This window comes from Nicotiana tabacum, chromosome 3 (assembly GCF_000715075.1).
Source record: "Nicotiana tabacum cultivar K326 chromosome 3, ASM71507v2, whole genome shotgun sequence".
NCBI classification, from domain to species: Eukaryota; Viridiplantae; Streptophyta; class Magnoliopsida; order Solanales; family Solanaceae; genus Nicotiana; species Nicotiana tabacum.
Genome location: NC_134082.1, coordinates 11,079,685 through 11,151,773, shown reverse-complemented (window position 1 = coordinate 11,151,773; position 72,089 = coordinate 11,079,685). Strand labels below are relative to the sequence as shown.

Below are 72,089 nucleotides of genomic sequence, written 5' to 3'. Positions count from 1 at the left end.
ACTCTAAAGGACTGCTATTTAGGAATTATTCAATGTATTATGAATTTGATTTTCCTGTTCAATTCTTTAATACACAAATATCTTTAATTGCTTTGAAATTAAGATTTTTTAGTTAAAATTTGGTAGAATACCTAAACGGCTACCTAAATTTGGCTCATTTTTTCAATTAGCTATCTCAATTAAGCGTTATACATATTGGCTACCTGAACTTATGGACTAACGTATCTATTAAATATTGCTTACTTATCTGGAACAAATTGTGAGTGCCACTTATATTGAGCGCATGAATTACTAATTTTTGGGCTGCCATGCCTTTATAACGGTAAAAAATAGTAATTTTATGTCAACTCCTTTTATAAACCCACCAACATATAATCATAAATTTTATTTTTTCTGTTTCTTCGCTCTTCGTACATTGCTGAAGAAAGCGCCCTAACTTTTCTCATCTTCTCTCTTTGCAAATCTGCCATAGTAGACCTACTCCCAGCATAAAACCCTAATTTTTCACTATTAAAGCTTTAATTTTTATCATCTTCTACTCTATTCTTAGACAACAATTATAGAGCTCAAATCCTATAATTAAATAGTGAAAAAATGATGTATTTCTGTCGATGTGGGCGTGTTGCATTGTTTCAAACATCATGGACTGATAAAAACCCATATCGCAGGTTCTATTGCTGCCACTTAGGCGAAGTAGTGTATTATATCTATTATTTTGATAAATCTTTAGACCCTCCTCAAACCGCAATTTTTATTTATTGTAAACTCCTTGTACATGTAAATTCTTTATATGGCATGATGATCAGATGCCGGAGCAAACAAGGAGAGTGATTCTGGTCTTTTGAATAAAGTTAATACCTATGAAAAAAAGAGGGTTAGGAAAAAATGGATAATTATTGTACTTGTTGTTCACATAATCTGGACTTGATTTAGGGATTCTACTTAATTTATTGTAGATTATTGGTATGTATTATGGGATGGAGCTAAGGCAATCTAGTGGAAGGGTCAATGTAGTTTGCAATTTTGCCTTCTATGTGCAGATTGTGTACTGAAAAAATGCATCATTTAATATGAATCTTCAGATTATATTTTAAGCTCTATTTTGACAGAAATTTTCAGCCTGTATTAGATTGGTAATTCTTGATGATGAATAACAATGATAATGAATAATGACGAATACAATCACAATTACTCAATGGCAAATCCAGTAGATATATAGCTCATTATAATGAGCTCCAAAACAAAATAAACTAGTCAGCCAAGGCAGGTTGCATAAACAAAATTAAGGTTTTAATTGGTCTATTAAGTCTGGCTATTTTAATCTCCTAACAACTTCCAAATATTGACTAAAACAAAGACTTTCCTACATAAACTACTTGACACTTGTTCCTCTTTCATGAAGCTGTAGTTGTGTTGCTTCTTCTAGTTGACACTCTCATATGTCGTAGCTGGGTAGTTGTTACTACCTTTCTTCCCTTCTATTTCAAGCCATGTGGTTTAAAGACAATGTCAATATTGGTGTCAGATGCACTCTTAAAAGAAGTTGCACCCATGATAAGTCTTTCAGCAGTGTACCAGCCTGAAATATCCCAAATATTTTCAGTAAGCATCACATTCAGATAAATTTAAAAAGTCATGGTTTACTTACATTGAATATTGTCCTGGATATTTCAGGGTCTACATATAACCCATAACCAGTTTGTTTTTATATCTTTTGTCCTCTAACTCCTCCTCCAACATCAATTGGTTCTCTCACTGGAATATATGATCCTCTGCATCCATCTTCAGAAGCACATCCCCTTCCCCTCTTCATTCCAGCAGTAGTATCCTCCCTATTCCCTTGCCTCTTCCTCCAGCCGTAGTACCCCTCCCTATTCTTTTGTCTCTTCCTCTTATTGTAGTATTACCCCTCTCTATTCCTCTGCCTCTTCCTTCAGTATTTTTTCTAACTGCTGGTGTGTCATGGCATATCGATATTGGGACATTATTTGAAGCCTGTTGGCTTGATTGAGCTTATTGTCTTGACTGAGCTTGTTGTCTTGATTGAGCCTACAATTTATATATGTCAGCCTACATTTTACATAATAATGAGAATAATATAAAGCATAAATGTACTTACCATTCGTGGGCAGTGAGTTTTGTTATGTCATTGTTGATGACATTTCGAGCAAGTCATTTTAACTCTTTTCTTGGACCACTTCCCCCACTTCTTTTTAGGTTCATTTTCAGACTTTCTTCTATACCTCTTGGGTCTTCCTACCATCACCTTTGGATTTGGAGGTTCAATTTTGATATTACTAGTAGCATGCCACATGTTCATGCTTGACATTGGTTGAATAACATACTTATAGGCCTGAGAAAATAATCTTTTCTATACCACTTTTCTACATGCTTTTCAGATTTTTCATTTGTACATCGATAAGCACATATTGCATGGTGACATGGAATCATTCTCAACATCCAAGATCTATATATACATGTTTTATTCACTGTGTCAACAATGAATGTGAGATTTTCCTCTCCAATCTCAAAACAGTATCACCATTAAATAAGATATGGCATCTCCTTGAAAGTTCTTTACTGTTGTCTAATAGTAGCCTGGACATTAGTGATATATATGAAATTTATGTAGTAGCAAAATTTTCTTATATCTAGATGCCTAGTCATAATTTTTTGTCTAATCTCTTCCAGCGTGCTAATGATTGATTTGTTTCTAGGCCTTAGTATCCAAGAATTAAAAGTCTGCATATATTATTCTCAACTGCATCACACTTAGAATGCTCACTAAAATAATTCCTACACCAATATTCCTTGTTATAGCACAACAATTCTTTACATATATCCTTCCCAAGCCTGCCCAAAGAAGCTAACTCTGCTTTAAATTTTACCTCACATGATGAATATACAAAAGCAATTAAAAACAAGATCAAAGGTAAATAAAACCAGTAAAAACACAAAAATAGTATATGTGGATACCTTTTGCATGTCTGACATGACAATCAATCCTTCTTCCTTGCCTAACTCAAGATTTGAAATCAAGTGCTTAATGAACCACTCCAAGAATGCTTAGTTTCTGTGCCTACAACAACCCAAGCTATTGGATATATCCGTTGGTTCACATTCTTCCCAATTACAACAAATAGTTCTTCTTTACAAGCACCTTTGAAGAAGCACCTATCAAATCCTATTATCCTTCAATACTCCTCAAGCATAAAATTACACAAACAGATTCTTCCCAGGCTCTGTTTCCCTATCAGTTCTAATCCAACATGAGCTTCCAGGATTTGTTTGTTTAATCATATTAGTATAATCACAGTTTTGAAAATTTCTCTTTTCAGTCACCCATAAATTATCTAATAACTTTCATTTTAGTCCTGTAACACATAGATCTTCTAGCATATAATCCCAATTTATCCCTGACTAAATCCTGAATTTCTAGGTTGAAATGTGATTACGTTCTTAAATTTATTGGTAATGAATTTGAAAGTGCACAACTTATTCTTACGATATATGGGGCACTTATGGACAAGGTGGTAGTTCTTGACAATAAAATCACCAGAAGTAAAATTAATACTAGCAAACAGTAGCCATTTACATTTCACCCTAACTCTTCTTGAAACATTAGGCTACAATTTTAACTGCATTTTGAATTCAATTGCATATTCAGCTACATCTTTTCTAAATACCTCAGTATTTTAAAAAACCATGCCAAGTTCAAATATGGAAACTTCACAATCTGAATCAAACCTTACCTTGTTGCTTTTCCTTCTTCTAGGCAAGTCAACCACTTCTTCACCATCTGGATCTAACCATCTTGGCTATCATCACTACCTATGTAGCGGCCTCCTTGGGAGGGTGCTACTTAGGAAACAAATCTAATTTACTACTTATAAAATAGGTTAAAAAGATATTAGTTAAAAATATTCAAAATAATTTAGTAGCGAAAATAGGCCCATGCGAAAAGGTTCAAAGTGCAATATTTTTTTTTGAAAATACACTTCATAATTTTATTTTAAATGAAATACAATGTCAAATATCAACATAAGGTGATATAACCCTTCTTGAACAATCAACAGATTAAAGCAACTTTCTAACCACCACCTGATCGACCTACCCCTCTAGGGCGGCCCCTGGTTGCCTGACCTCCAGCCCTAGCTGGTTGGGCGGGTGGTGAAGTAACTGGAGTAGAAGTCGAGGGTTGATCCCTCTGCGGAGACTGACCATCACGAAGACGAGGACACTACCTCCTTATATGCCCAAATTCTGCACACTCATAGCAACTCCCCGGTACTGGAGATGGGGACTGAAAGGAACCCCTGGCACTGGAATGACCAGTAGAAGGACCTGGCATGGAAGAACCCTGGACTGATGGAGCACGAGACGAGCTCTGAGCTGGGAGGGCACTAATTGATAACTGGCCCTGCTGAGATCCATGATAACCATGACCCAAAGATGCCCCACGGTAACCTAGGCGAGCTGAATGGGCCTGTCTGGAGGAACAACCTCTGCCCTGCTGGAACTGACCCCTCGAAAGAGCACTGCTGAAACTACCAGATCGCCGAGGCCTCTTGGCCTCCCTCTCCTTTCGCTCCTCCGGCAAACTGTCTCAATATCATGGGTGATATCAACAACCTCCTCGAAGGTAGCACCCGTCACCCTCTCTCTAGTCATGAGAATCCGAAGCTGATATATGAGGCCATCAACAAACCTCCTGATCCTCTCTCAATCCGTGGGAACCATCCAAACTGCATGTCGGGATAACTCAGAGAACCACATCTCATACTGCGTCACTGACATCTCCCCCTGACGCAGCTGCTCAAACTGCCTGTGCAACTCCTCTCAGCGCGACTGTGGTACGTACTCGGATCAACAAGTTCGCCCGACAAGAATTTCAAGAACATGATGTTTTTCCTAAAGTTTCTGCAGCCTCTCGAGGATAAATACAGACATCTCCGTACCGATCCGCGAGACTCTACTAAACCGGCTCATGACTCGTGAGACCTATGTAACCTAGGCTCTGATATCAACTTGTTACGACCCCAAACATCGGTCGTGATGGCGCCTATCACATTACTAGGCAAGCCAACCAGTCAACTAACCATAACCCATTCCTTTAGTAATAAACCATTTTCAATTCGAGATTTAAATACTGATTTCATAATAAACGTGTAGAATAATAGAAATTATGCGGAAGTCAAAATGACAATAACTACATAGCCCAAATGATCTGGTGTCACAAGTCTAGAGCCTCTAATTACAAGTCTGAACAACCTACTACATAGATAGTCTAGAAATACGGAAAATAATAAGATAGAGGGGAGAATTCAGGGCTGCGAACGCCATGCAGCTACCTCGGAATCCCCTAACAGAAGCTGAACCAGTTGAAGAATGCTCACTCGGCCACACGGGCTCCTGGATCAGCACACATGGTGCATGAAGTAATGTGAGTATGCCAACTCAGTAAGTAACTAAAGTAAATAAAGACTAAAGATAGTGACGAGTAGTTTAAACATATAACTGAAAATAGCAACAGGATAATAGCTCAACTTAACAGTTTAAAACCAGTTTCGTCATAAAATTCACACTTTCAGTTTAAAACATGAAATCATATACTTAGCAGTATTTCCAACAGAGGCTTAGTTTAAAAAGAAGAGTGAAGTAATGAAAAAAGCATAACAAGGCCTCTCGGGCAAGGAATCACCCAGAATATGGCCCCTCGGGCTGCCTCTCAGTCACTCGGGACTCAATTCTCGTCACTTAGTGCTCACTCTCAACACTCTGCTCATATATACCTCATTATAATAGAAATCATAGTAACCGTTGCGGCATGCAGCCCGATCCATGTATTTATAGTCGTCACTTAGTCACCCAGCATGTGCGTCACCGCATTTATCAAAACAAGTCAAATACCGGGGTTTTGTACCCTTAGTTCCAGATTTACAATGGTTACTTACCTCGAACCGGTAAAAATACTACTCTGCGACGACTTTGCCCCTCAAATTGGACTCCGCTCATGTCGAATCTATCAAAAATTAGAATGAATACGTCACAATATGCCAAGGGAACAAAGCCCAAGCGAAAACAACCAAAAAATACCAAAAATCCCGAAATTAGCAAAACTCGAGCCTCGGGCCCACTTCTCGAAACTCAGAAATTTTTACACCAATAGATTCCTCATCTCCCCACGAGTCCATACATACCAAGAATACAAAAATCGGAGTTCAAATGGCCCCTCAAATCCTCCATTAAAGGTCTCTTAAATTCAAGCCCTAATCCTCCATTTTTAGCCCTTTAATCCCATTAATTACAGCCTTAATTCATGAAATTCTACCATAGAAGTGTGTTTTAGGTCCAAAATCCTTACCTCAATGGAGTCTCTTTGATTTCCCTCTTCAAAATCACCCAAAGCTTCCAATTCCGAGTTCAAAAATGGTTAAACCCTTCAAAAATCGCGAAGGATGAAATATATACCTTCTGCCCAGTCCTTTTTGCATCTGCGACACTTTAATTGCATCTGTGGTACCGCATTTGCGGTCTACCCTCCGCTTCTGCGGAATTCACTTAAGGGACCAAAACCGCATCTGCGGGTGCACTCGCCACATCTGCGGCTCCGTAGGTGCGGGCCCTCTACCGCATATGCTGTCCCAAACTTTTATTCCAAAACCGCTTCTGCGGTTCTTCCCCCGCATATGCGACACCACACCTGCGGTCCCCAAACCGCAGGTGCGAAAATACCAGAAGCAGCAACTTCAGCAGTTGCAATTACACTTCAACTCTTCCGTTAACCATCCAAAATCACCCCGAGGCCTCCGGGAACTCAACCAAAAGTATCAACATAACTCAATACCTTATTCAAACTTTATCCAATCATCACAACACCTCAAACAATGTCAAATCTACCAAATCACATCGGATTCAAGCCTAAGTTTCTAAAATCTTCCGAAATACGCTTTTGATCAAAAACCCAACCAAACCATGTCCGAATGACCTGAAATTTTGCACACACATCCCAAATGATACAACGAAGCCACTGCAACTCTCGAAATTCCATTCTGACCCTTATATCAAAATCTCATCTATCAACCGGAAATCGCCAAAATATCAACTTCGCCAATTCAAGCCTAATTCTACTCCGAACCTCCGAAACATTCCGATCACACTCCTAAGTCATAAATCACCTCCTGAAGCTAACTGAACCATCTGAACTCATATCCGAGCCCTCTAACATATAAGTCAACATCCTGTTGACTTTTCCAACTTAAACCTTCTTAAAAGAGATTAAGCATCTCAAACTTCACCAAACTCCTTCCGGACTCAATCCGACCAACCTGATACCATAAAACACAGATAACGAAGCATAAAGAAGCAGAAATGAGGAAACACAGAGTAGTAACTCATGAGACGACTGGCCGGGTCATCACACTTGTATAGTCTTCATAAAAGTTGTAGATCTATGTCTTAGCGTTTCAAAACATCTTGAATCATCTCCATCTCAATTTGTAACAAAGCGTTATGCTAAAATTACTAACAGTAGTACATGGAGTATTTCTAAAACTGGAAATTGGGGTAGCACCTGCCCTGTACTTTCTGATCCCTTATCAGGTAAATACCAACAAAACTAGATTTTGGTTCCTTCATAAGAGTTATAGATTTATGAAATAGCTTTCCAGAAAGTCCTGGATCACTTAAATCAGAGCTCTGTACAACAAGATATATAGAAATCACTAATAGATGTATAGTGTAAAAACGAGTTTAGAAACTTACCACAAAAGAGAGGAGCAACTTGATCTTCACCAAAAAACGAAATTTGTTGGTTGATTTAGTAGAAATCTATGGTTGTTTCATGAAAGTTTTAGATGCTAAGAAGTAGAGAGAGAGGGAGAGAGAGAGAGACGAGTTCTTTTCTTAGTCTTGAAGAATAAAAAAATGGGAAGTTTATGGAAGACTAAGTTAGTCAAAGTTAACTTTAAGAATTTTGGATAAATATGAAATAAAAATAGTTCCCCAACTACTAAATATTCTTAGATAAATACAAAAGATTGGCAATCCAAAAACTTAATTATATACTGTATTTAATAACAACTCATCAAAATAATATTAAGTGTTACACATAGCAACACCATGGAACTTCTTTGTCAATATTAACACAATCTAAAGTAAGAAATTTTCATATATTGAAAATTTCACATTTAGGAAGTGCAAAGTAAAATATCTCGTCGTTGTAAAAATGCTCAATCAAGAATACAAATAATATAAAAAAAATTGGGGTCTTATAACTCTCTCCCCCTTAAATAAATTTCATCTCGAAATTTACCTTGTACTAGTCCCGAAACAAATGTGGAATGATTTCTCCAAAGAACCTTCACTAATGGGATTCTCTTATTTCTAAGCTCTTTTAACTCACACGCTATGATTTGGATTGGTTCTTGTTCATATGTCAAATCAGGATTAACCTCAATAGACTCAATAGGAAGAACATGAGATGGATTTGAAGCATAGAAACATGAAAGACGTTGTGGATCTTACCTAATTCAGGTGGCAAAGCTAGCTTATATGCAACCTAACCAATTCTCTCAAGTATTTCATAATGTCCAATGAATCGAGGACTAAGTTTATATTTTTGGCCAAATCTCATAATCTATAGGCATGCCTCCTTATGATGCTTTATATGGAAGAAAATGTAGAACGCCTCTTTGTTGGAACGAGGTTGGTAAAAGAAAATTTGTAGGTCCTGAGATTGTGCAACAAACTGAAGATAAGGTGAAAATCATCAAGGTTCGTTTGAAAATTTCTTCAAACAGACAAAAGTCTTATGCTGATCTTAAAAGGCATGAAATTGAGCATCAGGTGGACGATAAGGTATTCTTAAAGGTTTCTCCATGGAAGAACTTGATTGGTAGCTATTACTGTAAGTAAATTCTATGAGGGCTAAGTGTTTGTCCCAACTACCCTTAAACTCAATAATGCAGGCTCGAAGCATATCCTCTAAGATTTGTATTACCCTCTCAGACTGACCATCTTTTTGTGGATGGAAAGCGGTACTAAAATTCAACCTGGAACCCAAAACTTCTTGCAAGCTAGACCAAAATTTTGATGTAAACCTCGGATCTCTATCGGACACAATAGAAACAGGGATTCCATGCAACTTCACAATCTCATTAATGTACAATTCTACTAAACGTTCTAATGAGTAGTCCATTCTGATTGCCAAGAAATGAGCACTCTTAGTTAGTTTATCTACAATGACCCAAATTGCATCATGATTTTTTTGAGTGCTGGAAGTCCAGAAACAAAGTTCATCGTTATCCTTTCCCATTTCCATTCAGGTATTGACAAGGGTTGCAGTAAACCAACCGGGACTTGATGTTCAGCTTTTATTTGTTGACATACCAAGCATTTAGAAATGAACTCTGCAATGTCTCTCTTCATACCACTCCACCAGTAGTGCTCCTTAATGGTCCGATACATTTTAGTACCTCCAGGATGCATTGCATAAGGTAAACTATATGTTTCAATCAAGATCTGCTTCTAATTAATCATCATTAGGAATACACAACTTATTTTTATAAAATAAGGTACCATCTTTCTTTAATAAAAAATCTGATTCTCTTCCATTTTGGACTTCTTCAAACTGTTTCACAAGTTTCTATCTAACTACTGCGCTTCTTGGACTTTCTCAAGTAAGACTGGCTTGACTTGCAAATTAGCAATGATAGAACCATTAGAATTAAATGAAAGGCAAACATTCTTGGCTCTTAGTTCAAGAAGCAAAGGCAAAGGACTTAGAGTTAAACTTACAAGGGAATTGCGACTCAATGCATCTGCAACCACATTGGCTTTACCAGGATGATAATCAATCGTGCAATCATAATATTTGATGAGTTCAAGCCATCTACATTGTCTCAAGTTTAACTCTTTTTGTGTACCCAAGTACTTCACACTCTTGTGATCAGTAAATATGTGACACTTCTCTCCTACAAGTAATGCCTCCAAATTTTTAAGGCAAAAACAATGGCAGCAAGTTCAAGATCGTGAGTGGGATAATTCAACTCATGCGATTTCAACTTTCGAGAGGCATAAGCAATTACTTTCCCTTCTTGCATCAAAACACAACCCAAGCCACAGTGAGATGCATCACTGTTACCACATAATCTTTTCCTTCAGCTGGCAAAGAATGTATTGGAGCTTGTGTCAACAAGGCTATCTTGACACTTGTCATCCCAAACAAATTTGGCGTCTTTCCCTAAAAGTTTGGTCAAAGGAGAAGCTATAATAGAGAAGCCCTTCACAAACCTCCTGTAGTATCCTACTAAACCTAAGAAACTTCTTATCTCAGTTGGAGTTTTAGGGAGTTTCCAATCAACAATAGCTTGAATCTTACCAGGATCAACCTTCACACCTTCAGTTGATACAATGTGCCCCAAAAAAGCCACTTCATTCAGCCAGAATTCACATTTGGAAAGCTTCGCGTAGAGTTGTCTCTCTTTCAGAATTTGCATGACAATTCGGATATGCTTATCATGATCTTCTCTATTCTTGGAATAGACTAAAATGTCATCAATAAACACCACCACAAATTGATCGAGATAAGGCTTGAATACACGGTTCATTAGATCCATAAATGCAGCAGGAGCATTTGTCAAACCAAATGGCATTACCAAAAATTCATAATGGCCATACCTGGTCCTAAAAGCAGTTTTAGGAACATCTTGCTCCCTCACACGCAACTGATAATATCCAGACCTCAAGTCAATTTTTGAGAATAAGCTGGCACCCTTCAGTTGGTCAAACAAGTCATTGATTCTAGGCAGTGGGTATTTGTTTTTGATTGTTACCTTGTTTAGTTGTCGATAATCAATGCAAAGCCTAAGAGTGCCATCTTTCTTTTTCACAAATAAAATAGGAGCTCCCCAAGGCGAAATATTGGGATGGATAAAACCTTTCTCAAAAAGTTCTTGCAATTAAGCCTTCAACTCTTTTAATTCAGCTGGAGCCATTCTATAAGGAGCGATAAAAATAGGAGTAGTTCCAGGGACAAGATCTATAGGAAATTCAATCTCCCTTTCTGGAGGCAACCCAAGAAGATAATCAGGAAATACATCAGGAAAGTCGCACACAGTTGGTATGTCATTAAGACTTGGACTCCCCAATCATGTATCGACTATATGATCAAGATAGGCATCACAACCTTGACAAATCATCTTCCTTTCCAAAACCATAGAAATAATATTAGATGTCAATGATCTTTCTCCTTGAACTACCATGTGTGAATATGTAGGAGTTCTAAATGCCATTTGTTTCAACCTACAATCAACCAATGCATGGTGCCTATGGAGCCAATCCACGCCAACAATAACATCATAGTCTTGGATGGGCATTTCAAGAAAGTCGGCAGGGAAGACCAGATTTTGAATCATGAATGGAAAATCTCGGTAAATCCTATTAACAACAGCTTGATGACCTAATAGACTCGTGACCAGCACATCAAAGTCAAGTCTCACAGATTTAACCGTATCAGGAAATGCAAGTGATGAGCAAACATAAGAGTGCGAAGATCCCGGATCAAATAGTGTAACAACAGATATGCCAAATAAGTGAAATTTACCAGCAACCATGTCTGGACCATCCTGGTCATTCTTCTGTTTCATAGCATAAACTCGTGCAGTAGCTCTTGACCCACTAGCCTGATTAGCTCCACTCGAACCCGCTGCTTGCATATTTCGAGGTCTAGCACTGCTATTAGCTTGAGAATGAGTAGTGATAGGCTTTTGAACTGAGCCTTCTATATGTTTATAAGAAAGAGGATTAGTATTAGGACAATTCTTCACTTTATGATCCATACTTCCACAATTAAAACAAGCACCAAAAGCTCGTCTACATGCACCATTATGATTCTTCCCCCACTTTGCAGAATTAGGTGTATGAGTTTTGCCTTGGCCATAACTTGGAGTACTAGCAGTAGAAAAATGACTTATTCTACTTATGATGTAATGATTTATGTGTACTCTCGGTCTTGAAATAGTCAAACTTTCCCTTTTTGGATGGATCGCCATAATCTGAATTACCCTTCTTAAACTTGTTTTCTCTCCTACTAGCTTCTTCCTTGTCAATTCTTTCCCAAGTAAGTGCAGCTAAAATTAACTTGGAAAAATCCTCAAGTTGTAAGATTGCCACAGATTTTCAAATTTAACCATTCAAACCTTCTTCAAATCTTCTGTACTTGTCTCTTTCACCATCAATAATACCTCCAGCATAGTGAGAAAGCCTGAGAAAGTTTTGTTGATACTCTTTAATAAACATACTCCCTTGTTTTAAATTCATTAACTCTTTCTTTTTAGCATCACAATAGGCATGAGGGACATATTTTGCACGAAATGATTTCACAAAGTCATCCCAAGTCAGCACTGGAGGTTTTGCTTTTGCATTTGGTACACTTACCCACCAATCATAGGCATCTTTTTGTAAAAGAGAGATACCAGCCAAGAAAAGACCCTTTCCATGTGCTCGAGCCATTATTCAGCTACCGTGGGGCCAGTAGTGCCTTCAAATTCAACTCCGCCCATTTTTCTCATGTTCTCAAAATTCATTTCACTAGGTTCTGACATTGTCCCAGCCAAGTGACGAAAGAACTCAGCCATCTGCTAGAATGGAGGAGTCATAAATGGAGTATTATGACTCATTGTTCTTGGATCACTGCCCACTTCATTTCCACTAACACGAAGATGATTTAGGTCAGGCACGGGTTCCTCATCTCCTCCCTGAAGGTGAGGTATGGCATCATACTAGGCCTGACTTTCATCAACGGATTCAATAACTCTATTCGAAGAAGAGGCCATATTAAAATTCCTATAAAAGATAAGATCACATTGAATTAGGGACATGTACATGATGCATATGCACACGGAATACAATAAATTACATTAAACAATTATGCAAAAAATTTATAAACTCCAAGTCATTTTCAAGAAAGGAAATAACAACAAATACTAGGTACGATCACAACAAAATAAATCCTAGAATCACAACCCTAGGCTCTGATACCAAAACTTGTAGCGGCCTCCTAGGGAGGGTGTTACTTAGGAAACAAATCTAATTTACTACTTATAAAATAGGTTAAAAAGATATTAGTTAAAAATATTCAGAATAATTTAGTAGCGGAAGTAGACCCATGCGAAAAGGTTCAAAGTGCAATATTGTTAGTTTTTTGAAAATACACTTCATAATTTTATTTTAAATGAAATACAATGCCAGAATATCAACATAAATGATATAACCCTCCTTGAACAATCAACACACTAAAGCAATTTCCTAACAAATTTATACTTTCATTCAACATCACTACAAGTTTGTATTGTACATATTTACAAGACAAAGTGTAAATTCAGTATTACAAGACTTGAGTTATTAACACACCCTAAAATAGTAAAATAGGTTACCAAATTCAAGTTATAAGATTTTGGTCTTTAAAATCCAACAAGCCTCCATAAGTTCTCCAAAAAAAACTACTTCATCATGGCCATCTTCAGATTTCATCCCGACCATTACCTACGATAGAAAACAACTATCGCTAAGCATAAAGCTTAGTGGTGTATAAACTTTAGGCTTGGAGTCATGAAATTCTCCAATTCCCCTTTTTAGTCTTAGTTAGCTCAATTTAACATATTATATATATAATGTACATGTCCCAAAACTATGCAAAACCAAGGTGCATATGCAAATGTGATCTCCATAAGTTCTTCAAAAAAGACTACTTCATCATGGACATCTTCAGATTTCATCCCGACCATTACCTACGATAGAAAACAACTATCGCTAAGCATAAAGCTTAGTGGTGTATAAACTTTAGGCTTGGAGTCATGAAATTCTCCAATTCCGCTTTTTAGTCTTAGTTAGCTCTATTTAACATAATTAAAAATAAGTGAACAAATATATCAAACACATCAAATATCAAACTTTGAAGTGTTTCCAAATATCAATAACAATGTTCAAGAGTCGAGAAAGCGTATACTATCAATCTAAGAGAGTATACCAAATATCTATTTTTCGCCCAATATGTACGCCATGCCATCACACTAAGCATAATCAGATATCAAGATGGACCGAAGCCCCCAATCAAGTAGGGTCAAAACCCAATAGACAAGAGAATCAAGAACCATATTAAAAATGGCTTCCTAGTTCGTACCTAACACGGACAAGTTCCATAATTCATTACGAACTACAAATCCAAAGTCAAGATGGCAAAAGATCCAAATCAAGAGGCATGCCAAGATGAGTGACAAAGTCACTTCCACAAGAGGACAAAGTCCCAACAAGAATGCAAAATGATCAAACAATTCGTACGAATGGGCGATTTAGCAAATATCTTACAATACTTGATATAATACGAATATAACAATATAAATTGAAGGCAAGAAAAATAAAATATCAAGTTATTTCAAAATATTCCAGCAAGCAAAAAGAGTACAAATTTTATATACAAACCTTGGTGTTTTACCACAAAACAGTTCGGTCACAACTTGGGGACGTTCGAATCGTCTACGCCGTAAACAAACCAAATCTGTCCACTTCCTCAAACACTTTCCCTTTGATTTTTCAAGGGTTTATATACCTTAAATACATAATCAAATATCTAAATATGTTCAGTGATTTAACAAGTTAAACTAAACATGATATTGGTGAAAATTACCCAAAAATATTTGAAACAGAAATTCTAGACAGTATCATTGTTTCATGTTTTGACACGGTTTTGAAGATATATACGGACAAACTAGACTGTATAGTCTCCATAAAAGTTGTAGATCTATATCTTAGCGTTTCAAAACATCTTGAATCACTTCCATATCAAGTTTTAACAAAACGTTATGCTAAAATTACTAACAGTAATACATGGAGTATTTCTAAAACTGAAAATCTGGGCAGCACCTGCCCTGTACTTTCTGATCCCTTTTCAGGTAAATATCAGCAAAACTATATTTTGGTTCCTTCATAAGAGTTATAGATTTACGAAATACCTTTTCAGAAAGTCCTGGATCACTTAAATTGGAGCTCTGTACAACAAGATATGTAGAAAACACTAATAGATGTCTAGTGTAAAAACGAGTTTAGAAACTTACCACAAAAGAGAGGAGCAACTTGATCTTCATCAAAAACGAAATTTGCTAGTTGATTTAGTAGAAATCTATGGTTGTTTCATGAAAGTTTCAGATGCTAAGAAGGAGAGAGAGAGAGAGAGAGAGAGAGAGAGAGAGAGAGAGAGAGAGAGAGAGAGAGAGAGAGAGAGAGGTTCTTTTCTTAGTCTTGAATAATAAAAAAAATTGGGAGTTTATGGAAGACTAAGTTAGTCAAAGTTAACTTTAAGAATTTTAGATAAATATGAAATAAAAATAGTTCCCCAACTAATAAATATTATTAGATAAATACAAAAGGTTGGCAATCCAAAAACTTAATTATATACTGTATTTAATAACAACTCATCAAAATAATATTAAGTGTTACACATAGCAACACCATGGAACTTCTTCGCCAATATTAACACAATCTAAAGTAAGAATTTTTCATATATTGAAAATTTCACATTTAGGAAGTGCAAAGTAAAATATCTCCTCGTTGTAAAAATACTCAATCAAGAATGCAAAAATTATAAAAGAATTTGGGGTGTTACAACCTATGTCTGAACTATTCATGTATTTTTCATCCCCTCCTAATTTACCAATATACCTGGCAGCCTTGTTTTTTCCAATGTCCTCAAATCCTCTATGTATTCCAGCTTCCTCAAAATAACCTCTTCAGTATTTGCAGTTTTCTTTCTTATTTTCTCATCATTCTTGGCATTTTTCTTCTCATCAAGCTTGGCATTCTTGGTAGCCTTTTTAGATCTTTTTTCATCTTTAAAGGCCCTCAATTTATCATCAACATCAGTGCCATCCTTTTTAGGAAGAGCCTCCAATTCCGAGTCACTTTCAAGCTCAGAATCAGTCCAATCTATATATAGATCTTCAAAGGTAGCAACATCAACTGGATGTTCCTCAAGTTCTGCCTCATATATGTATGCCCCTTCCACTATTCCAACATTTTTTAGGTATCCCACATCCTACCTTGGACCACTTTCTATATAAAAGGGCTCACTAATAGTATCCCTTGACCCAGCTACTGGACCTGACACACTTATTGAGCCAGTTTTAGCTATGTCAGGCCCAACAACTAAGCCCACATCAGCTACCTCAGGGTTATCTATTTCATGCTGCACATATATGTCCAAAATATCCCCATGCTTTAGGTCACTAATAAGCTCTAATAGTTGAGAGTCACTGTTCAAGCGCACAAATTTTAAACTTTTTGAGTCAAAATGATAAAGACCACCCATTGAGACATATCCTAGGTCTTTAGTATAAGAGCAATGCTCAACGCCAGAAAAGTTATCTTTATCAATAGAAAAAGCTACAATATTGCTCTTTCCCATATACTTTGGGACTCGATCAAAGGTAAATGTCCCCCCCTCCCCGCATGGTGAAAATTAGTTGATATAAATTCTGCCTAAATCAGAATATGACAATAAAGAACCACCCCTAGTTTTTTGTCAAATTTCAATAATACCCTAAATCAGAATATGACAATAAAGAAGGTTAAAAGAGGACTTATGTGTCTTGTTTTCTTCGCCACAAGCAACAGTAGTCCACAAACTAGTTGACCAGCCCTAATCCATTTTGAGTTTTAACTATTACGAACCACAATCGACCCCTGAATTTGAAATGGAAACAATCTTGTGACAAAGGGAATGAAATCACTAATCGTTAACCCTAATCAAAAGAAAAAGTTGTTCTCTGATAGAGAGCATTTAGAAGAGAGATGAAGATCGTTTAGTTTTTTTTTACTTTGTGAATCAGGGCGCTTAATTTGGGGTGGAGTTAATCTAGAATAATCAATAATTGTTTTCTGATGTAGAAAACATAAACACATGGCTTTTCTTAATTGGGATAATCTTACACGTTGGAAGTATTTTTTTACACGCGCTGACATTTTTAAATATGTTTAGTAAGCAATATTTAATAGACACATAAGTCAATAAGTTCAGGTAGCCAATAGGTACATGGCTCAATTGAGGTAGCTAATTGAAAAAATGAGCCAAGTTTAGGTAGCCATCTAAGTATTCTGCCTTTGAATTTTTGGGACAAAACAAATACTAATTAATCCTTAAATAGCAGCCCTAAAATGGTTATTTGTGTATTTTCCCACCCTTTCAGGAGATGTCACAATTATCTATAATTATTTTTTACGTGAAGAAATGTTATGAAAATTTGTTTATGTTTAACCAGAAAACAGGAATTTCGGTCAAAGCTTACTTTTAGAAGAACTTGGGTTACTCATAATCAAATATAAAATAAATAAGAAGAATTGATTTAGTCGATAACTGAATAAGTAAAAGAAAGCAAAGTAAATCAGTGTATTTCAATAATATTCTGTGTCCTTACAAATATTATTTCCCTCCTTTTATAGCTATTTCTAAGTAATACATTTCTTTCCTCTCATAACAGAGCCATTATGAGTAATTAATGACATTTAGTGTAACGTTATAATTGGTAATAGTAACTATTTCGTGAAGATTCTATAACGGTTTCCATCATTGATGCTCATTAATTATGGATAATACGTATCTATACTTTTTGCTATCTAGGTCCATTCTTCTGATTTCTCTTCAAATCACCAAGAGGTCCGAGTAACCGTTCCTTCCTGTTTTATTGAATCTTTGCCCGTGCCTATTAAGGCTCGTATCTCTTCAACTATTCTTTGCCAGCTGTCATTCTTTTATTGATCCACGTGTCTTAACGTATCAGCACATAATTAATTCCAAATATTAACTTGATTTTCCCAATATAGATAGGCCTTCCACTTGCCATTTATTCATCAATTGAATATTTGGGAAGTGGATCTCATTAAAGCGGGAATTTTTGCCACCATTCTTCGTATCATTATAACTTCTCCAAAACTGACGCTTCATATGTCACTTCCATTTAATGCACGTGATATGTGTTGACTTTTTATTGGTTTTGCAACCCTTCATCGTCTTTTTAGGCTTTTTTCCGGCTTACATCAATCATTAAGTGACAGTTTTCATTATGACATCCCCATCATTACCTTTTTTGTTTGACGCTTGCTTTTGAGTATAAATATAACCTTTGTCTTTTCTTTCTCATAAAAGTTTCCCATCTTTGAATATTCATTCTTGTTTTCTTCCTCATACAACCATGTCTTCTTCGAACCCTAATCCCCAAAGAGTTCCTATTGTTGATGAACTTCCCCTTGCTCCTATTAGAAGCAGAAGAGGGGGAAGATTACGCAGTTTAGGATCATCATCTATTTGAGGTGCTTCTTTGCCTCCACTTAGTTCTACCCCTCCTTCTTCGTCTAGAACTAGGGGTTCTCTTCCACATAGATCTTCAGCCAGAAGTAGAGACTCTAATGAACCAGCTCGTGAACCCATAGTAGATGAAATTATCCCCTCTGAACTTTCTTTTTATACTGATAGAGAGTCAATTAGGAATCAGGTTTCTTTTATGTCCTCTCTTGATCGTGCTGATGTTTACCCTTCTCAGATTACTGAGGGGTTTAATCTCTGTTGTCCGTAGAGATTGCCATTGGAAATCTGACTTTCCAATCATAACTCCTAATGCAAATCAAAGGATCACATCCTACATGGCTGGATTTTCTTTCGTGTATACATATCCTTTTACACTGAATTTTAGACCCCCCATTGATCCTGTTATCATCGAGTTCTGTCATTTTTTCAATGTTTGTTTAGGACAAATTTGCCTCATTGTCTGGAGGACTATTGCTTGTCTAAGATACTTGGCGAACTTGGTTCAGTTGCCTTTTACCTTTTTTCATCTGATCCACCTCTACTCCCCTAAGCTGTTCCGACATGAGATCTTTACTTTGGTGGCAAGGAGTAAGAGAGTTTTAGTCAACCCTGAGGATGACTAGGACCGTGGCTGGTATGCCAGATTTGTCGTTGCTCCTACCGTAGGGTTAGTAGATGAAGAAAATGTACCATTCCTTGAAAAGTGGAATTTTGCACGTAAGTTTTCTTTACAATTTTTTTCTTTTCTTTTTCCCCCTCCTTTTTTTTAAAAGGGTTTATTCTTCCCTTGACTATTTCGCTTCTCTTTTTTCAGCGACCATGGGAACTGTTGAAGAGATTCTTAATTTTCGTGATTGGGTAGAGAAATTGTTGACCACTACTCCGATGGAGGTAAGATCTTGGAAATACCTTTCGAACAGGTTTGGTTGGAAGGTGAAAACTCATGGTAAAAACCTTACTTTTTTCCTTTCTATTTTTGTCCTCCTTTCCTTTAGAATATATTTGACCCTTCTTTTTATCGGGGTTTCCTATTCGTGGTGTAAGTGCCGAGTCAATCGAAGCATCCAGGGTTTCTTTGGCAATAGCTCAGGATATAATCTTGAGTTTTTCATTGAAAAGGAAAGTTGATGCATCCCAGGATTCTGAGGAGGAAGAAGAACGGGATGGAAGTTCTTTGGTTAGAAGGCCGCAGGCCAGAAGATGCATCATTTCAGATGATGAAGCTACTCCTCCTCGTTTTGTTCCCGTGACCGAGCCTATTGAAGCCACCTTAGTGAGTTCTGATGATGATACTCCTACGACAGCTCGTGACTCTGATTAACAACTTTTTTCACGTCGGTTTGATAGTGAAAATTTTGATTTGGTGTCTGATGAAGTACTTCTTGCCTCTTTCCCCGTGTCTGTCCTAGTAGAATGTTCTTTACCTGTTTCTACTGCTGCTGTTTCTGCCCCACTTCAAGCTATTATGACTTCCTCTACAGTCCCCACTACTATTGTTCCTCACACTGAAGTTGGTTCTTCAAGTGAAAGTAGAGTGATGAAGCAGATTACCATCGAAGTCCCTGCTGATAGTAGTCTTTTGAAAAAGTCAGGTCGGGCTGACGTATGGTTGGAAACCTTGATTGGTCCGGTTGAAAAGTCCAAACTAGAAAGTCATAGTTCTTTGACTTGGATGAATGATATCGTGCAATCGTCACTGAAGGTATTGATTTCTTTGCATGCTTTATTCCATTCTCCTTTTACTAAGATTCTTACCCCTTATTTTTTTTAGATCAATCTCATTGGTACGGAGATGATGAAAATGGTTTCCCATACAGAGCAGTTGATGCATGATTACCAAATTGAGGCATACAATTGGAAAGAACAATATGAAAGTCTTCAGCTTGAGATGAAAGTTTTAGAAGAAAGCAAATGTACCTTAGAGTAGCAGTTGAGGGTCGTGACTTCAGAGTTGGCAGTTGAAAAAGCTTCTTCCAACCAGGCAAGCAAGGATAAAAATCTCCTCTAGTCATCATTTGCCGAACAACTCTCCAAAGCCACCGAAGAGATCAGAGGTTTGAAGGCCTTGTTGAACGAGAAAAAAGTTTATGCAGGTGAACTTGTTCAAACACTCACCCAGACCCAAGAAGATCTCTGTGTGTCTTCTGATAAGGTCATATTTTTGGAGAGTTCACTTGCCCCTTTACAGTCTTCTTACGATATTATTTTAGCTAAGAGGGAGGAGCTCAAGAGTGAAATTGACAATTGGGAAAGATACTATGAGGCTCTTGAAGACAAAGCTGTTATTGAAGTAAGTTGGGCTATATTGAACACACGCCATTATACCCTTACGAGGTTAGCCAAGAAGGCTTTAACTTGAATGCTGAGTTAGCAAAGATTAAAGAGACCATTGAAAAAACTCAGCAAGGCCAAAGTTTCTCTTCTCCCATGGTTGATACTCCCGAGCACGTCGAAGCTGACCCTAGTGCGGTGGATGTCCCAGCTCCTTCAGATCAAGTTGAGCCTTCTGTTGCTGATGATGCCGTTTTGAACCCTTCTCTTGCTCCATAGTGAAATTTTACTTGTGAGGTTTTTTTCTTTTTTGGTGGAATATGTGGTGGTTTTACCCCTGGTTTCATTTTGGGGGTTATGTTTTTGGTGGTCTTTTCGGGGCTTTTTGTAAAAATGACAATCAGATTACAACTAAGTTCATACTTACTTTTAACTTAATATTATAAAGTTTCCATTTTAACTCAATTCTCTCGAGTTTCTGTTATACTCTTTTGCCTTGTTTTTTATATAAGTCCAAGGTCTTGTTTTTAGTTTGCGGGTTTTTAGTCTTACCCTTTTGACTTTTGCATTTTTTAGAAATGCTTTATTAACTTCATGGATCTTTGAATCAAACATGAATTTATAAAAGAGAGCCCTTTTATATATGACACTTATTGAAGAAGACGTCTCAATTGCATAATGGTGTAAACATACGAAAGAAGAAACAGGAACACACATATTTCTTGAAACAACTTTGATAAAGTTTTCATTCGAACTTTGTCAAGTGTAAGTGACATTTTACATGCATTTAAATATCTTCCATTACTCTTCCATAACTTTTTCTTTACAAAAGATTTGCAAAAAAGAAAGAAAATCCAAGGATTTCTTTATGACCCATGGCTAAATACTACCTTTAACCTAAACATCGTAAGATTTTGAAATCTATATCCACGAATGTATTGTTCACAGGTTTTTTGATCAGGCTTTTGTTATTGGCGTGTTACTTTGCTCTGAACTTGATATTTGATGAGTAGACTTTTAGGTTTGACTTGAAATTTAATTATTTTCAGTCTTCTTTATACATATATCATATGTATATTATATAGTCCCCCGAGTGTGTGAGCTTTGAAGTATGAAATTTCGAGCACTTGAATATTCCTTCCATGCGGTCCTTTTCCTAAAAAGGAAAACATACGGGACTCGGAGGTACGATTTTAGATGAAGACTGCTTAACCCATTCAAATTTCTATTAGAATAGTTGTAACCCTAGACCGGAAATTATGTTCTTTCCACATGTCTTTTGGGTCGTAATTCATCATTTAGTGTAGGCTAGCTTTCTGCCTATCATCTAAAATCGTTAGTAAAATTTTAATAAGTCAAAAATAAAAATCGTTAGTGAGGATACCTGCCCTTGGATATTTCTTTTCCTTAGAAGTAGTATCTCTTTAGATGAACAGTATTCCAATTTGAAGGTAGAATCTTGCCATCCAATGTTACAAGCTCGTATGCTCCTTTTCCTGCGATACCATGAACCTTATAAGGCCCTTCCCAAGTTGGACTTAACTTTCCTTCATTGGTTGCCTTTGTGGATTGGAAAACTTTCTTGAGTATATAGTCCCCAATCTTAAAGTATCTGAGATGAGCTTTCCGATTGTAATACCGCTTAATAGCTTGTTTTTGTGCTGCCATCCTTATTAATGCAGTTTCCCTCATTTCTTCAAGTAAATCCAGGTTTATCCACATCTCTTCTTCGTTCGATTCTTCTGAAGCTTGAGTATATCTCGTGCTTGGTTACCTTATCTCGACTGGAATTAAAGTTTCAGCCCCGTATACAAGTAAAACCGGAGTTTCCCTTGTTCGATAAGCCCACAAGACTCCAGACAGTACCTCTAGCCAATTGCCTTTAGACTCTTCCAGCTTTTTCTTCAAGTTGTTGATAATGACTTCAAATTGGTTCCCGGCAACGAAACTAATTTGTTGATTCAGCTTGTCCATTACCCACCAGATAGTAAGGTGTTGAGGTAATCCTTTTAATTTGCCAACTTTGGAAAAATTCTATGATTTGTTCACCTATAAATTGTGGGAAGTTATCACATACGATTTTCTTCGGTACCCTGAATCGGCATATGATGTTCCGCCATATAAAATCTCTGACCTCTTTTTCTCGTACCTGTTTGAAAGCTCCCGCTTCTATCCACTTAGTAAAATAGTTAGTGAGCACTAATATAAATCTTACCTTCCCTTTGGCTTGTGGTAATGGACCTACGACATCCATCCCCCACTTCATAAAAGGCCATAGTGCAATGACCGGATGTAATAATTCAGCTGGTCGATGCATGTTATTACCATATCTTTGGCACTTGTCACATTTTGCCACAATATTTTCCGCGTCTTCTTCCATTTTCGGCCAATAATAGCCGGCTCTAATCATAGTTTTTACCAAAGATCTTCCTCCTGCATGATTTCCACAATTTTCCTCGTGTATTTCTCCCATCATGTATTCCATTTGAGAAGGCCCGAGGCATATTGCTAGAGGAACACCGAACATTTTACGATAAAGATTGCCTTGATTTAAACAGTAGCGAGCAACTTTTTGCGAAGTGCTTGAGCCTTTTTCTTATCTTCAGGTAAAATTCCATACTGCAAAAAATTGACAATCTCGTTCCTCCAATCCCAAGTTAGATTATTGTAATTTACCTCATTTTTGTCTTGATCAAGTACTGAATGAAACAAATGAAACACGGAAGCATTTTCTTCATTTGTTACTTCTGCAGCAGACGCAAGATTAGCTAGAGCGTCTGCCTCAGCATTTTCTTCCCTTGGTATTTGCATGACTTTCCAAATTTGAAATTGCCTGACCAAATCTCGTGCCTTCTCCAGGTACTGCTGCACCCTCGCCTCTCTGGCTGTATAAGTCCCCTGCATCTGGTCAACAACAAGCTGTGAGTCGCTTTTAATTATTATCTACTCTATTCCGAGCTCTCGTGCCAACTCTAAACCTGCAATCACAACTTCATATTCTGCCTCATTATTGGTGATTGGATGACACTTTATTGCTTGTCTTATGGTTTCACCCGTAGGTGGTACTGGGACAATGCCCAGACCTGCTCCTTTTACATTAGACGAACCGTCAGTAAATAAGGTCCATGTACCTGGCTTAGATCCGTTAAATATCTGCAGTTGTTTTTCTGCTTCTAAATGTATCCCTTGGCTAAAATCTGCCACGAAATCTGCTAAAACCTGGGACTTTATTGCAATTCTAGGTTGATATGTAATGTCATATTCACTTAGTTCTATAGCCCATTTGGCTAATCTACCCGATAAATCTTGTTTATGCAATATATTACGTAAGGGGTAGGCAGTTATCATGGAAATAGGATGACATTGAAAATAAGGTCTTAATTTTCTAGATGCCATAGTCAAAGCTAATGCAAGTTTCTCTAAATGAGGATATCGAGTCTCAGCATCGAGCAAAGATTTGCTAACATAATAAATCGGTGATTGCTTACCTTGGTCTTCTCGAACTAATACGGCACTTACTGCCACTTCTGAAACTGCAAGGTATACAAACAATTTCTCCCCATCTTTTGGTTTAGCTAGCAGTGGTGGATTTGACAGGTACACCTTTAAATTTTTAAGCGCTTGTTGACACTCTTCAGACCATTCAAATTGGTTTTGCTTCTTTAAAGCTGAAAAGAATTTGAAGCACTTTTCTAATGACTTGGAAATAAACCTGCCTAGGGCTGTTATTCTTCCTGTCAGCCTTTGTACTTCTTTTTTGCTCGTGAGTATATCCGAAATTTCTTCAATAGCTTTAATCTGCGCAGGATTTAATTCAATGTCACGGTTAGAAACAAGAAATCCCAAGAACTTACCTGATGAGACGCCAAATGCACATTTCTGAGGATTTAACTTCATATTAAATTTGCAAAGAATCTGAAATGTTCAGTCAGGTGTTGAATGTGGTCTCCTGTTTGTTGTGATTTAACCAACATATCATCTATATACACTTCCATGGTTTTGCCCAAGTGTTCTTGGAACATTTTTGTCACCAGCCTTTGATATGTGGCCCCATCATTCTTTAAACCGAATTGCATGGCTTTGTAAAGGTAAGTCCCCCTGTCTGTGATGAAGGAAGTCTTTTCTTCATCTAGAGAATCCATTTTAATCTGATTATATCCTGAATAGGCATCTAAAAAACTTAACAATTTATGCCCTGCAGTATCATCAATTAGTTGATCTATATGTGGTAATAGAAAAGAATCTTTAGGGCAAGCTTTATTTAGATCAGTGTAATCTACACAAACCCACCACTTACCATTCTTTAGGTACTACAACAATATTAGTCAACCAATCTAGATACTTTACCTCGCGGATAGACCCAATTTTTAAAAATTTTTGCACCTCATCTTGAATCACCTAGTCCTTGAAGGAGCCTTGCTTCCTTTTCTTTTGTTTGACAGGCGGGTACGATGGATCTTCATTTAATTTGTGAGTCATTACCTCCGGTGGTATACCTGTCATATCTGAATGGGACCAAGCAAAACAATCTGTGTTAGCCTTTAAAAATTCAATCAACTTAAGTTTCATTTCCGGGCTGAGGTTGGTCCAATATAAACTTTTCTGTCTGGCCAATATACAAATAGCACCACAGCCTCCATTTCCTTGATCGTTGTTTTGATATTTTCATTTTTCTCTAGTTCCTGAATAGTATCGGGCTTCAAATCTACATCTGTTTGCCCATCTTCAGTTGAGGTTCATGTCGATGCATCCTCAACTGCATTCTATAGTTGCTGTTTTTGTCACTTTTTGCGTTCGAATCTGCCACAGAACTAATGTTCTGTGAAGCTTGTTGGTCTCCACGGATTTGCCGTATCCCCTATTGTGATGGGAATTTGATAACTTGATTTAAGGTAGATGGAACAACGTCCATTTCATGAATCCATGGTCTGCCAAGAATCATATTGTAGGGCATATCCATTTCTACCACCTGAAACTTCGTATCTTTGACCACTCCTTCTGCGAATGTGGTGAGTATTATCTCCCCTTTTGTTACGATACTCGAGTTGTCAAAACCAGACAAGGTATGTGCCTTGGGTATTAGCTTATCATCAGCTTACATCTCGTTTACCACTCTTAACAGAATAATATTCACGGAACTACCTGGATCAATCAAAACTCGTTTTACATTAGTGTCATGTACAAGTAAAGATATTACCAGTGCATTATTATGTGGGATTACCACGCCATCTGCATTTGCATCATCAAATGTAATACTATCTTCTTCCAGAACTTGTCGAACTCGTTTCCCGTGTGTAACTGTTATTTTTGACACTTTCTTAGTTGCCGTGTATGTTACGCCATTAATATCTTCTCATCCACTTATGACATCAACCGTCCTTTTTGGTGAAGGAGGTTTTGGGGCTCCTGCCTATTCTTCATATATGCTTACTTTCCCTTTTTACTAAATAATTCAGTTAAATATCTTTGTTTTAATAAATGTTAAACTTTACCTTGCAGTAATCTACAATCTGCCGTTTTGTGACCTGATCGTTGTGAAACTCGCATAAAAAATCTAGATTTTGCCTGTTCGGGTTTGATCTTATTTCCTTTGGCCACCGTACCTTGTCTCCCATGCTCCTTAAAATAGCCACCAATTCGAATGTGCTAACATTAAAATTGTAACCGCCGATCTTTACCTTCGAGCTTCTGTCATCATCTCGCGTCTCTCGCGTGTTTCGTTTTTTTTCGAACCTTGATGATGAACCTGACTCTCTATCTCTTGATCTATGATCGTACCTTGGATTTTCTTGTTTTGAACACGAGTCCTTCCTGCTGGTCCCATGTAAGGCTCGTACCTATTTTCCCGGACCTTTTTTCAGTTTCAACTCGTCTTAAACTTACCCTTAGTGAGTGTTTCTCCGAATTTCTTGACCAATACTGATTCAATTTCTTGCTCGGTCAAGTCGTTACCCTTTATACCGGTTGTGAATGTAGTTACGTGATCCCATGGATCAGTTGTTCGATCATATTTCGGAATATCGGGTATCTTGAATTTCTTCGAAATTGGTAGAGGAGCAGCACTTGGCTTTCAGGGTTGTTGTGAATATTTGTCCATATCTATTCCCTTGATCACAGGCGGCACTCCAGGTATTTGCTCTATACGGTCGCTTTGCTCCTTGAGCTGTTTTTGCAAAGTTAGTACTAAATTTTGTAAATCAAAATTAACTGGATTACCTGGCTCTCCATCACGAGATTCGCTGGGAGCTCCGCCACTGCCTGAATTAACGAGTCCTGAGCGATGATTTTCTAGGGTGTTGTTGTTTGGAGTTGGTGTTGGCGGTACAACCGGCAACTGGTTGGTAAAAGCCTGAAGAGCATTGCTGACCTGTTGAGCGATTAATTTTTTCAAAGCTTCATCGATAGCTTGATCATTTTCATTTGATTCAGATCTGTCAGGAATCCCCTCTCGTGATTGTCGAGGAGAATGTTATGGCAAAGGGAGTGGAGTTCGGTCACCTTGTTGGTTCAGCTGATGTTGTGGATCTCCTTGGAGTGGTAAATTTTGTTGGTTATTGTCATTGACATTCGACATGATTGTTTTCGATAAAGAATCGATTTGGAAAGCAGAAGATTATCAGATTCCCAGTAACGGAACCAATTTGTTTAACCAGAAAATGGGAATTTCGGTCAAAGCTTACTTTTAAAAGAACTCGGGTTACTGATAATCAAATATAAAATAAATAAGAAGAATTGATTTAGTCGATAACTGAATAAGTAAAAGAAAGCAAAGTAAATCAGTGTATTCCAATAATATTTTGTGTCCTTACAAATGTTATTTCTCTCCTTTTATAGCTATTCTAAGTAATACGTTTCTTTCCTCTCATAACATAGTCATTATGAGCAATTAGAGATATTTAATGTAACGTTATAATTGACAATCGTAACTGTTTCGTGAAGATTCTATAACGGTTTCCATCATTGATGCCATTAATTATGGATAATACATATCTATACTTTTTGCTCTCTAGGTTCATTCTTCCGATGTCTCTTCAAATCACCAAAAGGTCCGAGTAACCGCTCCTTCCTGTTTTCTTGAATCTTTGCCCGTGCCTGTTAAGGCTCGTGTCTCTTTAACTATTCTTTGCCAACTGTCATTCTTTTATTGATCCACGTGTCTTGACGTATCAGCACATAATTAATTCCAAATGTTAACTTGATTTTTTTCCAATACATATAGTCCCCCTACTTGCCATTTATTCATCAATTGAATATTTGGAAAGTGAATCTCATTAAAACAGGATTTTTTGCTGCCATGATGATCCTTTCTTTGATTGAAGCTTCATTCTTTCTGTCTCTTTTTTGGTGCCCTTTTTCCATTTTTATTGAGTATATCTTTTTCCACCAAGTTTCCTTATCTAATTGACCCCATGGCACCATTTCACATCACTTTTATCAGTATATATTTAATTGTAAGATTCAGTTTTGTAAGGATATTAGATGGATTAGACCAAGCTTTTCTTGCATTTGTTTACATTACGGCCATGGTGCTCCGTTGTGCCTACCACTTAAAGGCTACAACACTAGCCGCTGCTAGCAGTTGTATTTTAATTTTTCAATTAGTTGGAAATTTGGTGGTAGAATCTTTAATGATGACTCTAAAATCTAATTAGACAAATCTATTCTTTCTCATATTTTACAACTTTAAAAGATCTAAAAGGTATACAAAAATTTCATTCACGATTGCTCTAATATCATAATAACATCCTTGTCACTGTTGCAGAAATGCAGGCTAAAGCTACGTACGATAGGCCCTTATGGTCCGATTTTTTCCGCAAATCTTACGCATAGCGATAGCTTAGTATACCGGGTTGTCCTTTTTTTCCTTACCACGGTTACGATGTATACATATGCCTTTTATTTTCTAACAACGGCATTGTCCAGGCACACCTTAACTATTTTACAAGGTTCCATAAGCATAGGTTACGAAATAACTCAAGCCACCAAGTTCAAGATAAACGGAAAGAAATTACTTAATATTTTTGTCTCAAATGGTAATTGAACCTTGATCTCCTATGATTGTCATCTCATTAAATTGATAGCTAAGTCACACTTGAGTATCCAATCTGTATATCGATGTTGAACTCCATTTTCTCTATGATGGTTAATAGTGATAGGGATATATCAAGATTTTATGGCAACCATTAGCATCTTGTCTGTCAATTCACTTTCTTTTTAACAAGAGACAAAAAGGCAGAAGAAAAAGAAAGGAGTAAATTTTGGTGAATAAAGAGATGGAACTAGAAGGAAATTGGCATTTTTTCTTATGGATCTACCCCTTCACAAAACTTTAAAATAATAAAAAAAAAAGACGCTTTTGTGTTAAAAAAATTTACTTGCATCCGATATTACACCGAATCTATGTAAAAATTGTATCTTGTGTATAAACTTTTATAACTAGACGCACCGTGTGGTTAAATAATATGTATTATAACTTAAACTTGTGACTCCAGTAATATTGAATGACTTGATTTGGTATAAACATTTGATGCGAGCAAGTATTTTCGATAGGGTATGAGGTTTGACATATATCAAAATTTTGGAGCTATAGGGTGGTGAAGAATTTTGTGCAGTCTCTTAATGTAGTTGTCTTTCACTGTTGTAAGAAGTCACTTTCACATTCACTAACATTGTCCATAGTATGTTTTGCCCTATACATGCACCAAAATGTGAAAGCCTTGGCCTAACTAATAGCCTTTTTGTTCCATCAATTTTCATCATTATTTTCTCTACACTATGTTTTCTATATAAGCACAAAACATGTTCACCCTCTTTCTTCATTCCAAATTCTAACACTAATCCTCTCCACCTTTAAACCTCCTAAGTATCACTCTTCCCACCACTTACACTAAGTTATCTTCGTTTTATTATAGTGGTGTCTGGATCAACTTGCACGTATTTATACGCACGTTAAATTATCTTTGATTTGGATTTCGAGATGTCGGCAAGAGGTTGTGAAGGAGGATGTGTGAAGCTAGACATGACCAAGAATGCAAAAACAAGCATGTTTCAAAAGCAAAACTCTACAAAAAGTGTTGATGGTACTACTAATAAAGCAAAAGGTACCACAACAACTTGCAGCTTCAAGATGCCAAATAGATCAGAATTATCTCCTATTAAACTTTTCAAACACATTGGAGGAAAGATGGTTGCGGTTGTGAAGATGATGTCTTCAAGGGGAAGTAGGAGAAGTTGTAGGAAAGTTACTAATTCCTCAGAAAAAACAGCAATTTCTAAATCATTGGTTATTCCAAATATTGATTCTCATAGGGCTGAGGCAATTGATGATTGTATTCAGTTCATCAATATGTCTTCTTCCTTGCCAAGATCTAATTCAGTGTCTTAAGAAATGGAGAATTTCTTGGTAAAGAGCGCTTTATAATGTGGCCAATTTTGTAATCTTGTTTGTGTAAGTTGGGCACATTTTTAAAATTAGACATATGGTACTGAATTTCAAACTTCAAATTAGGTACACACTTTTGAACTTAAGACCGTTGATCTAATTAAAAAGTGGCCAATTTGAAAATACAAGGTTACAAAATTGGCTATTTTTGTAAATTAGGCTCTCTTTACTTCTTACTGGGGCCACTCAGTGTGAATTCGAGTTAATCCGATCAGTAAATTTCAAATTTTGAATGTACAAAAATAAAATATAGTTCAATATCTTCTCCTAGGTAACCCCTCTGGCACTTATCTTTTTGATGGGTGAATTACTCTGGTATGAGTTTAAGAAAAATACGAGATGATTTAATCATATTCAGTCATTATTAATTGTAGCCAATTAATGTCTCGTTTTGGATGGCTAAGATTATGTCACATTACGTTTGTTTATTTGGCTTTGGTGCATGCATAAACAGTAGTACTATATATTCCAAAGACGAAGTCAGAAATTTTTACAAAAAATTCAGAAATTGTAAACTTTACACAGTGAATGAATACACTTAACTATTAAGCGAATTCAACTGCTCACATAAATACAAAAATACTTAATTTTATTTTCCGACGAAAGGAATTCAATTTAGCCCCGTTGGAGGGAATTCAATTGAACCACAATTATGCAAGCTACTTGATACTTATAACAGTGTGGGGATAAGAGATCGAGTCAAAGAATATGCAAGCTAATTCAGACACCATTAATTACTAGTATTAAAAATGTAATAAATGAATGAACAATTCCCATACACCAGCAGGTTATTAATTCCTATTCAGAATTTTTTTCTTCCAATAATGGAATTCATGATTGTTTTCACCACAATGCTAATTTCTCCGTAAAGTTCCATTTTCGGAAAGGATTGACAAAGTTATTTGATACCTATATTAAAAAATAACAAAAGTTGATGTATACACAAGTTAATCAGAACACCGTTACAATAAAAAAATGAGATAAATAAATGAATGATTCCCACGACAGCAGGTTAATTAAGAACTTTATTAATAATGGAACTCATGATTGCAGTCACTAGAATGCTAAATTCTCCGTAAAGTTCCATTTGTGTATATCTTTCAACTACTTAAGTGTCCAATTTTGCCAAATCATAGTCACTGACCGAGGAGGCATTACGATGACAAGTTATACTTTCCTAGTACGATCACTCGTGGATAGAAGCAGTGTCAAAATTTGAAATTTATAATTTTTAAATTTGTCGCTGAATTCATAATTTGTTTTGATTACTGAGTTGAGTTCGTAATTAATTATTTTTATGTATTAGTGGATTTTTCTAATATAAATATACAGTATCATCGAAGCAAAACCTACTTAATCCGTACATCCGAACCCCTACCTACTAGTACTATAATTTCCGCCTCTGCTCATGTATCGTACTCAGGCCTTTCTGTATGTGTTAGTAATTTTAGAATTGGTAAGCTACAAATACTTCAATTTGCACAAATACTGAACTTTAGTATTTTCAAATATCGAAGTTAAGAATTAGCAAGTGTTGATTTAGCAATCAATATTTGCAAATACTGAACTTTATTAGTATATTAAAAAACTTCTTTGAGTATTTTAAACAAGCTAGTAATAATTTTTGCTCACAAATCTTTGACTTTTTTTCAATTGAAAATTAAAATCCAAACATGAACACACTATATACGGTTTAAATCGGAGAGCCGCGATTTAGAAGACTTGATCATACCCCGAGCTCGAGTTCGGAAGCTCGAAGTAAGAAACGAGTCTGGCCGGGATATGCGCATCTCGAGAAGAAAATCGAAGACCCGTCATGATCTGCCTCGAGGACAGTACAATTTCGATGACACTCAAGAAAGAGCGGGAATTTCTCAAGGACACGTGGATCAGAGCATAAATTAAGGGATATGATTTGTACGAAATAGTATGGGTCCGTACTAGGTTGTTATACAGGTGTACCAATAGAATTCTTTACCATAATTGGGAATGTACCATATTAAGATTCTCCCCTCCTATATAAAGGGACCACAATCATTTGTAAAAATCATCTCATTCACTGCAATAGAACGTTCTACTCTGCTTTTCTCGTTTACCGTGCTCCACAATTGTTCTTCAGCTTTATTGTTTTTAATTTACTGTTCATACTTTATTTGCTCTTAATTGACCTCGAGGCTCCTGAGATAATCGAGCTCGAGGTCCCCGTTGCTCTAACAACACTGGTTTGGTTCATCAATTCTTCTTACTTAAACCGAATATTACTTGTATATTCACTAATATTGGAATAAATCACATATCTTTTTAAAGCCACAAACCACATTTAATTGTTACTCACATTTTTCCAGAAAAACACACACTATTTAAGATAGTAAGATCAAATCTAAATAATTATACCAAACTTGATAGAGAGGAAAAAAAACTTGACCTAGCTAGTTTGTCAGATGACACCTCAAAACTAATGAGTGTCTTCGTCGATCACTGGTGCTAAGGCCCTATAAATGGAATTTTTTTGGCATGAACGTTTTATCTCCTTTAGTAATTAATTTGACGAACATGAATTTGAATTAGTCATGCCAGTAAATTTAAAATACGGAATATATAGTACAATGGTTATGTATTAGAGTGCAAGATAGGGAGAAGCAAGTCACATGGAGGTGTTAACCAAATAGGAAAATATGCATGGTTGTCTTGGCTATATGTCGTACAAACTAGTATTCTGAGCATGTCTGCAGTGCCTTGGTGGGATGTTGCTGGATGGCTAGGGTTTCGGTGATCAGTCCCCATCATAGACTCAGATTGATCTAGACTCATGTCTTCCTTTGTCCTTATTTTGTGTTTTTGTCCCATATATTTTCAGCTCTTTAGTGAGTCCACAACCGAAATAGTGCAAAAAATTACCACATTTGTAATGGAAACGGAGGGGCTTTTGTTGTAAAAAATTGGATGATTATGGAGAATAAAAGGTTTAGCTTGAGGTGTGTCAAAGACATTGTCCTTAAGGATATTTCACCTATACCGAGATGAATAATATTAGGCGTATCCCCCAGGATTCAACAAGCTCTTATAGTATAATCAGGAGCAGAAACAACAAAGATTTATAAAAAGAAAACCTAGTACAAAAGAAAGAAGAAAAAAAGTTTTTACTATTTTCACACTTTTCAAAGTGACCACACAAAGGACTTATATATTCCAAAAACTAAAATACCCATCTGATAAAAATTCTAAGCCATAAAGGCTCATCAAAATTTTTAACGTTGCTTTTCTATTACAAAAGCCAAAAGACAATCATGAAAGACATTTAACTCTATTAAGGAGTCAAATGCCAACTGATGTCAACGTAAAGAAATGGTCTAAGAAATGATTTCTAAATCAATGTTAAGAAACGATCATCTAAGATCATATTTGATCAGATTCAAAGATATAAAACAAATAACTGATTTTGATAGCCAATTAATGTTAATAAATATTATATTCAAAGTTATTCTAATTTACTTTTACACACACTAAAATATATTCAAATTGATTGGTCATACAAAGACTCATTAAAAGGATGAACCTCAACATTAATTTAAATATTCTTTTTGAGATGTTAAAAATATTTTTTTTAACAATTCCCACATAGCTCAAAAAGAATATTATAATGAAAAATAAAAAATTTCGCTGGGTTTTCACAAATGAGCATAATGCATCGAATCTGGTGTCTCTTGGACTATGAACCAGACCTAGATAAAATAAGATTAAACTTACAGAACAATTGGTGAAGTTTAGAACTTCTATGAACCAAGAATTCTTTTGTAAGTTTAGTGTCTTACCTATCACATTATACCCGCACACAGTTTGTTGTTTGTCACGGTTTTACGCTAATAGGCCATGCGCGCGCCTGATTTTCATGAGTGTTCTAGAAATTTTGCCACAAATTTCATAGGAGTGGCCTCACTCCACACTCATATAGGTCCATCCATCAAGTGTATTCTGCAGCGCAATACACCACCAAAAATTAGGCTATGGATTAGATTAAGAGTTTAATAACTCAGCCTCCCATTCCTTGCAGTCTTGCACTATATATACACACATCATAGGAACGGATATAATTTAATAGTGCACGTTTGATCAACTAATGACTTGTTATTACACATATGAACCTACTTCATGGGATCTCCAATCACATAGGTTGGGTTACCATCATAGTTGATAAAACTCAAATTGACAAAAGTCCTATTCCCCTCGATGTTTCAGATATTAATTTTCTTCCCAAAGGTTTAGTCAGAGGATCGGCCAAATTCACTTCTGACTTCACATAATCTATGGAAATAATTCCATCTCTCAGCAACTATTTTATTACATTATGTCTCAATCGGATATGTCTACTCTTCCTATTAAAGGATTTATTTTTAGCAATGACTATTGCAGCTTGGCAATCACAATGCATCGACACAGAAGGTGTCGATTTTATTCCTAGTGGAATACTTGCCAAAAGGTTCTTTAACCACTCGACCTTATTTCCAGCCAATTCCAATGCCACAAACTCAGATTCCATGGTAGATATAGCTATTATTGTTTGTTTAGCTGATTTCCATGCCACAACACCCCCACCGAGGGTGAACACATAACCACTAGTGGATTTTGTCTCATCTGAATCAGAGATCCAGTTAGCATCACTGTATCCTTCTAGTACAGTGGGAAATCCACTATATTTAATACCATAGTTCATGGTACCTCTCAAATATTTTGTTACTCTTACTAATGCATTCCAATGATCATGACTCGAGTTTTGAGTATATCTACTCAATCTACACACAACATATGCAATATCAGGTCTAGTAAAATTCATCAAATGCATTAGGGTACCAATAATTTGAGCATATTTATTTTGATCTACAATATCTCCCTTATTCTTTTTTAATTGACTACTAGCATCATAAGGAGTGCTTACAAGTATCACATCAAAATTATAAATTTTTTTAAGAATTCTTTCAACATAATGTTCTTGAGTCAACATTAAACTATTGCCATCTCTTATAATTTTCATGCCTAAAATAACACTAGTTTCTCCCATGTCTTTCATCTCAAAATTAGAAGACAAGAAAAATTTGGTTTTATGTATCAAATCAAGGCTAGAACTAAAAATAAGCATGTCATCCACATAAAGGCAAATAATAACACATGTACCATCTACACATTTTGTATAAACACATTTATCTACTTCAATTGATGAAAAACCATCACTAATTAATACTTGATCAAATTTTTCATGCCACTGTTTAGGTGTTTGCTTTAGCCCATACAAAGATTTTAGCAATTTACATACTTTGTTTTCTTGGCCAGACACTATACAACCCTCAGGCTGTTCCATGTAAATTTTCTCTTCCAAATCACCATTTAAAAAAGCAGTTTTAACATCCATTTGGTGAATACAAAGTTTATAAATAGAAGCCAAGACAAGTAAAACACGAATTGAGGAAATTATAGTTACAGGAGCATAAGTATCAAATTAATCAATATTTTGCTTTTGGGTAAAACCTTTGCAATAAGTCTAGCTTTATATTTATCAATGGAACCATCCGGATTGAGTTTCTTCTTAAAATCCATTTACAACTAATGGGTTTAGCTCCCGGAGGTAAATCAACTAAAATCCAAGTTTTATTTTGTAAAATTGAATTTAATTCTACTTCAATAGCTTCTTTCGAAAATGAGGCATCAGATGAAGAAATAACCTCAGAATATGTTAAAGGATCATTATCCACAAGATAAGTATGAAAATCATTATCAAAAGACTTTTCTTTCCTTGGTCCTTTGCTTCTTCTTAAATCCTCACTTTCAATATCATTTTGAATAATTGAAACATGTGAAATATTATCACTTGGAATAATATGAGCATCAGAAAGTTTCTTAAATTTTAAATGAAAAATATTTTCAAAAAATTCAGCATTTTTTGTTTCAACAATAGTATTGTTTTCAAGTCTCCTAAATCAGTATGGATTAAACTTAATAATTCGGATTCTCTAAATACTGAAGCACATGATTTCTTAGTTTGTTTAGTTTCGGCACAAACTTCACACTTATCAATATTTGAATAATTAATATTTGAAATAAGACGTTCGGAATGCATTTTCTTAATATAAGATAAACTAACATGTCATAATCTAGCATGCTATAAATTAAAAGAATCAATCAAGTAAGTAGAAGTACTAGCATTTTCATTCATAACATTGAGTACAAATAATCCATGGTTATAATAATTCTTGCCAACAAAATTATTATTCTTGGTCAACACGACCTTATCAGATTCAAAAGAAACCTTCACCCCCACTTTTCCTAATAATATCAAAGAGACCAAATTGGATCGGATACTAGGAACATACAACACGTCATTCAATGCCAAAGTTTTGCCAGATGTGAGTTTGAGAAGAACTTTGCCTTTTCCAAGAACTTGAGTAGTTCCGGAATCACCAATATAGACAACTTCTTCTCCCTCTTCAACTTGGGTATAAGACACAAAGTCTTTTTTGTTAGCACCTATGTGCCTAGTGGCACTAGAATCTAACACCCAATCTTTCACATTGACCACAAGGTTCACTTGGGAAACAACCGCAAAAATTATATCATCCACTTTGGCTTCAGTCAAATTTACTTTAGCCTTAGTGAGATTGTCATTCCCAACCCTTTTTCGGCATTGAGCAACATAGTAGCCAGGTTTGCTACACACAAAGCAGTTACATTTTTCCTTTAAGGTTTGATTGTTGGTTTTGGGCTTATAACCATTTCTTTTATCATACATGTTACTTGATTTTCTCTGACGGTTGTTGTCCTCCACAAGACTGCTTCTAGTAGCAATTTCTTTTCCTTTGTCAACAACAGCGTGCTTGCGGTTAAAATTATCTCCACCAAAAAATCACAATTTTTGAAACATTGGAAAAAGATATGGCATAGGTAATTGGTGATGAAACAACAACAAAAACAGTTGGTGCAGCAGATGTAGTGGCATCAACAACAACATTAGCAGCGTTATTCTCCATAATAATTATATGTAAATATCCTTAAGATTGTTGTAAAAGATTGGATGATTATAGAGAATAAAAGGTTTAGCTTGAGGCGTTTTAAAGACACTGTCCTTAAGGATATTTCGCCCACACTGAGATAAATGATATAAGGCGTATCCCCCAGGATTCTTCAAGCTCTTCTAGTATAACTAGGAGCAGAAACAACAAAGATTTATGAGAAGAAAGCTCAGCATAAAAGAAAGAAGAAAAAAAGTTTTTACTATTTTCACACTTTTTCAAAGTGACCACACAAAAGACTTATATAGTCCAAAAACTAAAATACTCATATGATAAAAAATCTATTTTCTGTTACAAAAGCCAAAAGACAATCATAAAAGACATTTAACTCTATTAAGGAGTCAAATGCCAACTGATGTCAACGTAAAGAAATGGTCTAAGAAATGATTTCTAAATCAATATTAAGAAACGGTCATCTAAGATCATATTTGATCAGATTCAAAGATATAAAAAAATAACTGATTTTGATAGTCATTTAATGTTAATAAATATTATATTCAAAGTTATTCTAATTTACTTTTACACACATTAAAATATATTCAAATTGATTGATCATACAAAGACTCATTAAAAGAATGAACCTAGACATCAATTTAAATATTCTTTTTGAGACTAATTATTATACGTTATTATCAACTGTTAACGTATTGTTCTTATGGATTAAGAACGTTACTTGTTGAAAGAAACGTTCAGTAGCTTTGAAATTTGAGTTCACCATTTGAAAGAACATTTTTTTGAAACTTACTTTTGTAACAGAAGGCTTTAATGCTTACTTTTATAACAGAGGCCTTTATGACTTATTTTTGTAACAGAAAAGCCTTTATGGCTTATTTTTGGGATTTAACGTATTCTTCAATTAGATTGTGAAGTTTTTCTGACTATATATACTTTGTTGGTTTTCATATTTAGAGATGAGTGGAAAAAACAAAGTTAAAATTTTTCTTCCCTTTTCTTTTGTGCTGGGTTTTCTTCTTAATCTTTGTTATTTCTGCTCCTAGTTATACTAGAAGAGCTTGTTGAATCCTGGGGGATACTCCTAATATTATTCATCTCGGTGTGGGCAAAATATCCTTAAGGACAGTGTCTTTGACACGCCTCAAGCTAAACCTTTTATTCTCCATAATCATTCAATTTTTTACAACAATATTATTTTTTAACAGCTTTTGCATCTATACCCGATTTTGGGGTTACAATTGAACCTTGTTTACCGTGAAAATGGTAATTACAATTAGATTTGATTTTGTGGTTCTAAAAATACGTGATTTCTTTTTATGCTAGTTGTTAGGCAGTAGATGCTAAGTGTGAGACTAAAAAATAAGATAAGAGCTTGAAGGCAGTGTGTCAAGCGAACCGAGTGGCTGGGAATCGGGGCCTCGAGCTGGCCTATACGGGGCCTCGAGGTCGAGCTAAGCGTTAGGCTGTGCCCGGTCGATGAAGGACTAACAGTTTTGAGAGCTTTGATAAGAGATCTTTATAATCAATAATGAGTAATAAATGAAGAACAATTAATGAAACACAATAACTGTAAGCAATAAATGTAATTAATAGAATCAAGGGAGAATGTGTTTAAGTTAAAGAGCAGAGAATGTTCTTGTATTCAATGTTGTGTGTTTTATATCATGTGTGAAAAAAATAAAAAAGGTCCTCTTTATATAGGAGGGGGGATCCCAACATAGTACATATGCATTTATTACAAAGATATACGGCTGGTACAACCATTTAATGTCACGGTACGGGCTTGTACTATTCTTATGGACTTGGTCGGCTTCAATCACGTGACTTGGGAGCCTCCCACACGTTCATCATAGACGAGCATAGGGAACCCTCGGGGTCGAACCTCAAACTAGGTCTCGGGCCTTCTGAAGACGGGCTATGGGATGCAATAATAATCATAAAATTGGGCTCTCTGATTTTAACCGTATACAGATAGTCTCCGTGTTTCTAAGATTAAAATGATAAGAAACAATTTTGACGTTGATCTCCTCGAGCCTCTCATGATGACATCATGCTTATGACGTAAGCTTTGGTGATAACTGAGATGTCCCATTGGTTCATCTTTCCAGAAGCATTCAATGTATCACAGATTTATTTTATCAAAAGCGATAATATCGTCGCCGATCCATTTCCCAAAAAGCATTGATTGCGCCTGTCGATACGTTTCTCAAAGGTTCTGATCGTCCTGTCGGTTACGGTACTGCCTTTTTGTAAATGGAAGGTTACTTGAACCAAAATTCCACCCATCCATTGTTCAACAACCTTTAACCCTTTTCTTCTCTTCATCCTCATCCAAACTCTGACTTCTATGGTTCAAGCCCGTGACCATAAGGTCACATGGTAGTAGTTTTGCCAGTTATGCCATGACTCCTTTTCAGAGCTTCCCCCCCCATTGAATGGGATCGTACTGGTTTTTTGTTGTTGTTGTTGGTCCGAAGTAATGAGAGGGAGGCTTCGAATTATCCTTGTATTAGAGGATATGTGAACCATGAACTACTGCTCATCTCCCTTAACTTCAACCTGGTGTGATGCTTCACTCCTTTTGTTTTTCATGGAGTGAGGTGGTGCTATCTACTAACTTTTGCAACCCACACCGGTGCAATGTCTCAAGAAGTGGCTTCCCAATAGTAGTGCTGGCGAGACCTATACTCGCCAAATTTTTCACCAAGCCACAATTTCCCTGCCTGTTAAAAGCTTTCGCTCTTTGATAGGCTACAACCTCATCCTCATCTTTTTCTGCTTCGGAGGAGATTCTCAAAGACGTCGTTTGGAAGATCGAAATGGGTTCCCAGAGGAAATGGTTCTCGCAGATATTGCTTCCGAGGATGTACCTTCGAGAGTAGATTAGACTTTTAGCTGTTATTTTTTTGCTTCTTTGTTTTTGTGTAAGGACCCCTCGTGGGATTTTGTAATCATGGTTTGTTAATGCAAAGATGTTTCTTCAATTTGTCTTTGATTTGTGCTGGATTTCCCTTTGTCAGCATTTGTAAAGAATCTGAGCATGTGACTTTACCGATCGGTCCGAATACCGGACCCGGGTGTAGGTATTCCCTTGGTTCTTGATTGGTTAATATGATGTTCCCTGAAACCCTTTTTCATTCCTCGAACTATGTCCGGATTGACTTGATAAAAACTTAGGCCGCCAGAACCTCCGACTTCGAATTGAGTGAGAGTGGAGCCTCGAATTTTAGAACAAAATTAGCCCTTTTAGGCCCTATTGATAGTCCTCGAGAGACAGAGTTGCTTGGTCACCTGGAAATAAAAATAGCCCTCGAGCCTTTTCAAATAGTCCCCGAGTGAGAGTTTACCTGAACATGGGTGACCTCAAAAACTAGCTTCGAAAAATGAAGACAGCCCTAAGACGTCATAGATAGACCCTGAATGAGGATACGCTTGAACTTGGATGGCCCCTTGGCTAAAGTAGCCGAGAGAGCGTTTAAATTGATCTGAAGGCGAAAATAGCCCTGAGGCTTTATTAATAACCCTCGAGCGGAAACTAACTCAGACCTAGAAAGATACTCGAGATCGGGCACCATCTCGAGGCTAGGTTTATGCAGGTAGCTTCTTAGAGCCCATTGTTATAGTAACAAAGATCCTTGAGATCGGGTACCATCTTGAGGTTAGGTTGATGCAGGGGTCTTTGATCCCTCGAACATTGTACGACAGCGTTAACCATATGACACGGTCATGAAATGATCGAGGTAATCCCGCTGGTACACCTCCCCGAAAGTGATAATGGCCTAGTCGGAATTAATTGGCCTATAAAGTAGGCGGACAACCGTCATTGCTCTATATATGAGTTTGTTTCCTTCCTTTTTGAAGATTTTGCTATTTTGAGCCGCTATACCTTTTTATAGTGTTCTTCTTCCTTACTTAAGTTCTTTTACCTCTTAAATTCGAAGCTTTCGCCTAAGTCCTCATTTCTCTTCTTTTGTTCTACCACAGTTATGGCTGCCACGCCCAAACCTGTTCACCCAGAAGAGGAGAGTTCCGGCTCCGCCTCCCGTTCGGTTTGTGGTATGCCGCCGACGTCCTGTGAGCTAACAACGAGAGGCTTTATCTCGAAGAGGGACTTTATGTTAGAGAGGCCCCCAATGTTTAGGGCTATTGGGAGTATGCATCGAGGTTCATTTCATCAATAGGAGAGGGACATCTCGAGGCAGTGAGGAGAGACTGCGGATGGAGAAGAGGTGGTATTGCAGGTACCTTCCCTGGAAGATAGCATCATGGCTCATGTAGAGGGGTTTATGAACGTACACACGTACCCCTTTACGTTGGGCCCTCTTGATAGAGTTGTGCTCTACTTTTGCCGAGATATCGGGCTACACTGGCACAGGTTCACACATCATTCTGGAAGGTAGTATTGATGATGAGGTTCTTTGCGGAGGAAGTCGGGCTTGAGTTCACTCTTAGCCATCTTATTAGGCTGTATTGGCCCTTTCATCATGTGAGCACGTGATTTTTGTTTACGCGACAATCACTCCAAAAGAAATCAAAATAATAGCAAATGATCTTGCTGTACAATTTTTGGAATTTACGTGGCATTTTTGGTAGTTATTTGTGATCTTGTCCATTTTTATTTTTATCAAACAAAATACAAAAATATATGTCGTGTGTAGTTGAACCATAATCCGGTTATTAAAAGGAAAATCACAAAAAATGCATCTTTCATTCTATTTCGTCATTAAGTGATGTTATTTTAATTAAATGTTAATTGTGTGATAATTGTTGTTTAATGTTTTTATAGTATTATTTGACAATTTAATTAAGAGATTAAAGAAGAAAAGGATTTTCGATTTGGGCCAGTCCAAATTAAATAGGAACAAGCCCAAACCAAATGACCAATCCAGTCCAGGTTCCAATTGAGCTGGCCACACGACCGTCCAAACGACGTCGTTGTACCATCTTCAATCTAGACCGTTAATCTCACTAGATTGACGGTCCAGATCACTCACCCATAAACCCACACCCGACCCGTTACTCGGAACAACCCCGACCCCAATGCTAAATCAAACGACACCGTTTGATTAACCCTTGGATCTAGGCCGTTAATCTCGTCCGATCTAACGGCCAATATCAAACCATTCACTCCGTATATAAAGCCTACCTCCTTCACCCCGCACCCCCCGAACCAGACCCCCCTCCTCACTGTTCATCTGTCTCTCTCATTTCAGAGACGGACCTGGGTTTAGAACCCTAGCCGCCTTAGCCCCCTTCCGTTTGAAACCCACATCAATGCCGTCGGCCACCAGACTAACACCCTAGGACCACTCAATCACCCTGAATCCAAATCCACCAACCGCTTAGCTCGAATCCTCCCCCACCTTCTCGAATCTTCATTTGAATTCGAGCCAAAACTCGATCTACACCAAACCACCCCAAATGCATGCCAGGCACTCCCCTGACCTCCCTCATAACCGAACCAGGTTTGGTTTGGTCCGAATCCAACCAGGATAACCTGAATCCCAAATCTGCCCCTTAGGAACCCTAGAAATCCTGAGTCCGATCTGTGTCCGTTTGAACCATGAAGATTAGGGTCTAATAGACCTTAATCGAAGTGTCCTCAGTTGGGAACACTTCGATTAAAGTCCGTTCAACCCCAATAAAGGTCGATTCAAATCCGAGCTAGGGCTTTCTGATTTTTCAAGGCTTTAAGGTAATTTTTGTTCTCCTTTTCTTTATTAGTTCATCTTGTCTGTTGTAATTGAATGTCTGTTCATATGTCCAAATGTTTTGTTTGATTTATTTTGAATTTTTGTCGACTGTTTTGTCCACCTTGCCCGGACCTCTGTATTTGGTCAAGTCCTTCTTCATTTACTGATAATGTGTATGTGTGTAAACTGTACAATCGACTGAAATTGAAATTGGTCAATTAATTAGTTCCCAGGGTCATTTTGTTTTGACAGTGCAATCTGAACCCCTTTGTTCAATACTGTTTGATTCCGATCATTGGCTATTGATTGTATATGTTATAATTAGTATAGTCGATTCGATATGTGTCGTCGATTAGTTTCAGCTGTTTGAATGGTAACAATTTGATTCATGTTGATTTGTTTCCTGCTGAAACTTTGTTTGAATCAAACTAAGAATTGAGTATAGCTACTTATAGTTGGTGTATTTGAATCGGAAAATTTAAGGATTGGTTTGTAGCTGCAGTCTGAATTGATGGCATGTGCACTTGTGGACAGCATGTGCATTAAGGCCTTTTAGAGATTAAAATAACTTGACAGCATGTGCTGTCAGGGCATATTCAGGCTGCCCATACCCTGATTTAGTTCAGAAATAATAAACCATATCTAAATATAGGACTGTCAGGGGAATGTCATGGGAGGGGGTTTTATTTTATTTGGAAGTGGAAAGACAGCAGACCACATGGGAGGGAATCTGAATGGTTTTACAGACTGTAAATGGCCTGATGCTAAGCTATAAAGAAGGGGAGCTTCCATTAGTTATAGGGAGATTGGACAGGATATAGACAGGCATATACAGAGATACACATTGAGAGAGGCATATATACAGGAGACAGTTAAAGAAAACACACAGAGAGATAGAGGAGGAGAGATAGAAAACACACAGACAAAATTAGAAACTGTTCTTCCCATTGTTGTCTTGATTTCACTTATTTGGACCTGTTTAATCAACACTGATTTTTTCCAAGTCCCAACTGAGTTTACTGGTTGTTTGTTTCATTGGTTTGTTTCTGGATTTGGTCTATCTGGGATTTTGATTCTACTCCACTGTTCGCTACTTTCATTCTTGCTACTGCTTTCCATTTGTTATAGCTGCACCCTGGCACTGGATTTGTTCTGCTGCTATTTGTTGCTACTGCTGCTGCTCGTTGCTTTTATTTGTGGTCACTGTTGTCATCTGAGTTGTTGCTGACTTGCTGCTTCCATTTTTCTTCTTTGCATTTCAGCATCCAGGTACACATTTTCGAATCTCACATTGATGTAACATTAGCAATGAGTTGAAATGAAAGACGCGAAGAATTTTTAATCCTTTGGTGCTGCACCTATAAGTCTTATAAAGTGTTAGTAAATTTGCGCAAATCTTTAGATTGTAACTCGATAGGAAGATACAGCAGGTAGTTTTGTATTTAATTGAAAACTGGGTTTGTTTAATTATCTTGACTTACAATGGTTTACCTTGTTTAGTTGTGTGTGTGATGTAATTACGTAATTCGTGGAATGCACGAGTAATTGGTACACCAAAAACTAGACTTCATTCTTAGTTATATTCTGCATGTATAAGATGGATTGCTACTAACCTGGACAGATGCAATATTAGCTTTAAACTATTCAATTTAACTCTGTCACGTCCGAATTCCATTAGGCAGTTTCGAATCAAATTTGTAGCAGCTTTCTAATAAATAGCCGATTTCATTAATCAAGCCCAAATAAGTTAGTTTAAATTCAAACTTGAAGAACATTTAGTGTAAGTTTAGTATATGTTATTAGTCTTGCTTGCAATCTCCTTTAGCAAATTAACAAGCGTATTCACTCGTTGAAGTAAGGCATGAGATAATTCCCACCTTATAAACAACCAATCGGATAATTAAACAAGAATCCGGAAACGGCCAAGCATGCAATTTACTCAGAATGTAATTTCTTTCTCCATTCATTAGAGACGAACATAATAAAGATGTAACCATCGTAGGTTTACCTGCTTCACAAAAATGAGACGAGCCTCGCCAAATGAGAGACACAAACTGCGGGGCCCTCATAAGTGTATATATGTTGAATACTTAAAATTTGGGATGGACCTTTTTAGTGAATTTCACTGCCTTCCCTAAAGATAATAAAGCGTTAGACTCTTTAGGCGCGACTTAATTAAATTACATTCTTAAATTCGGGTGCACATTGATGTGACCCAAATCCAAATCTCAACGGAGTTGAAATGTGTTAACAACTACGGGTGCATTGATTGTGACGTGGTTCGAGATGCATTTTCACGACTTTGCAATTCTATAAAAATAAATGATAATAATAAAAACGGTTTTAGATTCAATAAAAGCACATAAGTCACAACATGTGTTTAAATCAGATACTTAGCCATTGTAACAATTTAAGCGACCGTGCTAGAACCACGGGATTCGAGGGTGCCTAACACCTTCCCTCGGGTCAACAGAATTCCTTACTTAGAATTTCTGGTTCGCAGACTTCATTTGGAAAAGTCGAATATTTTCCTCGATTCGGGATTCAAGATAAACCGGTGACTTGGGACACCAAAAACTAAACCTTTCCCAAGTGGCGACTTTGAATTAAATAAATAATCCCATTTCGAATATTGTCACTTAAATTGGAAAAACTCCCTCGCGCATTCAACCCTTCGGGGCGGGCGCGCAAAAAGGAGGTGTGACAGCTCTGGCGACTCTGCTGGGGATTTAACTCAGAACCTTTGGTTCAGGGTTCAAGAATTCGAGCTTAGAATAATTGTTATGTTTGGCTTTATTATCTGATATTTATTACATGTTTTGGCATAACGTGCTAAATGTTGTCTTTTACCGCTTTGATATTATCTGAACTGTATATAAACTGTGCCGAAACCCTTCTATTCTTACCTCCGGGGAGAAGCTCGCTGGTCGAGACTCCCTATTCTGTTAGTGTCATACTTTGAAATAAGAAAGAGGCCGGACAAGTTACAAAGCCGGACGATCTCGCGGGTCCCCGGTACGTAGCCCCCTCCTCGACTCGAGTTGTCCGCTCGGGTACACAGTCTAGAACATATACCCAGGTTATAAACCTAGTATAACGAAACCTCATGCCGGATCCCTAGTAGGAACGCTTATTTGCATCATGTTGCATTTGACATAGGGGACTCAATGCATCTCGTTTGTTTTGCGCATTTATTTGCTTCATTTCTGCATGCTGACCGGTTTAAAAAAAAAAACTTTTAAAAAAAAAATAACAGCGTAGGGAGATAATTACTTATTTTTGGAAAAATAAAATCAATGTCCAAGTAGTGTCAAAACCTCGCCGGAAATTTCTTAAAAAAAAAAAGAAAAAGAAAAAAAATGAAAACAAAATTTGTCTTCTAGTTTGATTTATTAAAAAAACATATAAAAAAAAATTTCCTTTTAAACACTTTCAAAATAAAAAAGGGGTATTTATTTAAAAGTAAAAAAAAGGGGAGAAAATTCAAAATTCAAAAATATTGTTTCATTTGTAGTATCTCTTTAAAAGATTTTCGAAATTTAAAAAAAAAAAAGAGTTTTAAAATTCATAAATATTTCCTTAGTCTCTTTTCAAAAATACAAAAAAAAAATAAATATAAAAATCCAGAAAAATAGTTTTTTCCTTTTCTTTAAAAGATTGTAGTCAGAAGGGGTTTAGTTTTTTTACTCTACGCCTGATCGGCCCGAACTACGCCGGTTTGATTTTCGCAGGGTGCGAGATACGTAGGCAACCCTCATCGGGTCCAACCTCCTCTTTCCAAAATAGCCAAAATGTTAGAATTTTAATTTTATCATAAATAAGTCGGGTGATGCCGTTTCGTCAAGGATAGCCGAATGTTCCCAAAAGGACGCCGGAAGGTTGACTTTGCACAAACGGCCATTATTGGTCATTTTTATTTTTCTAACCAGATTGCCCAATGGCCTTAAAATCCTCGTCCCTGAGGCTCTGCGAGGCCATGTTCCCATGTTGTCCTCATTACCACTAAAGAGTCATAAATAAATCAAGTGATTTGTTTTGTCAAAAATAGCCAAATGTTCCCGCAAGGGACGACGGAAGGCTAATTTTGCATAAAATGGCCACTTTCGGTCGTCTTCTAGAGTTTTTAATCGGTTGACCCTCACAGCCTTAAAATCTTCATCCCCGAAGTGCTGAAAGGCCGTGTTCGAAAACCTGATCTTCCTTGTAAAAAAAAAATATAGTCAAAATATTTTTGAGTCAAGTCATTTTTGCTTAAAGTCACCTTAATAAATGTGCAGGATGAGCACGATGCAAAATAAATACTTTTCAATAATGACCAAAATCCCTGTCAAGTTACGGCTATGGTGGAATGATTTAGGTGCTGAGGGGCAAGATGAGGTCAAGAAACATCTGAAAGGTCTCACGGGTTTACTGGAAATCCAGCCTCGGGGAGATATCATAAGAGCTTTGGTCACCTACTGGGACCCAGCGCACAATGTTTTCCATTTTTTCGATTTTGAACTCACCCCGACTCTGGAGGAAATGGCTGGATACATCGGAATTGCTGAACTTCCATTAAGGCAAAGATACTTGGTCGCCCCAAGGGCTGTCACGGTGCATCAGTTTCTAGATTCACTAAAGATGCCCACGACGGTCCACAACCCAGATTTGGCTGCCGGTTTTTGTACTCCATGCTTCATATATGATAGATACGGTCATGTAGGAGGATTCAACAATCCATTTAACAAGCTGTGCAACAAAGGTATTCATCAGAAGTGGGACAAGCACAGACGGGTGGCTTTCATGATAACGTTTTTGGGCCTTCTGGTATTTCCGAGGAAAGATGGAAACATTGATCTGAAGATATCCGGGGTCGTCAGTACTTTACTCACGCAAAATGACAGTACTCTCGTGCCTATGGTGGTATCCGATATCTTTCGAGCTCTTACAGCTTGCAAAGCCGGGGGAATTTCTTCGAAGGTTGTAACTTGGTGCTACAAATGTGGATGACTGAACATCTCTGCCATCATTCTGAGTTTTTGAGCCATGGTTCCTCAGAGAAAACTTGCATAGAAGAATTTTACACGAGAACCAAAGAGATCAGCCTGCCCAAAGGAGTTATGGCATGGACCTCATTCTTTCAAGCTCTTACTGCCAGCCAAATACAGTGGACACTGGGATGGCTGCCTGTTGATGAGGTCATATATATGCCAGCAACTAGAACTCATTTCCTACTGATGGGACTTAAGAGCATTCTACCTTACGTGCCCTGCCAGGTCTTGAGACAGCTCGGAAGATTCCAGATAGTACCACACGAGGAAGATCTTAGTGCTCAAACAATTGAGATAAGTCCTGACGGACAATTTCCTAAAGCAAAAATCCGCCAGATCTGGAATGAATGTCAATATTTGAAACCAGCTACTTGCGTGCGGGATCGGGCCAAAAGTGAGATGGCACCAGGTTACCTTGCATGGTACAAAAGAGAACTCGAACATGAAAGGCCGGCTAAAAGACCCTACATCCTGAAATTTGCCGAGTCATCGCAAAAGCAGTGGGATTGGTTGGCAAAAGAAAGAGGCTATCGTACCGAAATCAGCAGGTTGAAGCAACAAGTGGAAAGCCTGAAATATGAGCACAACGTGCAAGTTGCTACCGATCTGGGAGAACAGAACAGGTTGACTCAGGAAAACGAGATGCTCAGGGCCCAGATCAGACAGATGAGGATGGATGCTGATAAACAGCCAAGGAGTCGATCAGACGAGCAGTTGATAAAAAGGCTGAAAAGTGAAGTCAGGGAATGACGAGATGGTTTAGAAAAGTCTGAAAACGTCATGGCAGAGCTCAGGGCACAGTGGGATACAAGAGCAGATAAGCATCGCCGATACTTGAATCAATTGAAAGGCGACCACGAGAAAACTGTTGCCAAAATGAACCCCGGACCTCAATCTGCTAAGATGTGTCTACGCCGAGGAGGCGGGAAGGATCATGCACGAAGTACACGTAAGAGTGTGCAGACCCCACATGAACGGGTATGTCTTGGCAAAGAAAATCCTCCGAGCAGGTTATTACTGGATGACCATGGAAAAGGACTGCTTTGGCTTCGTTCGGAAGTGTCATCAGTGTCAGGTGCACGGTATTTGATTCATGCACCTCCCACGGAATTGCATCCCATGTCTGCACCTTGGCCATTTGTTGCCTGGGGCATGGACGTCATTGGTCCGATCGAGCCGAAAGCCTCAAATGGACACAGATTTATACTGGTTGCTATCGACTACTTCACAAAATGGGTAGAGGCTGTCACTATCCTGCTACCCCATTCGGGTATCCAGCCATTTCGGCCTTCTCTGCCGGATCGCCCTCTGATTCTTATCCCTGAGTGTCAACAACGGATGTAAATACGAACATCTTTACTGCACCACCCTGCCCGATCACGGCACAACCTGCTACATACAAGCCAAATTTTGACTCATCCTCGTTTACATTCCAAACACCATCTTTCTCAATGGAACCAACTCGGTTCACCACCAGCACTCATCCTCCACAGCCTTAGTGCGAGTTTGCACCTGGGCGGGATCAGAACCCCAAATTTGCTGAACAAGATGAGATGGCCAAAAGAATGAGAAGCCTTGAGCAGAGTTTGAAGAACATGCAAGGTTTGAGCGGACAGAAGAGCGTCTCCTATACCGATCTATGCATGTTCCCTCACGTGCACCTACTAGTGGGTTTCAAGACCCCAAAGTTTGAGAAGTACGACGGGCACGATGACCCCATTGCTCATCTCAAGAAATATTGCAACCAATTGCGGGGAGCCGGCGGAAAAGAGGAATTGCTAATGGCATATTTCGGGGAAGGTCTGGTCGGAATAGCCTCAGAATGGTATATGGACCAGGACATATCCCGATGGCATATATGGGATGATCTCGCCAGAGATTTTGTGAGACAATTCCAGTATAACATCGACATTGCACCAGACCGAAATTCTCTGTCAAACTTGAAGAAGAAACCTTCAGAAAGCTTCAGAGAATATGCTATTAAGTGGCGCGAGCAGGCGTCGAGGGTAAAGCCTCCCATGGACGAGATAGAAATGGTCACTACGTTTCTCCAGACTCAAGAATCGGACTATTTCCAGAACATGATGTCAGCCATGGGAAAGCCTTTTGCGGAAGCAATCAAGATTGGGGAGATGGTGGAGAACGGTTTGAAGACGGGTAGAATCTTACGTCAGGCAGCCATAAGGGCAACCTCCCAAGCCGTCCAAAGCGGGTCCGGAGGAATGACAAGAGGAAAGAAAAAGGAAGAAACGGCCATGGCGGCATCAGAAGCAAGGGAATATCGTAATCCCAGGCCCCGTTTTCCAGAAAGAACCCCACAACACTACTACCCCCACCAAAATATGGCATATGCTCCTCAACCCTACATAGTCATGAACACCCAGCCTTATGTCCATCCGCCGCAGCAAGCCAATCGAGGCCAAGCTCCACCTCCCAGAAATCAGCCTCCCTACCGCAACCACTATAACCCACAACCTCCTCAAAATAACTTCCGCCCTCAGGAACCACCTAGAAGGCGAACTTTCACACCCATCGGTGAACCATACTCTACTTTGTTCCCGAAGCTAGTCCAGTTGGGTTTCCTGCAGCCAGTCCCTCAGACAAGGCACAATCCGGCATCACCTTCTTACAAAGCCGGTGTTAGGTGCGCCTATCATTCAGGAGCGGAAGGGCACGATACAAATGACTGCTGGGCTTTGAGAAGGGTAGTAGAGAATTTAATAAAGCATGGGAAAATAGTGCTAAAGGACGAGGAGGTCCCAAATGTGACTAACAATCCATTGCATGTTCACAATAACGGGCCGCTGATCGGAATGATTTGCGAGGACAAAGAATTTGATCCTGCTCTAAAAGCCATAATCGCCATCGTCGATGCAAGGAAAAAGCCTGAAACAGCCCCGAAGCTAGAGAAAAGGGAAAAGAAGGTCAGTACTATCAAGGGCGACACCGAAGAGAAGGTGGAGAAAAAGACAGTAGAGATGGTGCTCGTAAGGAATGAAGTTCTTTACGTCCCACGAGGTCGAGCAGAGAGGCCGCAGAGCTTCAAGGTCAGAAGGGAAAAACCAATGTACGTACCAGAAGGAGCCTATGTGGTCCGGGGGACGATTCAACCACCTCGGCTGAATGAGCCAGTGGTTATCGGACGCGTGCCACAGAAGCCGATGACCAACCCGTCCACAGTGCCATGGAACTATCAGAGAACGTTGGTTACATACAAAGGTAGAGAAGTAACGGGAGAACTTCCGGAAAATACTTTCATTGGAAGGTATTCGAACACTCAAGAGCTAAACAACGCCACACAGAGACTCTTCCCACCAAAGAAGCCTGTAAGCGTTGAAGAAGCGGAAGTTTTCTTCCAACAAATGAAAATGCCAGACTACGAAGTGGTAGATCAACTACGCAAGTGCCCCGAGCAAGTGTCCATGCTATCACTGCTGATGAGGTTGGCCGAGCACCAAAAGATCTTGCTCAAGACCCTGAACGAAGCATACGTACCAGTTGAAACCTCAGTTGAACAACTGGAACGGATGACGGAGAGGTTCTTCGCCGTTAACCAGGTCTCTTTTAGCAAGAACGACTTACCCCAGAGGGAGCGGCTCACAACAAAGCCTTGCATCTGACAGTTAAATGCGAAGATTACTACGTCAAGCGGGTAATGTTGGATGGAGGTTCAGGTGTTGACATTTGTCCGCTCTTCACACTACAGAGAATGGTAATTGGGACCGGAAGAATCCGCCCCAATAATGTCTGCGTAAGGGCTTTTGACGGCGTCAAGAGAGACACCCTTAGGGAAATAGATTTGGTGTTGACTATAGGACCAGTGGAGTTTGAAATAACCTTCCAGGTGCTTGACATGGATACATACTACAATTTTCTCCTCGGCAGACCTTGGATTCATGCAGCAGGAGCTGTGCCTTCCACTCTTCACCAAATGGTGAAATTTGAGTACGAAGACCAGGAAATAGTGGTTCACAGAGAAGATGAGCAGTCTATTTATCGGGACCCATCCATCACATATCTTGAACCAAGGGAAGGGAGCGAGCACACGGTCTATCAGGCTTTCGAAGTTGTGTTAGCAGAGCAGTATGAAGAGGGAAGACCTTGCCCCCAACCTTTCTTGTCTAACGCCTCGATCATGGTGACTAAAGAGATGATCCGACATGGATTCAGGCCAGGGAAAGGGCTCGGACGAACATTGCAAGGAATAACGGAACCCATCACCTTACCTTCCGCCAAGAAACGTTTTGGGATAGGTTTTCAACCCACTCCAGAAGATGAAGAATGGGCAAAGAAGAGGAAGAATGGGGGGTGGAAACTGCCTCGGCCACTGCCAGATTTATATGAAACTTTCGTCGGACCAAGATACACTGAAGAAGAAGACGATGAGGTTTTCACGGTTGAGGAAATCGAGGAAATATGTGGGGCAATGAGAGAAATGCTCTACGAGGCTCACATGGTTCAACCAGGAGAAGGCACCAGCACCGCCGAGATGCTATATGTGGGGCCAAATGCCAAGCTTCGAAACTGGGAGGCCACGCCATTCCCTACTAGGCAGAAGTCCTGGTAGACCTGTCCTGCCACCTTTCCTGCATCACAAGTTATCTCCAGGATATAACTTGGGTGTTTTCTTCCCTTCAATTGTTGTTTTGAATTCCTGAGTTGTAAATATTGTTGTCTTCCAAATTCCAAGAAAAATAAAATAAAATCATCATTGTTTTCTCATTTTTCCCTTTGTTCTGATTTTTGTTATTTTCCCTTTATCTTTTCTTTCAGTTATAATAATGCGGCTTTAAATATGACATGCTTGCGGACTTCACGCCCAGATCATAACGAGCTATTTAATTGTGAAATAATGAACCCAGAACCAGAATATGATGAAGAAGAGGTTTTTAGGGAAATAAACCGAGAATTGGAAAACTTTGGGAATAAACCTAAGCCAAATCTGAATGACACCGAACCGGTTAATTTAGGAACTCCTGAAGAAATCCGAGAGACCAAAATAAGCATTCACACGGACGAGAAAACGCGAGACGTGATAACTCAACTCCTTTTTGAATTTAAAGATGTGTTTGCTTGGTCATACGATGACATTCCAGGACTAGGTGTTGATCTAGTGGTTCATAAATTGCCAATTCACCCTGATTGTCTTCCAGTTCAACAAAAGCAAAGAAAGTTCAAAACTGAGGTCAGTGACAAAATTAAAGAGGAGATCACCAAGCAGCTGAAAACGGGAGTGATTCGGGTAGTCCAGTATACAACATGGTTGGCGAACGTAGTTCCAGTACCGAAAAAAGATGGGAAGACTCGGGTATGTGTGGATTATCGAGATCTGAATAGGGCAAGTCCCAAAGACAATTTCCCATTGCCCAACATCCACATCCTTATTGATAATTGCGCCAAACATGAGATACAATCTTTCGTAGATTGCTACGCTGGGTATCATCAGGTATTGATGGATGAAGAAGTCGCTGAGAAGACTGCTTTCACCACACCTTGGGGCACTTACTGTTATCGGGTTATGCCATTTGGTCTGAAGAATGCTGGGGCAACTTACATGAGGGCCATGACTGCCATTTTTCATGACATGATGCATCAAGAAATAGAGGTGTACGTGGACGATGTGATAGTCAAGTCCAGGACGCAGGATAATCACATCCAAGACTTGAGGAAGTTCTTCGAGAGACTGAGGAAGTACGACATGAAGCTGAACCCAGCGAAATGTGCTTTCGGAGTCCCATCGGGCAAGCTTTTGGGCTTCATAGTAAGCAGGAGAGGTATTGAATTAGATCCAACAAAGATAAAATCTATCAGAGATCTACCTCCCCCAAGAACGAAGAAAGATGTGATAAGTTTGTTGGGCAGGTTAAACTATATCAGTCGATTCATTGCCCAGCTGACTAGCACGTGTGAGCCCATATTTAAGCTATTGAGGAAAGACGCAACGATCAAGTGGACGGATGAGTGTCAAGAAGCTTTCGACCAAATCAAAGAATATCTTTCAAATCCCCCAGTTTTGGTCCCACCAGAGCCAGAGAGACCCCTTTTCTTGTATATGACAGTTTTGGAAAATTCTTTTGGTTGCGTCCTCGGGCAACATGACATAACCGGAAAGAAGGAGCAGGCGATCTACTAATTGAGCAAGAAATTCACCGGTTACGAGGCCAAGTACACTCTGCTGGAAAGAACATGTTGCGCCCTGACGTGGGTTGCTCAAAAGCTGAGACATTATCTCCAAGCTCACACTACTTTCCTCATAAGCAGGCTGGATCCTTTGAAGTATATATTTCAGAAACCAATGCCTACAAGAAGACTGGCCAAGTGGCAAATCTTGCTTACTGAATTCGACATAGTCTATGTCACCCGCACGGCAATGAAAGCCCAGATGTTAGCAGATCATTTGGCCGAAAATCCAGTTGATGAGGAATACCAGCCATTGAGTACCTATTTTCCAGATGAAGAAATAAACATCGTAGAAGTGGTCTCGGAGAACGCTCATGTTTGGAAGATGTTCTTTGATGGAGCCGTAAACGCCAAAGGTGTAGGAATCAGGGCGATTTTGATCTCGCCCTCTGGTCAACATTATCCTGCTACAGCTAGATTGCATTTCTTTTGCACGAACAATACAGCTGAGTATGAAGCCTGCATCATGGGCATGCATATGGCGATCGATCAGGATGTCGAAGATTTATTAATTATGGGAGATTCCGACCTGATTATCCGGCAAGCCCAAGGTGAATGGGAAACTCGGGATATCAAGCTTATTCCTTACCGACAGCATGTGGAGGACCTCGGCAAGCGTTTTAAATCAATAGAGTTCAGGTATATCCCACGATGTCACAATGAACTAGCGGATGCACTTGCTACGTTGGCTTCAATGCTACCCTACCCAGGCAACGCCCACGTCGATCCTTTGGAAATCCAAATTAGGGAAAGACATGGTTACTGTAACGTAATCGAGGCAGGATCGTGTACACAGCCGTGGTACCATGATATCAAGAGGTTCTTGAAAACACAAGAATACCCCGAGCATGCCACTGGAGATCAAAAGAGAACCATTAGGCGGCATGCAAGTGGTTTCTTTTTGAGCGGCGAGTTGTTGTATAAGAGAACCCCGGACCTCAATCTGCTAAGATGTGTCGACGCCGAGGAGGCGGGAAGGATCATGCACGAAGTACACGCAAGAGTGTGCGGACCCCACATGAACGGGTATGTCTTGGCAAAGAAAATCCTCTGAGCAGGTTATTACTGGATGACCATGGAAAAGGACTGCTTTGGCTTCGTTTGGAAGTGTCATCAATGTCAGGTGCATGGTGATTTGATTCATGCACCTCCCACGGAATTGCATCCCATGTCTTCACCTTGGCCATTTGTTGCCTGGGGCATGGACGTCATTGGTCCGATCGAGCCGAAAGCCTCAAATGGACACAGATTTATACTGGTTGCTATTGACTACTTCACAAAATGGGTAGAGGCTGTCGCTCTCAAGTCGGTCACTAAAAAAGCTGTAGTGGATTTTGTACATTCAAATCTTATCTGTCGTTTCGGTATTCCTGCAACTATCATCACAGATAACGTAGCAAACTTGAATAGTCACTTGATGGGAGACGTCTGCGAACAGTTCAAAATAACGCATAGGAATTCCACTCCTTATCGGCCCAAGGCCAATGGCACTGTAGAAGCATCAAACAAGAACATCAAGAAGATTTTGAGGAAGACGATCCAGAGTTCCCGACAGTGGCATGAACAACTACCTTTTGCATTGTTGGGATATCGCACTACGGTACGCACGTCAGTAGGAGCAACCCCTTATCTTTTGGTTTATGGGACCGAGGCTGTGATACCAGCAGAAGTAGAAATTCCTTCACTCCGAACCATTGTCGTAGCAGAAATTGAAGATAGCGAGTGGGTTAAGACCCGATTGGAGCAGTTGACTCTGATTGACGAGAAACGAATGGCTGCGGTTTGTCACGGGCAACTGTACCAACAAAGAATGGCCCGTGCTTACAACAAGAAAGTCCGACCCAGGAATTTCGAAGTGGGTCAACTGGTATTGAGGCGCATTCTACCACATCACCAGGAAGCGAAAGGAAAATTTGCTCCAAATTGGAAGGCCCATACATCATCAGGAAGATATTGCCGAGAGGAGCATTGTATCTAGGTGATATTGAAGGAAATGATCCCAAAACAGCGGTGAATGTGGATGCAGTCAAAAGATTCTATGTCTGAGTTATACTCCAGTGGTCCTGACACATTTGAAATGATGAAGGTTTTATTCCCACTACCCCAAACACTATCAACTCTCTCTACAAGCCTTTTGAGCCGATTACATGTTCTTTGGCTATCAACGAAAAAAAAGAAGAAAAAGAAAAAAAAGAAAACAACAAACAAAACGAAACATTGATCGAGGCCTGAACTACGTCTGACTTGATTCCGAAAGGATACGTAAGCAGCCTCTCTCTAAGGTTCAGTCACACCAACAATAAAATCCCATTTACTCTGAAATGGAAACCGGGGCACACCAAACGGCTTAGAAGTTGTAGTTTCATCCACCATTCTCTACTAAGCACAAGTCCTTCGAATGCAATTACCAAAGGTAGGAGGAGTCAAGAGATATCGCGATTGGAGGCCGGTACATTCTGAATTGAGAGAAATAAAATGAGAGAGTCTTGTCGGTGAAAACCTTCGGGCACCGCGAGGCGACGGGAGTAGAGAAACCAAAATGAGAGAGCTTGTTTAGTAAAAACTCACAAAGAGTGCTATCAAGCGACAACAAGGAGGGAAATGAAAGAGGTCAACTAGCGAAAAACCCGCAAAGGGCGCTGTTGGCCGAAAGGATGACTCCACCTCAGGAAGTCTTGGCATGTTCCACCGGTTTGAAAATGCAGATCCATTTTGGTTCGGGAGGAAATGCAAGTTCATTGAAGGTCAGGCGCCCAGTCCAAAAAGCATGTCATGTCCATTTAAAGTCAGCATTGTTTCCCTTAGATAAGTCTTTCTTGTCCTGAAAGGGACACTTCTTTTCTGAAATTTGCTTTCTCCGTTTCTTTGTTTTACTTTTCTTTGAATCCCCTTCATTTTTAACCCCAAGTTCCAGATATACTGGAAAGGATAAGTGGCAGGATTGGCTTCACGGAGTTCCGTTTCGCAAGGGAAAATACCCCGTTTCATTGGTACGTTTGTCCAAACCTGATGGATCATGATGTTGACTGCATTCGAAGTAAAGTCACAAAACAAAAAAAAATAAAAACAAATCCCCGCAGGTTTTTCCCTTTGTACAAATTCCCACAGGTTTTTCCTTTGTACAAATCCCCACAGGGCTTCCTTTTGTAAAAAAATCTCCACAAAGCCTCCCTTTGTAAAAATTCCCCAGCGAGCCTGCCCCAACAAATCCCCAGCAAGTCCGCTTTGTAAAATTCCCAAGCGAGCCTGCCCCAACAAATCCCCAGCAAGTCCGCTTTGTAAAAAAAAAAATCTCACAGAGCCGCCTTCAGACAAATCCCCACAGAGCTTCCCCTTGTACAAATCCCCACAGAATCTCCCCAATAAAATCCCCATTGAAAATTCCCAAGCAAAACGGGATGGAAAAAACCAAAGCCTTACAAGGAAAATCATCACAGAATCTGGAAATGCAAGCCTGAGCAGTCTAAAAGGGTTTCGCCATTTGAATCCAATCAATGGCAGAATTTCTCAACAAAAATAAGGACGCGACAAAGCAACTGGAACAATCAAGGTCACCGAACCAACCGCCATTTCCGAGCTGATAATTGTTCTTTGTTTGAAAAGTTGAAACAGGTATGATCCAAGACAACCGTGCAAGAAGCAGGTGTCGCCCAAAGAAGAAAATACATGAGTGCAAGAAACAGTTTGGCAATAAAGAATCCACTCGAAAGGGAAGTTTCCACAAAGTTCTCTTTTACATTTTACTAAAACAAGAAAACTCAAAAAAAAGGGGTCAGTTAGTATCCTCGGCATTTTTCATTTAGCTAGCATTAGGGCTCCAACCCTGAACTGAGCATTGTCTGTTAGCCAGCATTAGGGCTCCAACCCTGAACTGAGCTTTTTCCATTTAGCCAGCATTAGGGCTCCAACCCTGAACTGAGCATTGCCTGTTAGCCAGCATTAGGGCTCCAACCCTGAACTGAGCTTTTTCCATTTAGCCAGCATTAGGGCTCCAACCCTGAACTGAGCTTTTGTCTGTTAGCCAGCATTAGGGCTCCAACCCTGAACTGAGCTTTTTCCATTTAGCCAGCATTAGGGCTCCAACCCTGAACTGAGCATTGTCTGTTAGCCAGCATTAGAGCTCCAACCCTGAACTGAGCTTTTTTCCATTTAGCCAGCATTAGGGCTCCAACCCTGAACTGAGCATTGTCTGTTAGCCAGCATTAGGGCTCCAACCCTGAACTGAGCTTTTTCTATTTAGCCAGCATTAGGGCTCCAACCCTGAACTGAGCATCTGTCTGTTAGCCAGCATTAGGGCTCCAACCCTGAACTGAGCATTTTCATTTAGCCAGCATTAGGGCTCCAACCCTGAACTGAGCTTTTTTTTCATTTAGCCAGCATTAGGGATCCAACCCTGAACTGAGCATCTGTCTGTTAGCCAGCATTAGGGCTCCAACCCTGAACTGAGCTTTTTTTTCATTTAGCCAGCATTAGGGCCCAACCCTGAATTGAGCTTTTTCCCATTTAGCCAGCATTAGGGCTCCAACCCTGAACTGAGCATTTTTCCTGTTAGCCAGCATTAGGGCTCCCACCCTGAACCGAGCATTTTCCATTTAGCCAGCATTAGGGCTCCAACCCTGAACTGAGCATTGTCTGTTAGCCAGCATTAGGGCTCCAACCCTGAACTGAGCTTTTCCCCATTTAGCCATCATTAGGGCTCCAACCCTGAACTGAGCATTTTTCCATTTAGCCAGCATTAGGGCTCCAACCTTGAACTGAGCATTTGTCTGTTAGCCAGCATTAGGGCTCCAACCCTGAACTGAGCTTTTTCCATTTAGCCAGCATTAGGGCTCCAACCCTGAACTGAGCATTTGTCTGTTAGCCAGCATTAGGGCTCCAACCCTGAACTAAGCTTTTTCCATTTAGCCAGCATTAGGGCTCCAACCCTGAACTGAGCATCTGTCCATTTAGCCAGCATTAGGGCTCCAACCCTGAACTGAGCTTTTTCCATTTAGCCAGCATTAGGGCTCCAACCCTGAACTGAGCATTGTCTGTTGGCCAGCATTAGGGCTCCAACCCTGAACTGAGCATTTTTTCTGTTAGCCAGCATTAGGGCTCCAACCCTGAACTGAGCATTTTTTCTTTTAGCCAGCATTAGGGCTCCAATCCCTAAACTGAGCGTTTTACCTTATGGCAATAGTAGGGCTCCAATCCCGGAGTTGCATTTTGTAGACTGAAATTTTCCAATCCCTTCATCAATTCTATAAACGTCCTAGCAATTCACTCACGAAATTTTCCTAGTGAAACTGGGGCAGAAAATTTCGTTTGTCTGTTTTTCCCCGCAGGTCTGACCTCGAGGCGCATGGATCGAGACGACCTACGAAATGAGTCTCAACCTAGAATAGAGAAAAGAAGAAAAGACAAAAAGAAGATGTTCCGAGATATTTGAAAAAAAAACGAAGGGCGGATCGCTCCAAGATTTGATTAAAGTCCCGAGTTCTGCCCATCCCGTCTCACTCAATATCACAGAAATAAACAGGTGCCTACAACTTGCAAGCATCAAGATTCGGATCGAAGTCTACAAGCAGAATCAGCTAAGACCCAAGATCAAGTTGCAAAAGAATCATAGATAGGAATCTTGTAACTAGCAGTTGACGAGCATAAGTAGTTAGTTCGGTTTCAATTTTCCTTTGGTTGTAATAAGGCGGTCACTAAAGCAACAGTGGCAACACAAACATCAGTAACAACAAGTATTGCAATCCCATAGTAGTCCCAGCTACCAAAATTTCCCGAACTACATTGACCTGATTCCTGTTTAGCCCAGGATATGTAGGAAATCTTTGAAGCAAAGATTCGGTCAAATCTTTCAAAATGTGCTTCACACGGAGTATTCCAATAGGAAAAAATCGCTCATATCCGCTAACTTTATCTTTGCACGAAAACTCTTCGTGTTTCCGAACAAAGAGGGGCAGCTGTGAGCACGTGATTTTTGTTTACGCGACAATCACTCCAAAAGAAATCAAAATAATAGCAAATGGTCTTGCTGTACAATTTTTGGAATTTACGTGGCATTTTTGGTAGTTATTTGTGATCTTGTACATTTTTATTTTTATCAAACAAAATACAAAAATATATGTCGTGTGTAGTTGAACCATAATCTGGTTATTAAAAGGAAAATCACAAAAAATGCATCTTTCATTCTATTTCGTCATTAAGTGATGTTATTTTAATTAAATGTTAATTGTGTGATAATTGTTGTTTAATGTTTTTATAGTATTATTTGACAATTTAATTAAGAGATTAAAGAAGAATAGGATTTTCGATTTGGGCCAGTCCAAATTAAATAGGAACAAGCCCAAACCAAATGACCAGTCCAGTCCAGGTTCCAATTGAGCTGGCCACACGACCGTCCAAACGACGTCGTTGTACCATCTTCAATCTGGACCGTTAATGTCACTAGATTGACGGTCCAGATCACTCACCCATAAACCCACACCCGACCCGTTACCCGGACCAACCCCGACCCCAATGCTAAATCAAACGACACCGTTTGATTAACCCTTGGATCCAGGCCGTTAATCTCGTCCGATCTAACTGCCAATATCAAACCATTCACTCCGTATATAAAGCCTACCTCCTTCACCCCGCACCCCCCGAACCAGACCCCACTCCTCACTATTCATCCGTCTCTCTCATTTCAGAGACGGACCAGGGTTTAGAACCCTAGCCGCCTTAGCCCCCTTCCGTTTGAAACCCGGCGGCATCAATGCCGTCGGCCACCAGACTAACACCCTAGGACCATTCAATCACCTTGAATCCAAATCCACCAATCGCTTAGCTCGAATCCTCCCCCACCTTCTCGAATCTTCATTTGAAGATTCGAGCCAAAACTCGATCTACACCAAACCACCCCAAATGCATGCCAGGTACTCCCCTGACCTCCCTCATAACCAAACCAGCTTTGGTTTGGTCCGAATCCAACCAGGATAACCTGAATCCCAAATCTGCCCCTTAGGAACCCTAGAAATCCTGAGTCCGATCTGTGTCCGTTTGAACCATGAAGATTAGGGTCTAATGGACCTTAATCGAAGTGTCCTCAGTTGGGAACACTTCGATTAAAGTCTGTTCAACCCCAAGAAAGGTCGATTCAAATCCGAGCTAGGGCTTTCTGATTTTTCAAGGCTTTAAGGTAATTTTTGTTTTCCTTTTCTTTATCAGTTCATCTTGTCTGTTGTAATTGAATGTCTATTCATATGTCCAAATGTTTTGTTTGATTTATTTTGAATTTTTGTCGACTGTTTTGTCCACCTTGCCCGGACCTCTGTATTTGGTCAAGTCCTTCTTCATTTATTGATAATGTGTATGTGTGTAAACTGTACAATCCACTGAAATTGAAATTGGTCGATTAATTAGTTCCCAGGGTCATTGTGTTTGGACAGTGCAATCTGAACCCCTTTGTTCAATACTGTTCGATTCCGATCATTGGCCATTGATTGTATATGTTATAATTAGTATAGTCGATTCGATATGTGTCATCGATTAGTTTCAGCTGTTTGAATGGTAACAATTTGATTTGTGTTGATTTGTTTCCTGCTGAAACTTTGTTTGAATCAAACTAAGAATTGAGTATAGCTACTTATAGTTGGTGTATTTGAATCAAAAAATTTAAGGATTGGTTTGTAGCTGCAGTCTGAATTGATGGCATGTGCACTTGTGGACAGCATGTGCATTAAGGCCTTTTAGAGATTAAAATAACTTGACAGCATATGCTGTCAGGGCATATTCAGGCTGCCCATACCCTGATTTAGTTCAGAAATAATAAACCATATCTAAATATAGGACTGTCAGGGGAATGTCATGGGAGGGGTTTTTATTTTATTTGGAAGTGGAAAGACAACAGACCACATGGGAGGGAATCTGAATGGTTTTACAGACTGTAAATGGCCTGATGCTAGGCTATAAAGAAGGGGAGCTTCCATTAGTTATAGGGAGATTGGACATGATATAGACAGGCATATATAGAGATACACATTGAGAGGCATATATATAGGAGACAGTTAAAGAAAACACACAGAGAGATAGAGGAGGAGAGATAGAAAACACACAGACAAAATTAGAAACTGTTCTTTCCATTGTTGTCTTGATTTCACTTGTTTGGACCTGTTTAATCAACACTGATTTTTTCCAAGTCCCAACTGAGTTTACTGGTTGTTTGTTTCATTGGTTTGTTTCTGGATTTGGTCTATCTGGGATTTTGATCCTACTCCACTGTTCGCTGCTGTCATTCTTGCTACTGCTTTCCATTGGTTATAGCTGCACCCTGGCACTGGATTTGTTCTGCTGTTATTTGTTGTTACTGCTGCTGCTCGTTGCTTTTATTTGTGGTCACTGCTGTCATCTGAGTTGTTACTGACTTGCTGCTTCCATTTTTCTTCTTTGCATTTCAGCATCCAGGTACACATTTTCGAATCTCACATTGATGTAACAATAGCAATGAGTTGAAATGAAAGACGCGAAGAATTTTTAATCCTTTGGTGCTGCACCTATAAGTCTTATAAAGTGTTAGTAAATTTGCGCAAATCTTTAGATTGTAACTCGATAGGAAGATACAGCAGGTAGTTTTGTATTTAATTGAAAACTGGGTTTGTTTAATTATCTTGACTTACAATGGTTTACCTTGTTTAGTTGTGTGTGTGCTGTAATTACGTAATTCGTGGAATGCACGAGTAATTGGTACACCAAAAACTAGACTTCATTCTTAGTTATATTCTGCATGTATAAGATGGATTGCTACTAACCTGGACAGACGCAATATTAGCTTTAAACTATTCAATTTAACTCCGTCACGTCCGAATTCCATTAGGCAGTTTCGAATCAAATTAGTAGCAGCTTTCTAATAAATAGCCGATTTCATTAATCAAGCCCAAATAAGTTAGTTTAAATTCAAACTTGAAGAACATTTAGTGTAAGTTTAGTATATGTTATTTGTCTTGCTTGCAATCTCCTTTAGCAAATTAACAAGCGTATTCACTCGTTGAAGTAAGGCATGAGATAATTCCCACCTCATAAACAACCAATCAGATAATTAAACAAGAATCCGGAATCGGCCAAACATGCAATTTACTCAGAATGTAATTTCTTTCTCCATTCATTAGAGACGAACATAATAAAGATGTAATCATTGTAGGTTTACCTGCTTCACAAAAATGAGACGAGCCTCGCCAAATGAGAGACACAAACTGCGGGGCCCTCATAAGTGTATATATGTTGAATACTTAGAATTTGGGATGGACCTTTTTAGTGAATTTCACTGCCTTCCCTAAAGATAATAACGCGTTAGACTCTTTAGGCGCGACTTAATTAAATTACATTCTAAAATTAGGGTGTACATTGATGTGACCCAAATCCAAATCTCAACGGAGTCGAAATGTGTTAACAACTACGGGTGCATTGATTGTGACGTGGTTCGAGATGCATTTTCACGACTTTGCAATTCCATAAAAATAAATGATAATAATAAAAGCGGTTTTAGATTCAATAAAAGCACATAAGTCACAACTTGTGTTTAAATCAGATACTTAGCCATTATAACAATTTAAGCGACCGTGCTAGAACCACGAGATTCGAGGGTGCCTAACACCTTCCCTCGGGTCAACAGAATTCCTTACTTAGAGTTTCTGGTTCGCAAACTTCATTTGGAAAAGTCGAATATTTTCCTCGATTCGGGATTCAAGATAAACCGGTGACTTGGGACACCAAAAACCAAACCTTTCCCAAGTGGCGACTCTGAATTAAATAAATAATCCCATTTCGAATATTGTCACTTAAATTGAAAAAACTCCCTCGCGCATTCAACCCTTCGGGGCGGGCGCGCAAAAAGGAGGTGTGACACATCACCGAGGCCTGATAACTTTGCGATGTTGATCCACTGGGCCTTTTGTTGTCGATGATGAAGAAAATGGGGCCGATGGTGGATGAATCGATTCGTCCGAGTGAGGACTGTCGATATTATTCCCATGAAGTTCTTGTCGTTTCCTGAGAAATGGAACGTCACACGTAAGTGGTACACTTGTGTTTTAATCGTTTTTGTTCACGATGGTGACAGATTCTGTAAAGATGCTTTCCTTTTCTTTTTTGCAGCAGTCCCATGGATGCCATACGAGGTCCCCGACCTGATGGATTGGGTTTGGAAGCTAGCAGACCACTCGACCTATGATGAGCATAAGTGGCGAGATCTGTCCAAGAGTAGATGAGAGGCAAAACACCACGATACATGTTGTGTGGTTTGCTTTCTTTGAGAGGTACTTTCTTTTATGTGTACTAACTCTGCCATCGCAGGCATTGGGGAATGTTTTGAGATGATACCGTGCCCCCTCGGAGAGGAAGAAGGATCGTCGGCTTCGGGACCGAGGAATAATAACAAACAGAAAGAACCCTCGCAGGGCGAAGGTGCTCATAGCGAGACAAGTCCTGCCCGAAGGCCCAGAGAAGATGTCTCGGCTGAGCCTGCAGCACCTGAGGCTTCTGGCCTTAGGAAAATGGTTCCTCTTTTGCCGCCGTCTTCTTTTTCTATCGAAGGTACTTCGAAGGACAAGGATTTTCTACCGCCGTCCTCTTTTCCCGTCGAAGGTACTCCGAGGGATGTTCAAGGCCAGAGGCCGCCTAACTCAAGACCATGCCGGTAGGTGTACGCTCGACTTTTGAGAAGGCTCATCGGATCTATTTGGTTGTGAGTTTTGGCCGATTGTATTGGTTTTTTCAATTTTGCACTTTCATTTCCTTATTGTGCTTCTTTTTCGTAGGCTTTTGACAAGCTTAAGTCCGAGTTGCTTTGCCATGAAGCCAGGTTGCTAAAAGCCTTGGACGGGGAGAAATCCCTCAGGCTTCTTTGTGATAAAAGGGGAGAGGAGTTGGTATACCTGTGGTACGAGGCGAATCAAAGCCTGAACAACGAAAGCCCCCTTGAGAAACAGGTAACCTTTGCTCCGAGGAAATACATACTTCTTCTTCTATCCTCAGAGATAAATATTTTGATACTTCAGTTGCAGAGCAAGACAGAGAATTTATAATGCCTTTGGGGAAAGATTGGCCAGGCCAAGTATGAGTGTAACAAGCTAAGGGCTCAGATAGATGCCCATATTGCAGCCAAGAAGAATGCTTTGGCCAAGTTTTTTGCCCTCAAGGTACAACTCCAGAATGCCCGTGAAAACAGCTTGGTTCAGATGAGCAGGATTGCAAGGCTTGAGTCTGGCCTTTTGGAGATGAAGGCCGAGGTCGTGGACACCCGGGCAGAAACTGAAGAGATTCGGGCTAAGGCCGACAAGAAAGTGGTCGTCTATTTAAAAGACGATGCTAATTCTCGAACTAAGTTGAGAGGGGATTCTGATCGAGAGATCAGAAGCAATGAGTATGCTCGGTGCAAATCCCGGAGGGAAACCCTTGAGAAAATCCATGCTAGGGGGTTCGATCTCACAGAAGAGATTGAGCAGTCCAAGGCGGATGAATACGACGCTAAGGCCTATAGGGCCGCAGTCCCCGAGGGGAAAGTAGACTAGGATTTTTCCTTTTGATTATTTGTAAAGGGCTCTCAGAGAACTTTTGCAAATGTAGCCTTGCATTATTTCATATATGCATATATAAAGAAACCTTTCGATTTTCTCCTTCCATGAATTTCCATTTGCTTAAGTATGTCTTTCTTTGTTTTTAACTTATACGTTCGTCGATGATTGGCCAGGTGAACTGGACTTCGAGGTAAAACCCTTAGGTTTGCAAATTGGCCCTGAGGCTCGTTGGTCTGGCTTGTAGGCTCTTACGCATTTGCCCTTATGCATTTTTAGTTAACTGTTTCGGGCTTAGTCTTTGAGTCGGATTTCGACTCAACCTTATTGACCTTTAAGTTTTTGAATTTTAAGTTGGCTCTTAGGCTCTTATGCGTTGGGTCGGTACGACCTCTAATTTAGGCTGGCATCTGGGCTCTTACGCATTGGGTCGGTACGACCTCTTAATATAGGCTGGCGTCTGGGCTCTTACGCATTGGGTTGGTATGACCTCTAATTTAGGCTAGTGTTTGGGCTCTTACGCGCTGGGTTGGTATGACCTCTAATTTAGGCTGGCGTCTGGGCTCTTACGAGTTGGGTCGGTATGACCTCTTATGTAGGCTTTATTTTTCCCTCGCTAAAGACTTTTTGAAATTTTTGTGTTCGCCCGACTCTTCGACGGTTCGATAAGAACCTCGATTGTGAGCCGTTATGCAGCAATAAATGAGCACCTCGGGAGGTTTTTCTTGATGGCTGAATCATTTCGAAGACTGTCATTTGGAGCTAACATGATCGAAGCTCTTTTGCTTATGCCGAGGGTAGCCTGATTAACCGGTTCTTTTCAAAGTATTTTCGAAGTAATTTGAAGGCCTGCGATTTTATAGAGACGATTGGGCGTCCCCGAGTCGCGTGAGTTTGGCCGGAGCCTTGCGACCGTTGTCATTGTGTTTTGGCCGTAGCCTTTCAGTCCCCGATGAAGTAGTTTCGGCATTTATATCGAGGGTATGCCTTTTTAGGGGTCTTATAAGTTCGAATATATAGACTTAACTTTAAGATCGGAATTACGCCTTTTGTAAGGTCTTACAAATTTTAACATGCCTTACTTGTGGTCTTATAGATTTGGTTACTTGGTATAAGTATAACTCATGCCTTGCTTGAGGTCTTACAGTTTTGGTTACTTAGTGCAAGTATAACTCATGCCTTGCTTGAGGTGTTACAATTTTGGTGTTGCCTTATAGAGGTCTTATACTATTGATAATGCCTCATGTAGGTCTTACAATTTATAGTATTGCCACATGGAGGGATTTTAGGCTCGAGGTTGCCCGTTTGGGATCTTACGGCCTTGAGTTCTGATAGCTCGATGGGATGGCAGTCCCTGAGACATCGAAAGTTTTTTGGCTCTGGAACCGTTCTTTGTAAACTTGATGTTGCCTCATTGAGGGCTTACGAGTTCAAAGTTTCCGACCCCAAGGTCATATGTCATCGAGTTTTTTATGTTAGTCCCCGAGTGTTCGGGAGAAATTTTTTTGGCTCTGGAGCTGTTTCTCGTAAAAGTAGCATATTTCTTTGAAGCGCAAAGAATTTTGACGGAGGGAAAATATTCTCTGATTACTTGTTACAAGTATACATGTTTTCATTGTCAAGGGTTCAATTATTCTATACGGGCACGGTTCATTCGACTGTTTGGCCCGATACATCATTTTCCTATCGAGACCCCTTTTGGTTCTTCTTGACTTCTTCGAGAAGGTGATCTTCCGGGGGGATGACCCTCCCCAGTGTTCGAGGTTGAATGAAGAGAATCATTGAATATTTGTTAAGTTCTCCTTAGGTAGCATATAGATATTGCCTCATTAAAAACCTTGTCGGTAAAACCCTTCTTGGGATAAAATCCGATCGAAGGAAAAGAGTGAAACATATGCTTTGAAACCTAAGGTCATCAAGCTGGACAATGCTTTGACTTTTCTTATTAGGCACCTGCACAAATGTTAGTGTAAGGTGTGAATAAAAAGGGAGACGGTTATACCTTAGTGGTGATGGCGTTTTGAGCCTCGATATGCTTCAGACGTTTGCTCCGGGGATGCGGCACGGTCCTTTGCTTATTTTATTTGGGTGTAGCCGAGAATGTGTCTCGTTATTGCTGCTTCATTGTTTGCTTATCCTTTGGCTCCTTCCATGTTGAAGGCGACGATGCCGGTGCCACATCGTGCACCGCGAACATCTCCCTCGTTGCATGTTGTTCCCCATACACGGTTTTTATTCCGTCTTTCGTCAAAAACTTCATCATTTGATAAAGCGTTGATAGTACTGCTCTCATGCAGTGTATCCATGGCCTTCCGAGCAAGGCTTTGTACCTCATGTCTCCTTCGATGACATAAAATTTGACATTTTGGGTCGTGCCGGCCACGTTGACTAGGAGGGTGATTTGCCCTTTCGTTGTTTCACTTGCCATGTTGAATCCATTGAGGACTCGAGAGGTGGGCACGATCTGGTCGAGAAGCCCGATATGCTCCACCACCCTCGATTTGATAATGTTGGTCGAACTACCTGGATCCACAAGTACACGTTTAATTTGAAATGTATTCACAATAAAAGAAATTACCAATGCGTCGTTATGAGGCTGAGATAGGGTCTCCATGTCCTAGTCACTGAATGTGAGGGTGTCCTTGGGTGTGTAACCTCGAGTTCACTTTTCCTTGGTGAAGGATATTTTTGTTCTTTTGATAATAGGTTCCTGTGGGATGTCGACTCCCCCAACAATCATGTGGATGACATGTTGTGGTTCTTCTGTTTCATTTTTCATGTTCGCCTCTCATTCCCAAAATTGATGTTTGGTTCGGTCGCTGAGGAACTCTCGGATATGCCCTTTGCCAAGTAGTCGGGCTACTTCTTCTCGGAGCTATCTGCAATCCTCAGTCTTATGACCATGCGTGTCGTGGAATTCGCACACTAGGTTAGGGTTCCTCTGCGACAGATCTGATTGCACGGGCCTTGCCACCTGGTGTCTCTGATTTTCCCTATGGCCGATATGATGTGAAAAACATAGACGTTGAAGTTGTACTCAGATAATCGGGGTGCCTTAGTCGGCCCTATATATTTGTTGAATCTGGCTCTGTTTACGCGTCCTCGAGGATTCTGACCTCGATCTATCCTTCGATCATTTCGGGGTATGTTACGCCTTGGGGCATTTCTTTGATCTTCAGTGTATGGTTGGTACCTTTCCTTGTTTGGCTTTGGCTCCTTTGCTAGGAGACTACTTGGATATACCAAACCCGAGGGGGCTCCCAGTTGGTCGTCCTCAACCTAGATCTTTGATTGGTATCGGTTGTGGACATCTAACCAAGTCACGATGGGATATTCAACCAAATTCTACTTCAGATGCTTCGAAGCCACCAAGCTTCGTTCGTTCAAACCTCGGGTGAAGGCCTGTACTGCCCAATCGTCGGAGACTGATAGTAATTCCATTCACTCCATTTGGAAGCGAGATACAAACTCCCGCAACATCTCATTTTCTCTTTGTTTGATTTTGAAGATGTAGGATTTCCTTGTAGCCACCTTGATGGCACCGGCATGTGCCTTTATGAAAGAATCTGAGTCTATCGAATTTAGGGCTAGCTTGTGATACCACATCATGGCCCCTTTCGAAAGTGTTTCTCCGAACTTTTTTAGCAGGACAGATTCGATCTCGTTGTCCTTCAGATCATTGCCCTTCACCACACAAGTGTAAAAAGTGATGTGCTTATTGAGGTCCGAGGTTTCGTTGTACTTCGGGAGATCGGGCATTCTAAATTTCTTCGGGATAGGCTTTGGAGCAGCATTTTGTGGGAATGGATTTTGTACGAATTTCTTTGAATCCACACCCTTCAAGATCGGGGGTGTTCCCGAAATTTGATCGACCCTCGAATTGTAGGTCTCTACCTTTTTGTCATTAGCTTCTATCATCTTTTCGCCCGACTCGATCCTCTTTGTGAGGTTCTCGAGCATCTTATAGCAGGGTCAGCTGCTGACCCGTTGGTCTTCTTGGCGTATACTCATGTTGGTGTGGAAGCTTATATCGACGTGTTGGGCATTGTGCGATACCACACCCACGGGAATTGGTTCTGGTGCATCCTCAGGGTTTTGTGGTGGTATACAAATACTTGGAACAACTACACCATTTTCCCCATGGTCCTCAAGACCGTTGTTTTCATGTGCGTTCACTGAGTTAGACATTTTGACCTGAAATCAAAGATTCTTGGACTAGAAAAGTGTGAAGAATAACTTGCGTTATGTAGTAAACCAACAAGAAAACAATCACTATTTTTTTTAGCCCTACGGTGGGCTCCAAACTGTTTACCGTAAAAAATGGTAATTACAATTAGATTTGATTTTGTGGTTCTAAAAGTACGTGATTTATTTTTATGATAGTTGTTAGGCAGTAGATGTTATGTGTAAGACTAGAAATAGGATAAGAGCTTGAAGGCAGTGTGTCAAGCGAAAAACCACAATATATATTGGTGGATTAGAATTTACAATGAGCCACCAATAGTGATTTAGAATAAAGGAATAGTATAAACTGAAATGAAGGAATAGTACATTATCTATTTAGAATTTACAAACTGAAATGAAAGAATAGTACACTATCTATTTGAAATTTACATAAACAGAGTTTAAGTCCTAAACTACCATGAACAAGGGGTAGCCTGAATCTGGAACGCTAGAACGTCTTCAGTGCAGGGCCTCATCTTCCACAAATACGCAGCTCCAAGATCTGCACACAAGGTGCAGAAGTGTAGCATGAGTACAACAAACCCCACGTACTTAGTAAGTATCTTATCTAACCTCGGTGAAATAGTGGTAAAGTTTTAAGTTAAAAGATGCCTACTTATATTTTACTTGTCCAGTTGATAAGTAGAAAGAGCGATACGAGAAAGAGATACAAATAACCACGTAGTAAATGAAATAAGAACACAAATAACAGAGGGCCCAGAATGTCATCACAACCCAGTTTCACAACACAATATGATAACAGAAAAACAATAGGGAAGAATAATCATAATTAGTCTTCTCTGTTGCTACATGCAACCCTATCCACAAATATATATAAAGAAAATATCTTCTCTGTTGTGGCTCGCAACCCGATCCACAATTATATATAAAAAATTATCTTCTCTATTGTGGCGTGCAATCCAATCCATCAATATACATCATATCAAAATCATTGCGGCATGCAACCCGATCCATAATATATAGTATAAATAATATTGCGGCATGCAACATAATCCCATATATCATATCAATACGGTTGCAGCGTGTAACCCGATCACACATATTTAATATATTTTCTATTATGGCGTGTAGTTCGATTCACAGATATACATATATCTATATAAATTTACGTGTGTAACGACCCGACTGGTCATTTCGTGAATTATAGCCCCATTTCCCCCATTTCTGCTTCCTCATGTGTTCCTCAACTATATTTTATCGTATCGTGTTGGTTAGTTTGGGTCCGGAGTGGTTTCGGTGTGGAATGAGACACTTAGTCTCTTATTTAGAAGTTTAAGTTGGATTTTGATGATATTGGTATGTATAGACTCGTGAGGGAAAGGAGTTTATAGTTTTGTAATTTATGTCGGATTTCGAGACGTGGGCCTGGAGGCCGGGTTTAGGTGAATTTCAAGATTTTTGTCTAAATTGATAGTTTTTCGTATGGAATTGGTTCCTTGACCTATATTGATTGCATTGTATTGTTGTGGTTAGTTCAGGAAGTTTGGAGGCTGATTCCAGAGGCAAGGGCGTCGCGAAGTAGGGATTGACCGGTTTGAGGTAAGTAATGACTGTAAATCTAGTCCTGAGGGTATGAAACCCCGGATTTCACATTATTTTATTATTGTGAGGTGACGCACATGCTAGGTGACGAGCGTGTGGGCATGCACCGTCAGGTATTGTGACTTGGTCCATCCCGTAGCAACTATAAAAGTTGCATATTTGACTTAAAACTATTTGATACTTATGTGTTTTAGAAAGAACTACTATAAATTGGGTTGAACTCCATATTTGGGCCTTGTACCAAAGCTATTTGGACCTTAGAGGTCTTTTCTTATTATCCTCTCACTGTTTTGATTTAAGATCTATGACGACCCGGCCGGTCGTCTTAAGAATTTACGCCCCGACCCCCTATTAACTGCCTTCCCCGAGTTTATTTCTACTATTTTGATTTGCCAGGATGTACGGTTTTGAATTTCGGAGAGTTTTGGGACACTTAGTCTCTAAATGAGAGCTTAAGTGTTGGAAAGTTCACCGTTGTCAAAAAAATGTGAAAATGGCCTCAGAATGGAATTTGATGGTTCCGTTAGCTCCGTTGGGTAATTTCGGGATTAGGAGCGTGTTTGGATTGTGTTTTGGAGGTCCGTAGCTAATTTAGGCTTGAAATGCCGAAAGTTGCATTTTTAAAGTTTTCGGTTCGATAGTGAGATTTTGATTCGAGGGTCAGAATATAATTCTGGAAGTTGGAGTAGCTCCGTAGTATTGAATGTGACGTGTATGCAAAATTTCAGGTCATTCGGACGAGGTTTGATAGACTTTTTGATCGAAAGTGTATTTTTAGAGT

General features: G+C 39.1%; 2 protein-coding genes across 2 annotated transcripts; one reads left to right on the top strand and one right to left on the bottom strand.

Moving 5' to 3' along the window:
• Positions 1–22,396: 22,396 nt before the first annotated feature.
• On the bottom strand, positions 22,397–27,200 carry LOC142175646 (uncharacterized). The gene is made up of 6 exons (XM_075242561.1): positions 27,125–27,200; positions 26,843–27,031; positions 24,658–24,785; positions 23,605–24,541; positions 23,372–23,511; positions 22,397–22,660 (listed from the first exon to the last, which is right to left on the bottom strand). The coding sequence occupies exons 1-6, from the start codon at positions 27,198–27,200 to the stop codon at positions 22,397–22,399; spliced, it is 1,734 nt and encodes a 577-aa protein (XP_075098662.1).
• A 2,403-nt stretch (positions 27,201–29,603) lies between these two features.
• LOC107759010 (josephin-like protein) lies at positions 29,604–30,011 on the top strand. The gene has a single exon (XM_016576868.1). The coding sequence runs from the start codon at positions 29,604–29,606 to the stop codon at positions 30,009–30,011; it is 408 nt and encodes a 135-aa protein (XP_016432354.1).
• The last annotated feature ends 42,078 nt before the right edge of the window (positions 30,012–72,089 follow it).

What these genes read in the sequence shown, in the direction of transcription:
- LOC142175646 (XM_075242561.1), bottom strand. Translation starts at nt 27,200, where the DNA reads ATGTCGAATGTCAATGACAATAACCAACAAAATTTACCACTCCAAGGA. An exon ending in ATATGAAGTTGTGATTGCAG is followed by an intron (nt 23,512 to 23,604) that starts GTTTAGAGTTGG and finishes GGACTTATACAG; the next exon opens with CCAGAGAGGCGAGGGTGCAG. An exon ending in ATCTTGCGTCTGCTGCAGAA is followed by an intron (nt 22,661 to 23,371) that starts GTAACAAATGAA and finishes AACAAATCATAG; the next exon opens with AATTTTTCCAAAGTTGGCAA.
- LOC107759010 (XM_016576868.1), top strand. Translation starts at nt 29,604, where the DNA reads ATGTCGGCAAGAGGTTGTGAAGGAGGATGTGTGAAGCTAGACATGACC.